This window comes from Bos grunniens, chromosome 17 (genome assembly GCF_055505025.1).
Source record: "Bos grunniens cultivar Pamir isolate PY7600 chromosome 17, Bosgru_T2T1.0, whole genome shotgun sequence".
Lineage (NCBI taxonomy): Eukaryota > Metazoa > Chordata > Mammalia > Artiodactyla > Bovidae > Bos > Bos grunniens.
The window spans coordinates 28,403,744-28,475,832 of NC_141181.1; the positions used below are offsets into that span (position 1 = coordinate 28,403,744).

The window sequence follows — 72,089 nt, forward strand, 5'->3', positions numbered from 1 at the left end:
GGCTGGATGAAGCACAGGCTGAAATCAAAACTGCGGGGAGAAATATCAATGACTTCAGATATGGAGATGACACCACCCTAACGACAAAAGCAAAGAGGAACTAAAGAGCCTCTTGATGAAAAGTGAAAGAGGAGAGTGAAAAAGCTGGCTTAAAACTCAGGATTCAAAAAACTAAGATCATGACTTCCAATCTAATCACTTCATGGCAAATAGATGGGGAAATAATGGAAAGAGTTGAGAGACTTTATTTTCTTGAGCTCCAAAATCACTGCAGATGGTGAGTAAAGCCATGAAATTAAAAGATATTTGCTCCTTGGAAGAAAGCTATGACCAACCTAGACATCATATTAAAAAGCAGAGACATTACTTGGCTGACAAAAGTCTGTATAGCCAAAACTATGGTTTTCCCAGTAGTCATGCATGCGTGTGACAGTTGGACCATAAAGAAGGCTGAATGGCGAAGAATTGATGCCTTTGAGTTATGGTGTTAGAGAAGACTCTTAAGAGTCCCTTGGACTGCAACAAGATCCAACCAGTCAATCCTAAAGGAAATCAACCCTGAATATTCATTGGAAGGACTGATACTGAAGCTGAAGCTCTGATTTTTGGCCACCTGACGCGAGGAGGTGACTCATGCAAAAAGACCCTGATGGTGGGAAAGATCGAGGGCAGAAAGAGAAGGGGATGACAGAGGACCAGATGGTTTGGCAACACCGACTCAATGGACTTGAGTAAAAGCAAGCTTAGGGAGATGATGAAGGACAAGGAAGCCTAGCATGCTGTAGTCCATGGGGTTGCAAAGAGTTGGACACGACTGAGTGACTGAACAACAAAGGGAATATCAAAATCACAATGAGATATTACATCACACCTGTTATAATGCCCAGTTTTATATATATATATATATAAACAGAAAATAACAAGTGTTGGTGAAGATATGAGTAATTAAAGCCCTTTTGTTGGTTGCAATGGAATGGAAATTAGTATTGAGGTTCTACCAAAAAAATTAAAATAGCATTAGCATATGTTCCTAGCAATTCTAATTTTTGATATTTTACATATTGAAATCAGAATCTTGAAGAGATTTTTGTATTTTTACATTCATTACAGCATTATTCACTATAGACAAGAGGTAGAAACTCCTAAACATCCATTGATGGATGAACAGATAAAGAAAATGTAGCTTATGTACTATAAAATATTTGTCAGCCTTAAAAAAAAAGAAAATTCTGTTATATGTGACAACATAGATGAGCTAGGAGGACATTATGCTAAGTTTAATAAGCCAGCGACAGAAGTTAGAAATACCACATGGTTCCATTTATAGGAGGCATTGAAAATACTAGACTCTTAGAAGCAGAAAATAGAATAGCGGTCGCCAAGGTCTGAAGAGAGGGGGAAACGAGGAGTTGCTGTGCAATTGGTTTAGAGTTTCAGTCATGCAAAATGAAAATATTCTAGAGATCTACTGCATAATGTGCATATAATTTACAATATTGTGCTGTCCATTTAAAAATATAAGAAGGTAGATTTCACATTATGTGATTTTTGCCACAATAAAAAATAAACTAATAATGACTCCTAGAAATTTTTAATCACAGCTCCCTAAACACTGCATTTGGAGAAAGACTGTTTGCTTTAATTATTTATTGGGACTTAATGGTTTATTTGGAGGCAAAGGCAATTACTATATGGTATCTTAATATCATTAGTTTGTTTTGTTCCCTTGCTAATACTAAAAGGAAGTGAACTTTCTGTGAATGTTCTAAATCACCTATAATGGGTTTTTCTGTGAATCCTTTGAGATTTTTAAATGATTCATTTTGTTAAATATGTTCAACTGAGTTAAAATGTTGTAAGACAGATAACTGCTGCTGCTAAGTTGCTTCAGTCGTGTCCAACTCTGTGCGACCCCACAGACGGCAGCCCACCAGGCTCCCCCATCCCTGGGATTCTCCAGGCAAGAACACTGGAGTGGGTTGCCAAGACAGATAACTAATAAGCCCTAAAGATAAACTTCGTACTTGCACTAAAACAATTTCATACATGTAAGTACTAAGCTGATATTTATTATAATTGCATTCCTTATTCTAGAACATAACTTAATGTGATCTAAATGTGATCTAAAAAGAGTTATTTAAAATTTGAGAGGAGTAACTTTTTGAGGAATTACACAAATGAAATGGCAATTAAATTTTGTATATATAGTCTAGCCTACTTTAAAATTAAGATTACCAAATCTTTAGTCTATTCTTTACATAATTCTTAGTCCACAAATCAGCTTTTTGTTTTCTTTTAATAATTGAATTCTTAACTAATATTTAACTAGCAACTTTAGAGAAACCAAGAACAAAACGTTGACTTCTCAAGTTTAAATGGTAGAATAAGTTTGGCAGGTTCTCTTGCATTTTTAGAAATCTTCCCAAACCTGCAAGGAGAATTTAGAAATAGAAATGCATATTTAAATTTGATGAAACAAGAAGCAACTTAAACAGGAGGAAAGCCTAACAAAAGCAGTGAAGATCAAGCAGAAGAATTATGTTTTCTTCTTGTTTCAATTGCTATTTCCTTAATTACTTCATAAATAATGTTTAATATACTGCACTTCATCGTTACCCCTGTATATATTGTTGTGCACATGCTAAGTCTCTTTAGTCATGTCTGACTCTTGCAACTCCATGGACTGTAGCCCACCAGGCTCCTCTGTCCAAGGGTTTCTACTGGAAAGAATACTAGAGTGGGTTGCCATTTCCTTCTCCAGGGGATCTTCATGACCCAGGGATGGAACTGCATCTCTTTATACTCTTGCATTGGCAGGTGTGTTCTTTACCACTAGTACCACCTGGGATGTCCTGTATATATTGTTATATTTTTCCATAATTTTCTATTGAGTTATTCATAATTTCTTTATTAAACCTTACTTATTTTTCTGCATGAATGTTTTTATGTACTAGAAAATAGCCCCAATACTATTTATAGACTGGTAAGTGTTTCTTCATTCATTGGAAATGTCATCTTCATTATGTATTCAATCCCCACTATATTTGCTGGGTTATTTCTCATATCATATTTGTGCATTACTGCACCAAAAACAATATAATTAAATTGTTTTATATAATATTTTATAAAACAGAGGACTGGGAATGGTCAGTTGTCCTTTCAATCTCAAAGAAAGGCAATACCAAAGAATGTTCAAACTACTGCACAACACTGATTTCATATGCTAACAAGGCAATGCTCAAAATCCTTCAAGATAGGCTTCAACAGTATTTGAACCAAGAGCTTCCAAATGTACAAGCTGGATGTAGAAAAGGCAGAGGAACCAGATATCAAATTTCCAACATCCACTGGATCATAGAAAAAGCAAGGGAACTCCAGAAAAACATCAATTTCTGCTTCACTGACTACGCGAAAGCCTTTCACTGTGTGGATCACAACAAACTGGACAATTCTTAAAGAGATGAGAATACCAGAAAACCCTACCTGCTCCTGTGAAACCTGTATGCAGGTCAAGAAGCACGAGTTAAAACCAGACAAGGAACAATGGACTCGTTCAAAATTTAGAAAGTTGTACATCAAGGCTGTATATCATCACCCTGCTCATTTAACTTATACACAGAATACACCATACAGAATGCCAAGCTGGATGAAACTCAAGCTGGAATCAATATTGCCAAGAGAAATATCAATAACCTCAAATACGCAGATGATACCACTCTAATGGCAGAAAGTGAGAGGAACTAAAGAGCCTCTTGATAAAGGTAAAAGTGAAAGAGAGTGAAAAATCTGGCTTAAAACTCAACATTCAAAAAAAGATCATGGCATCACTTCATGGCTAATAGATGTACAAAATTGAAAACAGTGAGAGACTTTATTTTGGGGGCTCCAAAATCACTGCAGACAGTGACTGCAGCCAGGAAATTAAAAGATGCTTGCTCCTTGGAAGAAATACTATAACAAACCTAGACAGCGTATTAAAAAGCAGAGATACCACTTTGTTGACAAAGGTCCATCTAGTCAAAGATATGGTTTTTCCAGTAGTCATGTACAAATGTGAGCGTTGGACCATAATGAAGCCTGAGTACCAAAGAATTGATGCTTTCAAACGGTAGTGCTGGAGAAGGCTCTTGAGAGTCCCTTGGACAGCAAGATCAAACCAGTCAATCCTAAAGGAAATCATCCCTGAATACTCATTGGAAGGACTAATGCTGAAGCTGAAGCTCCAATCCTTTGGCCACCTGATGTGAAGAGTCAACTCACTGGAAAAGGCCCTGATCCTGGGAAAGATTGAGGACAAAAGGAGAAGGGGACGACGGAGGATGAGAACATTGCATGGCATTACTGACTCAATTAAACAAGCTCCGGGAGATAGGGAAGGACAGGGAAGCCAGGTGTGTGGCCATTCATGGGTTTGCCAAGAGTCAGATATGACAGAGCTTGATTCAACAATAAAATATTTGGATTTTAGTAGTGCATGCTTATCAATATATATTATGCATGTGCTTTTAGAATGTTTCAAGTCCTGTGAGGAATACTTTTATGACTTTCTTGGAGTTGAATTCACCTACATATTAATATAAAGAGTCTTTAAAATAGGGAAACATTTTATTTGTAATAATAGAATACTCCTCCACTCATTTAGGACTGTAATATCCATCAGCAAAAGTTTTCAGATTTTTTCCATAAAATTCTTGTACATTTCTTGTTACTCAATTATTTTGTAGTATTTGTTGTTATTGAGAATGCCACAGTTTCCCATTATGTTTAATAATTAATTTGTTACTATATAAGAAAAATTTTGTGTATGTGTGTTGGTTTCATATATTTCCATCTTGTCAAACTCTCTCCTATACATGTGGATTAATGTTTTCTTTTTCCTACCTAATAGTAATAACATATGCAAATAATGATCTGTATCTGATCTATCCTTATATTTATATCCCTTGTGTTCCCTGTTATTTCATTGGTCAGAATCTCTTATAATATTTCATAATGGCAACTTTATTAAAGATCCTCATTTTGTTTCCCATTTTAATTGAAATTCATTCAATAACTATTTATGACATGCTTTTCATGTGATAGATTACATTTTGGGGATAAAAGTCCTAGTGATAAAGTAGTGGAAAATATTGATGAAGTTCTTGCTTTTATGGCATTATCTGTAGCAGAGAAGTTGTGATAAACAAGTAAATAAATAAATGAATTCAAAAATTAACATACCTGTAGATATTGTCAAAGGTTGTGAAGAAAATAAGACAACTCAATGAAGAGAGAACTGACAACAGGGATAGTATATAATTATAAAATATAGCAGATGACGTTTCTTTATTTAATGATATTTGACCTTAGACTCGAATTGTGGGGCTGACTCTGCCATGTTAATTAAGTTCATGTGAAAGATATTTCCACATAGTAAAAGTATCAGGACACAAAGAGGTTGATACATTTGTAAAGGGAAGGGGTTGTTAGTGATGAGAGACATTTAATGACCATGTTTGTTTCTTCCATAATTATTAATCCATTTAGGTTTTCAGATTTTTGTTAATTTTTACCGTATTACAAATTTTCCCATTTTCCTAGGTTTGCAAATGTATCAGTATAAGTTGATATAGTATATTCAAATATTTAATCTCTTCTGAGTCTATATTCATTTTCCTTTTTGTGTTCTAATATTATATTTTTCCCTCTTCTTGTATATTTAGTCATACTTGGCAAATTGCTGATTTTATTTTATTGAGCTTTGCACTACCTTCTCATAGCTTCAGTAATTTAGGATATCTTACAATTTTTTTCCAGAATCATTATTTTTGATGGAAGAGTTGGTCCAAATTACCCATTTCACTACTATTGAAAGCCAAAGTCCAAAATCATTTTTCAATGGCTGAGGTCCTCTAAAATCCTTCAGTTATTTCTGACACAATGTGAGGATTGTGAGCATACAATAATAATATGTAGTAAGTCAAATATTTACTAATAAATAGATAAGACCAAAATGGAGATTTTGTTTTAGGATTAGATTTATTCAATAAATATTTATTCATGAAAACTCTGACTGCCATCTTTCAGGAATTACACTTTTGGGAATATTCAAAGATAAATAGTTTACCTCTCCCCAAGTTATTCAGAAATAAGAAACATAAAATTAACTCTCTAATGTGGTGTAAATTGTGTACAGTCCTAGGATTTAAAGAAAATTGCAGGAAACTTGGAAGGAAAACAACTTGCATCTAACTTCTATCAAAAAGGACTTAGCTTTCTTTTTTAGATCATTTCCTTTTTTGATATTTCTTTAAAATATCTCTACTGTAGGCTTCATTTTAATCTTCTGTAAGGTTTGGTCCTCTATGATGTAAAACCAGAGACAACTTCCACAGAATTACATATGCAAAACACGTATTTCAATGTCTTCACATAATCATATTTTGGTATGCATGAAAATCAGGGGAAATGGCATGAAAGATGATGAGACCTAGGGCTATACAAACAGTACACCTAAGTCTCCTGAGAAATAATTGATTCAGTTACAATGAGAAGGAAGTGTGAAACTGGGAGAAGAATGGAGTCTGTATTGTAACATTGGGACAAATAAGTGTTTTGTGAAATCAACTTCAAATGAGACTTAGAGCATGGTGCTATATAATCACAAGACTTAGGGGACATCATGAGGTCTATAAAATTCTTGTTTTTACTTGTATTTTATCTAAGATTCAAGAAGTCAGAAGATGCTCACTTCTGGGTTACCTAATACATATAAACTAATAATCACAATATAATATGAATACTTTAAAATCTATGTATTTTCCAAGAACCATATGAGAGAGAGAAGAAAGGTCTTTTTGGTACAATCAGAAGACAATTTGAAAGAAGAAATCACATTTCAGTTGGTTCTTGCAAATCTGAAGCAGAAACTAGAAGAGCATATTCGTTAGAAAAATAAGAATAAAAGCATGGATGTTTAATTGACCCTGTTGAGTTGGATGAATTGAATGTTGAGATATGGGACTAATAGGTAAATTAAATTCCTATCATTAACTTTTCTGAATGTCATGTTATAAAGGTTAAACCTTTTACTCAACAAAAGGGATCAGAGTTCCCTTTCCCCAACACCCCCTAGGAAGACATTCTGTGAATCAATTATAATAAATAATGAAATACTGAAGGCAGGACATTGGATTTCTTAGAAGATTGTTGGAATTATTTAGGAAATATCAGTAGAGACAGAGAAGAGGAAAAGGATTATTAATATGAACAAGTTAGAATTGATGATATCTCTTTAAACACAGAAGTTATTATTTGCTTATAGCTTTAGGTGCCTAAACTAACCTGGCTGATTTTCAAAGCACTTCAGAAACAAGAGATAAATTCTATCAAGCATGAAAAGTTTATCACTAAATATATAAAAACTAAAACTATAAATATTAATATCAGCCTTTGAAGTTACCCAGTAAGACAATGTAGTCTATTAAAATACAGTCCATACATGATCAGACTGAAAGTAAAATCTTAGGTATGTAAATTTCAATGAGCCTTTTTTAAAAAAAATAAGGCTAGTATGTAAAGTACCTGTAGAACTGATTCACCAATGAGGATTCAGGACTGCTTTCAACTGGCTATATGAGTTTTCCCTGGAGAATATTTTAGAATAAATTCTGGAGGTCCATACCCTGATATGCACCCATCAGGAAAACTGTACAGTTATTCGGTACTGTAATATGTTTGTCTGATTTTCAGCTATGAAGGGTAAATACCAAATCTGTTTCTTACAAATAAAATTCTGAAATCCAACCTATAGCTGCCACTCCACTAATCTAGGCACACATGAATATGAATCTGTATCTTTGTCAACCACTTTTAAAGTGTCATCAACCTGAGTTGCAAAATTATTGAAGCAAAGCATGGAAATAAAATCTAATAAATCATTTATCTTGAGAATCACCTCTATTTCTCCCAAATGAGTATCCCATTTTAAAGATTTTTTTTTCTGGAAAGAAAGCTAAATTACAGCATAAATTATAACTTTTTTCAGTATCTAACGAACTGCAAGAGGAGATACCATTTCAAGATATTTAGGTTGACTAAGAACTTAAAAGGGGCTTCCCAGGTGGCTCAGTGGTAAAGAATCTCCTGCCAAGAAGGAGATGCAGGTTTGATCCTTGGGTCGTGAAGATCCCCTGGAGAAGGAAATGGCAACCCACTCCAGTATTCTTGCCTGGGAAACCCCAAGGACAGAGAAACCTGGCAGGCTACAGTCCATGAGGTCACAAAAGAGTCAGACACAACTTAGTGACTAAGTGACAGCTACAACAACAAGGACATAAAAACAGGGTAGCTATTTGGTATGTAGTGGGTACTTAACCTCTTGGGCTTCCCATGTGGCACCAGGCGTAAAGAATCCTTTAGCCAACGTAGGTGACATAAGAGACGCAGTTTCGGTCCCTGGGTTGGGAAGATCCCCTGGAGAAGGGCATGACAACCCACTCCAGTATTCTTGCCTGGGAAATCCCATGGACAAAGGAGCCTGAAGGACTATAGTCTATGGGGTCACAAAGGGTCAGACGCGACTGAAGCAACTTAGTACGCACACAGGGAACCAAAGATGGTGTGTCATCATCATGGAGATCTCAGTATCAGATTTCTAAAAAGTTCAGAGATTTTCATAAGCCTTCTGTCGTCCCTATGTTTTATGTCCTTGTTATAGAGAGTAAAAGGCCATGTAATTTCTCTTTATTTTCTTTATTAGTCTCTGATTCTATACCACAGTATTTTATTTTGCTTGTCCATCTTAAAACAAATGCTCAATTTATATTAACTGATGATGCTTTGGCTTATGAACAATTCTGGACTATTTTTCAGAATTAATAAACATTTTTAGCTGGAAAAAATGTTTATGTATGTGCACATGTGTACTAAATTACTTTAATCATGTCCAACTCTTTTCAGCCCTATGGACTGTAGCCCGCCAGACTCTTCTGTCCATGGGATTCTCCAGGCAAGAATTCTGGAGTGGGTTGACAAGTCCTCCTCCGGGTGACTTTCCTGACCCAGGAATTGAACCCGTGTCTCTTACATCTCCTGCTTTGGCAGCTGGGCTCTTCGCCACTATTGCCACCTGGGAAGCCCCCTGTATATGTGTATATGTGTATAAATGTGCATATATATACATATATATATATATATGTTGTTTAGTATTGTTTAGCTGCTCAGCCACGTCTGTCTCTTTGTGGCCCGATAAACAGCCACCAGGCTTCTCTGTCCATGATAGCACACTATTGTTTATAAAGTCTATGTACTTATTTTTTAAATTACATGTATTTTAAAGTGTTTTTAGCTTCCCTAGAAATACTCTTTTTAAAGAAATATTCCTTTGAAATGACTGTTTGTTAAGCAGCATGTTGTGGTCAGCAGTTAGGAGCTCAAAAGAGCAATTGAAAAAGAGTCAGAGTTACCTCAATCATGAGCTTTATTCTTTCAAAGAATTTTCCATTATATTATAAATCCTTCAAGAGAAAAACAAAAAAACAAAACCTGAACCCTTTCTTATTTTTCATGCTTGATATCTGAAATCTAGTTGAAATTTAAAAACATAAACCTTTCTACTAGTGTCAGATAAGAGAGATTCAGTTCAGTTCAGTTGCTTAGTCGTGTCCGACTCTTTGCAACTCCAGATCGATAATATTAAAACTTTAAAATTTTCAGTTTTGGGTTTAGGGAGATCACCAATATATTTCTTATTAGAATTAGCATTTACTATTATTAGTTATTTCTATTTTTTTTAATTTTATGCTTAAATGTCCTCTCAGAACCACTCATGTATATTTTTTTTTCTGAGACCCAGAATTACAACTCTCATCTTTTACAAGTTTCTCTGCATATATCATAAGTCTTTAAGTATAATAATGTAAAACTATGATAATGATAGTATTGAAACAAAAATGGGTATGATGAGGAATATGAGTGCAATCAGAATACCAATTATGGCATACTCTCATATACACTTAATTAGGTAGGGAAAAGGATATTTTTAGACATTTTTCACCAAGAAGATATGACATCTAGGCAGAAGGAAAAGGACAACTTCATTTTAAGTAAGCATTTAAATTTCATAATGACTATAAGAAGGGAATAGAAGTTACATTGCTAGAGTTTCTTGTTCTTATACCAATTCAGTATGGCTTTCTAAAAAGATAAATTCATATAATTCTACAGTCAATGATGATTTATTTAATAAATGTTTTCATTTTAGCGGATATAAAAGAAACATGTGAATTCTATTTAGTAAGATAACCTATCATCCCGTTCACATAAGTATATTTAAACAATATTATTTTAGTGCTAAAAGTAGTGCTCAACCCTCAAACCTTAATCACAGGACAGGATTTATTTTTTTTTTTTTTTTTTTTTTATCCTTCCAGACAGTAGTTTATTTTTATTTATTTATTTATTTATTTTTTATTTTTTATTTTTTTTTTCTAATTTTATTTTTAGATTAGTTTAGAAAAATAACTGCAATATTTTGGTAGTACTAACAAGCATGATGAAAACAATTTGTAGCACATCATTAACATTTGTCACAAAACTTCCTAATAATATGCTGACTTCTGGTCTTAGCATTGATTGATTTTCATTAAGATTTTCCCATTCACTTCAATGTTCATTAAGATTGCAAATTCAAAAATCGTTCTTTGCTTTCATTTAATACTAATACTTGGGTGATATGAACAGTTGGCCCAATATATAAACCAAATCAATTCTTGAACCCATTTTTTCTCAGAACTGAAAAGTACAAATAAATACTACAAACTTTTCAATAGATTTTTAAAAAGAACAGATTTCTTTGTTACTGTTGGTGGGACTACTCCTGTGGTCTCTGATTTGTTAGAAAACATCGAAAGCTAAACACAAGAGATGCCAAGTATCTCCATTCTAAATTATCAGAATTCACAACAGTAGGATTTAACTGACATTTCCTATCCCTTATATCCATATTATCCAATAGAAATATAGCATGGGTGACAAATATAACTTAAAATTTTCTGTCATGTTAATAAAATTATAAAAAGAAAAAAATAAAATTCTTAATTTAAAAACACGGCTTAGGACAAAAATTTACTTTTCTCATAAAACTAATAAAATTTAAAAAGAAATAGGTTAAATTAATTTAATAACATAGTATCTAAATGATATAATCAAAATATTTTCAACATTTGATATTTTGAAATAGAAAATATATATTGTTTTTTATCCCGTCTTTGAAATCTGATGCATGGTTTATACTTTTAGTATATATATATATATATATATATATATATACATATACTGATTTAGAGTACTCAGATTTCAAGTTCTCAATACCCACATATAGCTAGTAGCAAGCACAATAGACAGTATGGTGGTGGTTTAGCCGCTAAGTCAAGTCTAACACTTGAAACCCCATGGACTGTAGCCTGCCAGGCTCCTCTGTCCATGGGATTCTCCAGGCAAGAATACTGGAGTGGGTTGCCAATACCTGCTTCAAAAAAAATTCTACACCGTCTATTATAGGATTCTAATAGTGTTCTATAGAACACCATTCTTCTTTTAGAAGAACAGTGGTCACTAAAAGAGTCTATCAAAGAGCTAGAGAAAGGAACTCTAACTTATAAACATTGGGGATGTCAGTGTCCTTGCAATCTTACCCTGGTCACATAAGAAATGGACACACGCTATTCTTTCTGAGGAATAACTAGGGCTACCTGCCATTCTCACTCTACCACCAAACAGGGAAAAATAAATGAAAAGAGGTGGTACAAGGGAAGACTGTCAAGAAACGAATGGGTGAAGCCCACTCTCCCATGAAAGCCTTGTTCCCACAGATGCAGATGCCCACAAACCTAAGAATTGACCCTGGAGGACATGCAAGGTCACTAGAGAGCACTAGAGTTGTAAAAGACAGGCTCATGTATCAGAAGAAGGTGTAATGATGATACTAACAGCTGGAGGTCAACCAGAAAAATTGGCCAAACTTTCCAAGGAACTGCAGAGGCACAAAGAGCTTTTCTGAGACCCTCATTGATGGGCAGGCTGAAGCCACTACCTGATACAACATCCAAAGGACAAATAGCCAAATAAGGCAGAGCCAAGACCTTCTCCTAAGCAAACAAGAGAACTACATTTTCCCTCTTGTTCTTCTACCCCATATTAGAGCAGTCAGTGTAAGGAAGATACAGAGAACGTGAGGGGTATGAAAAGCAATCCACAAGCCAATCCTCACCTACCCCAGCAAATCACTAGAGCCAAGGCTCTAAATTACTGGAAGAATAAAAGGCCTTTGAATCACGTTTGAGTCTTGAGATAAGACTGTTTGAAAACTGAAATTACACCATTTCAGAAGTTGGCCAATGTCATTTTAAAAAAGGTGATGCCCCTGGAGCAAAGACTGTTTGGCAGAGAAAAATTGAGATCTTGACTGGGATAAAAAGGGCAAAGCTATAAAGCTATTTCATGTATAATGAGTAATGACTTCTTAATAAATCAGCTAAATACATGCTATCCTAAACAAAATACTGTTGATGAAATGTTTAAAACGCAACAGGGTGTTAAAAAATGGAGATGAGACATGGAGATTGAAGAAAGGTATTGGGACTACACCACCACCACCATTGGGAAGATAAGCATGGCTATAAAGACAAATAGTGCAGGGCCTCAAATACCAGGAAGAAATAACATGTACTTTTTCTTTAAAACAAGATATGGCCAAAGTTTTTGATCTGAAAAGGGACATCATTGAGTCCTTTAAAATGAGCAAAATTTTAGGGATATTGTAGAGGTTAAATTAGAGTAGGAGTAATACAGAAAGCAGAAAGATAATTATCCAGCAGGTAAGACGAGCAGGAAGCAATGAGTAATTGCACAAATGAACGAAAAAGAAAAGGCAGATTTGAGAGACATATTTCTGACAAACATGATGACTGACTGGTTGTTGGTAGTATAGTATTAAGAAGAGAGAGAAGATTAAAAGAGCTTTCTCGCCTCCAGGTTAAATGTTGAGGAAGCAGAATAATGAACGCCTGAAGCAAAAATGAAGAGCAGTGAAATGTCAATTTAGGAATGATGACAGCAGGTCAAGTTTGAGATGCTTGAGGAACATTCAAGAGACCATGTCCATCAACTAAGCACTGGAACTAAAGATCTAAAATTAAAAAGACGTCAGCAACAGAGATAAAAATTCTGGAGTCAACAGCATATAGTGGAAATTGTAACTGTGGCACTGGGTAAGATTTCCCTGGAGGAGACTGAAAAAGAGCAGTCTTAGCAGAGAAAATCTTGTCACAGAGGCCACAGAAGGAAGGGATAGAAAGAAGTTGTCAATAGCCTCACAGTGCAAAGACATGAAAATTCTTAAGAGGATAAGAATTATTAAGAAGCCATTAGTTTTGGCAAATAGGTTATTTGTGGACTTAGTGAAAGAGATTCAGTGATATTACAACCATCGGAAGATACTGGACCAGATTAGGAAGTAACTGGACCAGAAGTGAAAGCAGTGGTAGTAGAATAACCCAGAACTGAAACAGTTCAGAGCTAGATTAAAGGGAGAGCTTCTGAAATTCTTAGGAAACTGATCAGAGCACTAAGAGAGGCTATGAATTCTATAAAAAAGACTGTCTGCAATCCAAGCTTCTATATATAATTTTGTCTAGAAACTGGACTGCACAAAGAAATCGAGGTTCTAAAGGAGCAGTAATTGCATCACATAGCTGGATTTATTACCACAAACATGCTACTATAAAAAGGAAAAAAAAAGAATGTCAAATTGTATTGTAACCTGTACCTATCAAAAATCCTAAGAACAATTTGAATATATTCTAGAATAACTAAATAGATGAAAAATACAGTTACTTTAAATTAAGTATATTTCAATTAATTAGCTACCCTTTTTTCTCCCAAGAAAATAAAATCATTACTTACATGTCAGTCTCTATAACCAAAGTACAAAAATATAGTGCTAAAATTTAGAAAAAAATCATATTTTGCTTTGTGTTAGAAGAACTGGAAAAAGTGAACCATGAATTACTTAACATTTTATATTTTACTTCATTTAAAAATACACCTATGTTCATATTCACATCAAAGGATCACAAATTTTAACTTGTATTTCCAAAGATAATATTTTGACCAATATCTAAATTTTAAAATTTTAGAGATGTATATATTCTTTATAACTTATATATATGACAGCATACTTTTCAAAAGAGTAACACAAATACAAGTAAAATCCTGTTACATTTTTAATGGTTTTTACTTCCAAAAAGCTAAAAGAATAACATGGAGGGCTTTTTCTAGTTAGTGTATACCTATGTTGACAATATCTATGACCATCTTTCTAAAATATTCACAAGGCAGAAGAGAAATGAAAACAACATATTCAAAGGGAGACAGCAAAAGAGACACAGATGTTATAGAACAGTCTTTTGGACTCTGTGGGGGGGTGGCGGCGATGATTTGGGAGAATGGCATTGAAACATGTAGAATATCATATAAGAAATGAATCGCCAGTCCAGTTCGATGCAGAATACAGGAAGCTTGGGGCTGGTGAACTGGGGTGACCCAGAGGGATGGTACGGGGAGCGAGGTGGGAGGGCGGGTTCAGGATGGGGAACAAGTGTACACCCGTGGTGGATTCATGTTGATGTATGGCAAAACCAATACAATATTGTAAAGTAATTAGTCTCTAATTGAAATAAATTAATTTAGTTTTTTTAAAAAGGGGGGAAAAAAAGAAAGCAACTCAGTCACAGATCTGAACCCATTTTTAGAAATCTCTTCCTTCTTAAACTATTTAAAATCATGACTTCCTAGGCACCCATCTTAACAATTCTTTGTAAAGAGATATTATAACATAGGACTGCTCAAAATGAAAAGAAGAAAAAATTAGAACAAAGTCCAGCTCACCAGTAAATGTGATACTTAAAGCTAAAAGATAAGAGTGCACAAAAATGGGTGACTGCCATCTGTCTCCTAAAAAACACAGAAGCCTACGCAATGCCAACCAATATGTTCTGTCAAAGAAGTGACTTAAAATATGTTCTGCTAACACTAAAATGGCAATAAGCAATTTGAAGGGAAACGTATACTTGACCAAATTGTCCCCCACAGCTCATAAACACCTCTGTTTGTGCCCTTGGAGTTTATCAGGGCTGTGGGAGACATTTATTGACTTTTACTTGATCTCCTATTGCCAAAACACACCGAGGTTAACACAGTTACTCAACACCTTTGATGCAGCCAGGAAAATCTTTGACTGAAAAATGTGTGCAATTTAACAGAGCAAGCAGTAACTGCCTGCAGGAAGCTCTACAACCACAATCATTTCAAAATGTCACAGTTAACCCAGTGCCGTGACAGCTCCACTCTGCGAGCACCCCTCAAGACGGCCTGTTCAGAAGAGACAGGTCAGCTTTTAAACACAGGTTTATTTTCACTTCTGAGGCATCCCTAAAATGTGGATCAAATACTGTGTTTAGAAAGTCTTGGAATAAAACAAATTACTTTGTATCAGATATCTAAATAATTTGAAATGCTTTCTAATGCTCTAAAATAATTCATATAATGTTCTCTGTTTGATCTAAAAGCAATATACATGAACCTGACTCAAAACATGAATCAAAATATACACTAGAATTCCTGGTAATGTGGAACATTTTCTTACAATATTTGGTCTCTGCCAATCCTAGCCAACCACTCAGTAATAATAACATAAATACACCACCAGTGCTAATTAACAAATCACAAAAATCTATGGTATATTAGTAACTTAAAAGAGAGCACAGTTCAGAAAGTAGAAGCAACAGAACTCAGAGACTAAGAATTTGAAACTTTCGTTACCACTGATTTAATAAATGATCCTGGGTAAATCAACCTAAACTGAACTTCCAGGCAATATCCATGACTGAAGATGATGTTTCCCTATAGTATTTTAACAACATTGTTAAGTGTGCTATTTTTGTTGCTACAGGCAAACCATTAATGAACAAATCCGCTTGCCAGTAATTAAAGTTGATTTAAATACTAAACGACCCCATACCAGCCATCAAGAAGAGGTGATTTTCTTCTATTCATGCTTATTTGCTTCCATTCCACATTATAAGCAAGATAACTTGCTACTCAGATCACTTTCATTTGGTTTGATTGCTTGTGTTTTGCTGAATAAATTTCCATCTTTTTGTTTAAGGTATAAATTTAGGGGGATAATACAAGAAAACTAGCAAAATTGATACACAATATAGTCATTTACCTTCCTCCTTTACTCCCTATTAAAGCTAGGCTTTGCACAGAAGACCGATTTCTAAAATAAATATTATCATTGTATAATACATAACCTAATCTACTACACACTAATTTCAGCAAATATTTCTATAGATCCCTTTATCATTTTTAGATGAAAGATGCTTCTTCTAAGCCATTCTCTATTTACTGATGTACTAAATATAAAAAATATTCAAGTTCATTCTTAATGGAGTATTTGAAAACACTTGGGTCATATACTAGCATACCTCCTTAATAAATTAGGTCAGATTTAAATCAAGCAAAAATAAGACACTACAATATAAAAAGATAACTTGCATAAGGAGGTATCAATTAGTGGACTCATGTATATAAAGTGGCATTAGAAAATTTAATTATTTATTTTTATGTCTAGTGTAATATACTGGTGAGACATATTAATGAAATACCTTATTTTATTGACTTTTAGCAGACATCCTATTATTCAGTATATAAATATATAGTATGAAGTCAAAAACACCAAAACCATGGGTTTATGTCATTATTTAATCTTTTACATTTTCATATACAGTACTAAAAGGAGGATTATTTCAAGTTGAACTAAAATACTACTTGAGATATATAATATACTAGGAACATATTTTTAGAAAAAAAGTTTTTCTCAGCTAGTTTCTTTTTTATTTTTAACAGGCAATGTACTTCCTATATAAAAATACATTTTGAACTTATATCTATTAATTGTTTAAAACTTCCACTTGGCATTTCTACATGACACATAAATGAATTCCAGCTTAGGACTGTAAAATAAACTAGGACCATGAGGTCCTTGTCTCCGTTGCCTAGTAAGATGAATATATATTAAGTAAACAAGTGAATAAACAATTTCATAATTAAAAGAAGAAACCAAAACCAAACATCCAGATGTGTCTAAAAGTAAATAAAATGACATGGCTATTTAACTCTCTTTCCCTAGTGCTATTGACAAGGAAAGAACATATGTCTCAATAAAGCTTTAAGAATTTATATCGCTCTATCAATTTGAGGGCAAATAGATTAAGGCAGTGATTAAATGGCCCAGGGAAATATCAGAGAAAACTCTAAAATGCTAAAATATCAAGGCAAGACCACCTCAAGGACATAGCCACCAAGGGAAAACAGCCACCAAGGTCTAACATCTTTCATGCCATTTTACTAAAATGGAAAAGATGTTGAAGCCCTAACAGTGAGATGTCTCCATGATACAGGACATTTAATGGGATCTCAGAAGAGAGAAGAACACAAGTCCCTTACCTAGGTCTGTCTCAGTCTCAGCTATGCGATCCCTTTCCCACCTTTATAGTCTGAGGCCTTAGAAAAGTACTTTGAAAACAGTCCATTTGAATGGAATAGACCAACTATTTCCAAATAAAATGAAAAGAGGTATTACTCAATTTCTGTCATAATAGTGCTGAAAAACAAACATCCCCATGAACTGAGGGACAAAAAAAAAAAAAAAAAGACATTTATTTTTCTCACTCATGGGTCTGTGAGGTGGCTGTGATAAATCTAGGCTTAACTGAGAGAGTCTTGGATTGGTTCAAGGATGGAGCTGGTTTAATTTTGCCCCACACATAACTATATTCTGGAACTAGCAGCTATCTAGAGCAGCTTTCCCTCATAGCAGAAGGTAGAAGTCCAGAAGGACAAGTCATCGTACAAGCACATTCAAAGCCTGTTCACAACATCTTTGCTCACATCCCATTAACCATAAAATATAAAGTCCAAAATCAATGTCAATGGTGAAGTCCAAAACCAATATGGCAAGAAATTATTCTCCTCTCATGGTGCCAGGGAGAGGGTAAACATTAGCTGAAAGATAAATGCATTTATGTCAGAAGGATGTTAAGTCTCAGAAAGAATTCTGTTGCACAAACAAAAGGATCTGGATGGAGCTACTTAAATTCATCATAAGCAATGATGATGAGTATCTAAAAATAAAAAGAAATGGTATAAAAGCCATACAAATATACTATAGAAAAAATAATACTGTAGCACACATAATACAGGAAACATGGTTGATTTCCTACCAGTGTTTTGCTCTATAAAAGACTTTAGTAAAGAAATTTAAAGTTTTTAAAGTAAGGAGAAATATGATAGCTCAAAGGTGAGATGTTATAACAACAAAATATAAAGCAAGAGAGAATGGCAAAGCTAAGAAAATAAAGAACTAAAACACACAACTTTTGACACAATAAGAAAACTCTCAAATAACAGAAATCAGGACAGACCTGGCTACAATCAAATAAAATTAATGTTGTATAAAAGGCTTAAGGTAATCAAACGAACACAGAGACAGAGGCAAAAAGATTTAAATAACTAGAGCAGTGATGATGGATAAGAAGGATGAGTAAGGAAGAAACAGCATAGAAGTAACTTGTGTTTCTTAAGTAGAGACATCTAACACACACACGCAAAATCTAAATCATTCATAGGTGTAATACAGGAAAAATGCACTAAAGTTTAGGAAGACTTAAATAACCAAATTAAAGAAATAAGTTTTATTTGGAAAATTTAATTTAGAGTTACTGAGATAGAAATAAATCAGAGCTAAGTTATAGAAATTCAGGAATTAAGAAATAATTCTTTATCCATTAAATTAGAAAAAGTCATCTATGAGGGGGTGTGGGAAATGAAGTAGTCTCTGATGTCTTCAGTGCCAGGAAAAATGAGGTGCTTATGCTTGTGTGCTCACTAGTATCAGACTCTCTGTGACCCTACGGACTGTAGCCCACCAGGCTCCTCTGTCCATGGAATTCTCCAGGCAAGCATACTGGAGTGGGTTGCCATTTCCTTCTCTAGGGGACACTCCTGATCCAGGGATCAAATCCATGTCTCCTGTCTCTCCTGCATTGTAGACGGATTCTTTACCCGCTGAACCATCAGGGAAGTATTTATGAAATTCCAAGGGAAAGGAAGTGTTATCAAAGAAAAGTGTGTCTAGTTAAGGTGTTATTTAATTATGAAAATGAGGAACACGTATCCTCTACAAGGGTGGACAGATAATATAATACTCATGAACCACTTGATAAAGCGAGTTCTCAAAAAGGACATTCAGCTGACCACAAGACGACTCAAATAAAAGAAGTCAGGGATGAAGAAGCTAAGGGAAAGGGGATATTGGTAAGCAGTAAATCTGTTCACATGTAAAACTAAGATCAAAAGACAAAAAAAGGGAATTTTGATGCATAAAAGAACATAAGTATGATGACCCTTTTCGAGCTCAAAAATAGGAGGAGAAAGAAAGTGAACAATGTTAATTGTCTCCTCCTTCATAGTATTACTCGCTAAAACTGAGGCATTTATTAGAAGAAAACAGATTGATCTTAAACTCTAAACTATTTTCATAAATTGTGTTACTTTAATGGTAATTTTTAAACAACCAATAATCCTCGTGGTAAAAATTTTCCATGAATTTAACTTCCCTTCAAGTTCTTCAATTTATCTTTTCTTCAGTGACAAAGTGATTGAAACTACTGTCTGTCTTCTGAAGTCTTCAAAAAGGAGAGTGGATAGAATGGGTGCAAAAAAATCTCAAATTATTATGGGATTCATAACTCTAGTTTTAAAGAGAATGCAAAGGTAAAGTAAAACTTGAACAATTAACTAAATAAAAAGGTATTGTATATACCTTAAGCATTACACTGATCTTTTCTTCAGATAAATTAAAATAAAACATAAGATATAATACATGCCAACTTTACTTTAATACCATGAATATAATGATGCCATGTTACAAAATCATTTGCCTGCACACACAACATCCTTATTCTGCAATACTCTCAGCTCTACTCTTATGTCAGCTTTGTCCTCAGAGTGGTTTCACTCCAGGGTCACAAGATTGTCACCAGTGGCAACCAGGGCTTCATTTGTGATTGTGCTCATTGAACACTGCATAACTCCAGGGCAGTCTGTTCTCAATGCTGCCTTTTTATGCAGGTTGCATGATGGTGGTGGTCCTAGAATGGGGAAATACATTTGCTTCCCATACCTAAGAAACACAAGTGCTAATGTCCATGCTTATTTGGGCCATCTTTGAGTGAAGCCCTCTAGCCAGGAAACCATCTTGCAGTCTTTGGCTATGAACAGGGTCACACACCTATCACTAAACTAATCACTGTGTCAAGAGACAGAGATTAACAATCAGGGTTGAGTTTCTTTCTCCCAAATCACACAACTGCTACACACTGGGGCTACAGAGTGGCCTTCACATTGGAAAAAGAATAAAATATATGTTTGCAAGACAATCACATTGTCCACTACAGAGGAGTTTCTAGGCAGGTTTAATATCAAGTAACTGAGAGGTATGTAGAAAATGAATTATTCTATCGATTGCCTCTTTTCTAAATTGAAGTTATACTTTGTGACCCAAACATCTGCAAATCAAATGTACTAGCTTTCCAATAGAGTGTATTTTCTGAGATTTATAGGTGCCTATTAGAAACAAATAAATGTTCACAAACAATCTCAGAATCAGCTAACACAATAATTTATCGCTAAAGGCAACTTGAACACGGAAGCTCTGGAAGTATTGATTCATTGTAAGTAATTCCCCAAGAGGGCTGTTTTTAAAGCTGAGTTTTAAAGCATAGTTCACAGGTGTAGTCTTACCTACAGTGCAAGTATTTTTATGCATGGGAGATTTTTCTAGCATTCATACAAATATAGGAATGGGAAACCCCATGAATAAAGTCTGGCTGGAAAACTATAGCCATCTATTTGCTGGTAGGCTGTGAAACAAATGGAAACAACCACACTCTAGATCTAAAAATAAGAGTAATCAGCATGACACTTTTCAAGAAATAGCACATGCACACCCTCAGCAGGATGGAAGGCAAGGCTTCTAAACGACAGTGATAAATGTTCGAAATGTGGCAGAGCAAATGGCAAGTGCAACCTCCCCTTCAGGAAGATGAAGTTTTTGAGGTTGGAAAAAGACCTATCAGATCACTCTATCATTTTCCACTAGACACAAAGTGACTGAAGCTACTGCCTCCCTCTACAGTCTATGAAAAGGGGAATGGATAAACGGGTGCAAAAGATATAGGATTCATAACTTCAGTTTTAAATAGAATGATAAGGGTAAATAAAGCATTGAAAATTCAAAGAACTAAGTAAAAGGCATTTATGTCCTATGTTTAAAATCACATTTAAAATTTTCTGACAAAAGCTATCCTAAGATTTGATTAATGACTCATCTTACAGGAACAGAAATTCTTTACCTAGCTAAACTTGAAAATGGATACAGCCACAAAATTAAGGAGCCTGGAAAGAAGATTTTGTGGTATGAGTGATATGGTGAACATATTTCAGGACAGATGGTCAGCATTTCTGGGAACTGAGGATCTTCTCCTGGCGTAATAATGAATGACATCATCATTCATAGCAGACTTAACATTACCTACTGAGGCCTAACAACTCCCAAAAGGACAAGTCAATAAGCATCCTTTCCCACTGTACTTTTTGCTTCAATCCCAGACAGGTGTCTTTCAAATGTAATTATTTCTTTCTGACTTAAAATTTATGGTAATGGTTAAACCTTGTTTGGTATAAGTTCAGCTCAGTTGCTCAGTCGTGTCCTACTCTTTGCAACCTCATGGACCGCAGCACGCCAGGCCTCCCTGTACATCACCAACTCCCAGAGTTTATGTTTGGCATAATGTTCTAAATTTAATTAATTTCTAAGTCTCAATTTGTTTTTCCTTATCATTTGTGGGGAAAGAGAAATGCCAAAAATGATTTAAAGCAAGGGTTTAAATTACCTTTTTTTAATGTTCTGATTGTTAACCTAGATTTATAAGTCTTCAGAGCATCTTCTAAATGTTAAAAGGGGTCATATAGAAAGAGTTTTCAATTTAAACAGACTGAAAACCAGGCATCCTCCTAAAGTTCGTTAATACTTATAATGCATTTTTCCATAAAAACGGTATAATAAGAATGTTCTGTTGTGTATTAAAAGGCAAAGGCTAGAAACTCTTGGAGAAGGAAATGGCAACCCACTCCAGTAGTCTTGCCTGGAGAATCCTGTGGACAGAGGAGCCTGGTGGGCTGCCGTCTATGGCGTCACACAGAGTCAGACATGATTGAAACAACTTAGCAGCAGCAGCAGCAGCAACTCTTTAAAAAGACTTGTTTTTCATTGAAGTTTTTAATTTTTTTGCTAAAAAAAAAAATACTTTGGTTTCAGTCCACTGTAAATTTTTGCTTTCTGAAATCCCTGTCCCTAAAATAGTGCCTTGCACATAATAAATGTTCAACAGACACTTTCTGAATAAGTGTATACCACCAAAAAGAAGAACAAAGCAGTTATATTGAACCAGAGCCTCAATTACTTTATATAAGACTGCTTTCTAATCAAATTGTTAAATAGTTAATTGAACATATATAAAATGCAAGGTGACAAGATAAAAATACCTGAAAATCTCATTATGATTTAATGAGAGAAGCATGCAGAAAAATATGTGGCCTAGTCAGTAAAGAATCTTCCTGCAACACAAGAGATCTGGGTTTGATCCCTGGGTCAAGAAGATTCCCTGGAGAAGGGAATGATAACCCATTCCAGTATTCTTGCCTGGAAAATGCCATGGACAGAGAAGCCTGGCAGGCACAGCCCATGCGGTCACAAAGAGTCAGGCACATATGAGCAACTAACACACACAAACACAACACTTAGTAGGAAAGAAATGAAAAGAAAGAAAATGTAATGCTGAATAGATTAAGCATGAACTTAAAAGAGTTTTCTAAGTTGACAATTGTTAATTCTGATTTCATAAGTGTAGGTATTTATATTTAATTTTATCAGTATGGATATCAATCCTAAAATACCATTGTTTTTAACCACGGATTAAGAAACATGAAGTGTCTTTAGTATTTTCCACCTGTGATTCAGTTCAGTTCAGTTCAGTCGCTCAGTCGTGTCAACTCTTTGCAACCCGTTGGACTGCAGCAGGCCAGGTTTCCCTGTACATCACCAACTCCCGGAGCTCACTCAAACTCATGTGCATCAAGTTGGTGATGCCATCCAACCATCTCATCCTCTGTCATTCCCTTCTCCTCCCACCTTAAATCTTACCCAGCATCAGGGTCTCTTCCAATGAGTCAGTTCTTCTCATGAGGTGGCCAGTGAACATCCAGGACTGATTTCCTTTAGGACTGACTAGTCAGATCTCCTTGCAATACAAAAGACTCTCACGAGTCTTTTCCAACACCATAGTTCAAAATTATCAATTCTTCAGTGCTCAGCTCTCTTTATAATCCAACTCTCACATCCATACATGACTACTGGAAAAAGCAGAGCTTTGACCAGATGGACCTTTGTTGGCAAAGTAATTTCTCTGCTTTTTAATTTGCTGTCTGGTTTGGTCATAGTCTGTCTTCCAAGGAACAAGTGTCTTTTAATTTTATGGCTGCAATCACCATCTGCAGTGATTTTGGAGCCCAAGAAAATAAAGCCTGTCATTGTTTCCATTGTTTAAGCATCTATTTACCATGAAGAGATGGGACCGGATGCCATGATCTTAGTTTTCTGAATGTTGAGTTTCAAGCCAACTCTTTTACTCTCTTCTTTCACTTTCATCAAGAGGCTCTTTAGTTCTTCTTTGCTTTCTGCCATAAGGCTGGTGTCATCTGCATATCTGAGGTTATTGATATTTCTTCCAGCAATCTTGATTCCAGCTTGTGCTTCATCCAGCCTGACAATTTGCATGATGTACTCTGCATATAAGTTAAATATGCAGGGTGACTATGTACAGCCTGTGATTAGAGAATATACCAACTATGATTAGAGAAGAATCAAGAACCATTATGTTTCTTACTTTTTGAATATGGTTTACCTTAATAGAAAACAGATTTTTAAAATCAAGTCAAAGGATGAGCGTTCATACTACTTTAAGTGCTGTAACTAAAAAGTTATTAGGCTTGAGTCTTACCAACCGCAATAGCCAGACTTGCATCAGAGTGCTAGCAGAACACGTACCCAAAACAGTGGCTTGGAGAAACTTTAAGACCAAATCCATAACGAAGACATGGGCAACATTAAGGAAAATTCAGAGATATAGTAAAAAATCCTGTATAAGCAATAGCTACTTTTGCTAGGCTTGAAGGGATAAAGGAATGTTGCAGTTGCCAGAAGCTGACAATAGGAGAGAGCCATTTTGAAAGGAGTTTTGGCTTTGTGGGAAGAAACCAGCAGTAGAATAAATACAATGAAATTTGTTCCCACCAGCATTCTGATCATCCCACTGGTGATATGGTCAACAAAGGTCAACCTCTCAGGACATAGAAAAAGATAGAGCTGTATGAAAGTGAACACTGAAGGACAAATGAAGAAAAACCTAGACTTCACTGGTGGAGAAAAGGGTGGCACCTGAGGCTAGACAGAAGCACACAGAAAGAAATTACCTAGGCTTTGGGGTTGGCAGTCAACATAATGCCCAGGCAATGAGTGTGATGTACCTTGTCTGAAATATTCCAACATCCCTAAGATTCCTTTGGCTCAGAAGTTAAATCAAATGAGTGTAGAGAAGCAGAGAGACCTGAATTGGTATTTAACTCAATCACAGTGATAAATAAAGCAAAGCTGGGAAAAAAGAACTTCTCAGCCATGCCCCAATCCTAAACCAGAGATGATGTTCTAGAGCACATGCTTTGGGGCAAGGGTCCAGGCTGATACAGAATTGAAGTGCTAAAGAGAGAAGCTACCAAAGTAAAAGGTGCTGGAAAATTATGTGAAAACGAGTACCAGAAAGCTGAAATTTAACAAGCACAACGACCTTCAGGGCACATGTGCTACAAGTGGGTATTCGATGTGCTACATATAGGGAAACAGAAACTGTTGAGTCACAACCTGCCTTGATCAAAATAGCTCCAGATGCTATCAGAATGCACCTTGCAGGTATCAGTGCCTTAGCATATAGAGGTTGGAAGAATGAGAGGCTGAAACCGAAGTAATCCTGACAATAATGATTTTATCCTGTCAGATATAATTTCTTTAACTTACTAAGGTACAATAATAAACAAATATAGAACTATGCAGAGTAAGAGTGAAAGACATCACAATTCTACATATATATGTATATACATATGTATATATGACTATATAGCCACTTTGTAGTTTAGTATATTTTATATAGAAAATGCATCATTTTTACAAAGTCAACATTATGCTATTTTGACAAATTGGTTGTTTCTCTTAACAAATGACATATTGAAGAATTTTCAACAGCAACAAAAAAATCATTTGAAATATATAGTAAATGGTAATTCTTTCAGAAACATTTTTATATTTTGACATTATTTAGAGAAAATTAAAACTTTTGTGAAGGCAGATATTTCAGTTTTTTTCCTTGATAATTGAATTACAAAGTTCTTCTCCACAAGTTTGTAAAAGCATATTATCTTATATATTTACTTTAAAAATGTTTACACATAACTGTCTAATCAGCATAAATTTTTTTATGGATGGAATGAAGGAGAGGATAAAACTTTCATCAAATACAACTGGCAAGACTGCTCTTTCTCATTAAAATTGCCACATTTATTAATCACTAAATTTCCATATATACATGGATATGCTTCTCAGATCATTTCTGCTTTATTAATCAAAATGCCTCTTCTTGAGTGAGAACTAGTATCATTTAATTACTGTCTTTATAGGGTTTTTTTCCTGCACTACATCTAGTATCAGAGTTTTCAACTCTTATGAATAAGTTGAGAAAATTGCCATACGTCTCAGTGTCTTGGAGCAGTTTCCCAAACATAGAAATTATCCACCCTTGAATATAATGTGTACAAAAATACTGGTAGAATATTTGGATATGAGCAGTATTTAGTATTCTTTTCAAAATTTCTTTAGCTAAAGTTTTTCTTCCAAATGAATTTTAAAATCAAGTTACAGAAAAGATTCCATTGAGATTTTCAACAGAATATTTACTTAATAAATAATTTAATTTTTGGAAATTGACTTTTAAAAAAATATTTGGTCTTCCCATCCAGTAACTTAGTAATCTCTCCAAAAAAACAGACCTCCATCCCGTCCAATAACATGGAATATTTTTCCATTAATTCAGTTCCTTCTTATGTCCCTCAATGAGCTTGCAAACTTCTTATGTTTATTTCCAGAGTCTTTATAGTTTTTGTTGCTTTTCTAGATGTAGTGTTGTTTTTTTTTTCTATTTGATCATTTCCTGACTGGTTATTTCTGCTAAACAGAAAGCTATGAATTTTTGTAAGTTTATCTATACTCTGACCACTTTTGTTTTATTGGGCCTAATAGATTTTAATTAATTGTGTTGCATATTATTTTTCCTTAGGCAATCATATCAGTTGCGAGTAAGATAGCTTATGTTGTATTATCATCACTTTTAAATCTTATTAAAGTTTATTTTCTTAATATTGGATTGGATCTATAGAACGACATTGAGGAGAAGCTGGAGTTTATAGTGCTATTGTCTGCTCCAGTGAGTATATTTCTAGTATTTTATGATTAGGCAAGGTACTTGTTATGAAAAATTGCATGGACATTTGATCACCCAGTTAAGAAGTTTATTTTTATCCTCAGCTTAATTACCAAGAAGATGGTTTGTTTTGATGTTTTGCTTATTTATTTTAATAAGAACTTAGTATCAGAAATATACAAAATTATGTATAGTTTGCAAAGGTACCAGAATCCTTCCCTTTTAATTTTTTAATATAGTGAATTACATTAATAGTTTTTTAAATCTTTAATCTTACTTCCAACCCTGGGTTATGTACTACTGGACATTTGATTTTTTAATTAAAAATAATAGAGGAATCCAACATTTAACTTAATCAGTTTACACCAATGGTAATATTTTCAAATCTATAGGATAATATCAAAACCAGTACACTGATATTGATACAAGCTACCGATTGATTTTATTCAGATTTCCCATTTTGCCTATACTCATTTGTGTGTGTGTATTTAGTCTTATACAATATTACCATGTAGGCTTGTGTATCTATAACCATAGTCAAGATGCTGAACAGTTCTATTATCACAAGAATTCAACCTATTGACCTTTTATTACCATACTTGCTTCCTTCTCCTCACCCCACCCTACCCCTGGTATGTAACCAAGGCAACTACTAATCTCTCTCATTTAAAAATTTTGCTATTTCAAAATGTAAAATAAATTGAATCATGTAGCATGTAACCTTTTAGGATTGACACTTCTTTTTTTGCTGAATATGGTAGGTATATTCAGCAAAAATAGAGCCTCTTGATGATGATGAAAGAGGAGTGTGAAAAAAATTGGCTTAAAACTCAGCATTCAGAAAATTAAGATCATGGCATCTGGTCCCATCATTTCATTGCAAATATGTGGGGAAAAAAGGAAACAGTGGCAGATTTTATTTTCTTGGGCCCAAAATCACTGTGGACATTGACTGTAGGCATGAAATTAAAATTTGCCTGTTCCCTGAAAGAAAAACTATGGCAAACCTGAATAATAAGCAGAGACATCATTTTCCTGACAAAGGTCTATATGCTATGGTTTTTCCAGTAGTCATGTATGGAAATGAGAGTTAGACCATAAAGAAGACTAAGGGCCAAAGAATTGATGCTTTCAAACTGCAGTGCTGGAGAAGACTCTTAAGAATCCCTTGCTTGGAAAGCAAGGAGATCAAAGTGGTCAATCCTAAAGGAAATCAACCCTGACTATTCATTGGAAGGACTGATGCTGAAGTTGAAGCTCCACTACTTGACCACCGATGCAAAGAGCCAACTCATTGGAAAAGACCCTGATCCTGGGGAAAACTGAGGGCAAGAGGAGAAGGGAGCAGCAGAGGATGAGATATTTTGATGGCATCATAGACTCAATGAACATGAGTTTGAACTAACTCCAGGTGATAGTAAAGGTCAGAGGATAGCAAGTCCATGGAGTCTCACAGAGACAGACACGATTTAATGACTGAACAACAACAAATACTCTATGCATACATACATCTGATAATAACAAACTGAATTATGGGAAAGACATGCGCAATAGAGCCTGTTGTTGTTAAAACTCTCAGCCCACGCCCACCTAGATGAATATGTAAAATTCCTATTTTACATGTGCCCAGATATGCTCTCTTCCCTGGTTGGCTTTGAGCATATGCCTATTTGCATTCCCTTTCCTGATTGGTGATGGGTATAAGCCCTATTTTGCACAGGGCAAAACCAAGAGGAGGCGATGGGAAGTATAAAAAGGTAAGCCGAGAGGGATCATCGCCTCCCCTTTAGGGTTGGCTTGCCCCTACATCTTTGAAGTGTACTATCCACTGTCTGTTTAATAAAAGTTCTGTCTGCTTGAGCTGTAACTAGTCTGATATTTCAAATCCTTGTAACAGTGAGACAAGAGCCAAGAAATATTGCCTGCTTGAGCTGTAATTAGTTCATTGTTCCAGATCTTTGCTACAGTGAGTCAAGAACCAAGGGAAAGAAATAAACTGACCTGACAATTTCCAATTGCCAGTCAATAACTCTCAGGCTGTCATTATATTTTTCTACAGTGTCAGTATTGTTAGCAATTGACATTTAATCTCATTTCTCTTTTGGATATAATTGTTCTCAAACCTTTCAAATGCTTAAGACACTGCAACAGTGAATGCTTTCTCTTTCCTACGTATATGTGGTCAAATCCATCACCTTTGGAATTTTAGCAGTTAAACCACCACTTGTACCATTGGTGCCCTACTTAACCACCAATGATAAGAACGTCATTTCCAACTGGGTGGTGAGTAATACAGCCTCTAAATCCTATATTATTGCTTATTTTTCCAGACCACTTCTGACATGATTTGTTGCAATTTTGGTTCTTCAGAAAGCAAACTCTGAGCAAAGTTTATCATTCAGTTTGTTTATGCTGAAGTCTTCTCAGGATCAACACCCATGGAAGAAAGAAGAAGTAGGATTGAGAAGTGGGAGAAGTTGAGCTATTAAGAGAGTCATCCAAACTCACAGATCTAGCTGAAATGGCCCATCAAACTGTTACCCATTCTGGCAAAATGTCTGGGGCCTTTCACTTACACCTCAGCCAGTCTTTGGATATGAGTCACCCCTGGAAGTGCATGAACTTGGGTAAGAAGCCTCCTTAGAGCCAAAGAAATCCCCTCATGGGCTGTCAGCTGAAGTTCCTCAGTTGCTAGCATTCCCACTATCTGAGGCAAGCCAGAGTCCTTATTTGAATGGAGTTCAGAGTGGCACATCTTCATATCCTATATAAATGGTCAAACCCAATGTCTCAATGTAGGAGAGGATGCTCTACCCACCATGACTCCTGCGCTAAGATGGAATTGTATAATACCACTATAGGGACATGAATAATAGATACAATTAGATCTAAAATCCTTGCATTGGTAATAACAAGGTCTGGATTATTTTTGCCTTGAATAAAGAGAAACATCATTTTCAGTGTCAATGAAAAAGTACTGCAGAAAAAAAAAAGAAAGAAAGAAAAGGCCATCTAAATGACTATATGAAAGAATATGGCAGAAAATTATAAACTGGGATATCTAAAAACAATTCCCTTAGGAAATTCAGAGAATAAATTTCTAGATTTCAATGTCCATAAGTCCTCTTTTCTGCACATCTGTAGTCAAAGAATTATGCTGTTAGATTTCCCTGCATAGTAGAATAGAACTGGTTCATACTGTATCCTAAGAATCAAAGATCAAATTTTCAGAAATTTTGCAATTCAGTTAAACTCAGCTATTACCAAAAATTAATATAAACTTACAATCAAATTATATTAAAAACCAAAGATAACAAATACTCAGAACTCACCATATTCCTTTAATTTTACTCTTTTTTCTACTATTATTTATCTTTTTGAGATTATTTATATCTACTGTATCTGTTTGTTAGAAATATTATGGAATAGTGCTCCATATCTTTTTCAAATTCCACATGTAGTGGTATGTAGCTTAAAAATCACTAAAAAAGTCAACAAACACTGCAAAGGAGAGCTTGATTTATTGTTTGCTGATTAGCTATGCCTAAGAAAGGGAGAGGAAGCTCCCTGGTATCCCAGTGGTTAGGATAGCACTTTCACTTCCATGGGAAGTCCAGGTTCAATCCCCGGCCAGGGAACTAAGATCCCACAAGCTGCATGGCGCAGTTCACCCACTCATCCCCCACCCAGAAAGAAAAAGAGACATAATAAAGTGAAGGAAAAAATGTTAATAATTCAGATAAAATTTAAAAGTGTACATTACACTGCACATAGCATACAAAATTTGAGGAAATACTCCTCCAAGATTTCAAACTATAATCTGATTCAGCAAAGACATCAGGCATATCATTGACAAACAAGTCAAGTTCCAACGTGTCTTTGTTGTTTCACTTCCATCTTTCCTGTTATTGTAGTCAAAGTATCAATCAACATTCATGACAGAACCACACACAGACATCAGTTGTAGTCCATGGTTGGTTATAAATACAACAGTTTAGCAACAATCAACAAAAACATTCTATGAGAATCAATTCCCTATACAGAATTTACAATGAAGACTATTGTTATCTGCAAAATGTATGCTACACATGCTTTAGATCAGTAAAATTTATAACTTATGTATGTATATACCCATGTGCCTTTCTTTGGAGTCAGTTGTTAAACATATACTAGTTGTCCACTGCTATGCCTCCATCCTCAATGGCTTTTCCTTCACTTTTACATACATCACGTGAGGTTTTGCTCTTGAGTGTAAGTCCTTTGAAATACCAAACATAGGAAATTGAAATACTACTGTTAACCCTTAAGCTCTTTTAACTAAGACACTATAAACCTCAGAACAGCTCTTTGTCTTTCCTTGTTATCAACAGAGTGAGGTGTTAGGGCGTTCTGAATTCAGCTATATGAAAGAGTAGTAATGATAATAAAACATTTTCATCTAATGACTTCATTTCTCCGTCCCCTACCCTGGTGGTTCAGATGGTAAAGAATCTGCCTGCAATGCAGGAGACCCAGGTTTGATCAGGAAGATCCCCTGGAAAAGGGAATGGCTACCCACTCCAATATTCTTGCCTGGAGAATTTCACGGAAAGAGGAGCCTAGCGGGCTGCTCCATAGGGTTGCAAAGAGTCGGACACACTAAACAACTTTCCCTTCACTTTGACATTTCCTCTTATTATCATCAAAAACAATAATATTGAGTTCTATGCTAGCAGAGATATTATTATCAAAAAGAAACATTAAAATGTCATGTTTTATTTCCTTTAGAAGGCAAACTCATGTAAAGCATCCATTTTTAACCCTCTTTGAATTCAAAAGTGAGACACTGTCATAGTAAACTGTATTAACTATTTTTAGAACTGAAAAATAAAGCTAAATTTTTTCTGACAGGCGGCAAGTCTGATTTGGCTGATTAAGTTAACAATGAGATATGGCTTTGTCAACTAGGTTTCATGATAGACATTTTCCAAATAGTTTGAATAAACTAAATCTGATGTTCCAAGGTTTCCATGAGAGTATGTTCAATGAGTGTGGTAATATAATAATATTTTATTAAAAATGTTGTATAGGCAAAGGTATAATTAAATTAATGATATTTCTGTTCTCTGATTATATCAGGTCTAAAAGTTGCCTCTAAGTAAAAAAGTGTTTGGTATAATTAAATTGTTTAAGGATTTCAAACTATCTCCTGTATTGCAGGTGGTTTCTTTACCACTGATCCACCAGGGAAGCCCTATTATATGCCCTAGGTCCATCCACGCTTTTATAAATGGAAAGATTCCTTTCTTTTATATGGCTGGCTGATATTCCATTGTAATGTCACATCTTTTTTATCCATTCATCTATCCATGGACATTTTGCTTTCTTCCAGATCTTGACTATTATAAATAATGGTGTAGTGAACATAGGGATGAACATATTTTCTCATCCCAAGTAGGATGAGGTGAGAGCTGTTTTGGAGCACCAGCCAGAGAGACTGGATGGTGGGACTGGTCTTTGGAAAAACCTGGGAAGGGCTCAAGGCGTTAACTAGGAGAGTGACTTACATGGTACCTGGGGCAGCTAGATGGAAGAAGACTAAAAGCATAAAATAGAAAAGATCATGCCTGCTAGTGCTTCCATCCTCAGAAAAAGTTCCACCAGATCTCTAGCTGAAATTAGTCAATGAGTCTCCCTCTCATATGACCGAAGCACGTTTCAAGCTGCTGCCTCTACACTCGGCGCTGAGCAGGTGGGTTTGAGCATGAGCCCTTCAAGAGTAGAGTCTTGGTTTTCCACATCCCTTCCACTCTCTGAGACATTAGCCTCACTGGTTTTCAAAGTCAGATGCCAAGGGAATTTGTCTTCCCAATATAGGTCCCCAGGTTGGGGAATCTGACCCCTTGCTCCTAGGGAAAGCTCCATAGTTGTGATATCCCTGCTCACAAGCTGTCACATCAGGGGTGTGGGTTCTGATTAGACTGCCTCTCTGCCCCTCCTATCCATCTCAGTGTGGCCTTTTCTTTTTCCCTTAGTTGTAGGAAATTTGTTCTGCAGGAGAAAAAAGAATGATGTAAACGTTTCATTATATAAAAAAATCTTGTTCATGTACTTTTAATAAGATTATATAGCATTAAATATCTATGATTGTTTAGATTCCATCGGAGATATTTAAAAGAATGGTTTAACTATTTTGTTAAAAAATGTAAGGCTGTAAATTTTGCCAAAACTGTATATTTTTAAGTTATTTAAATATATAATAAAAGATATAGTGAACATTAAAAGTATGACAAATATGATATTTCTCTTAATTCTTTTCAGCAATATATGAGCAATATATAGTTGAAAACCAGTAAATTAAAATATTTAAAGAGAGTCAAGAGATTACAATTTAATAACTAATGAAATAAACGTGTTTTTTTTTAAGATAATATTTGGGCAGCTGGAAGTTCTTTGATAAATTAATAGTGCAATTATGAGGAACTAGATGACAGAAAAACCTGTTGGCTCATTTACTATCCAGGAAGTTTACTAAAAAGGTGTCCAAAGAAATCTTAATATTACTGATATGTTGAAATTTTAGAGAAAAGTAACTTCCTGATAGAACTAGGCTGTTTTAATTAAATCATTGAAAATTGTGAGAGGTTTGAAATTGCTTCAAAATGCATTGAGGATTGGACACCATGATAGCAGTTGAAATGGCAGTTGAAAAAATGTAAGGTAGTTGCCCATTGTCAGAAAATGTCTGATTCTGACTGGAAATAGAGTCCCTTGGAAAATATGCACTAACCCATGCCCTGATTTAAGTGGTTTTTTTGAAAATGTTAGCATTCTTAGTAAAGAGTATCTTTTTTTCTAGCTCTGATGAGGGTTTAGCACAGTCAAGTATACTACATGTAACTCTACTGTTTATATTTTTTTCTCCATTCCTTGTTTTTCTCTCTCCTTTTAGTACTCATTTTGGTATGTTAAAAACTAGGTTGACACTAAATGCATTTTCATGTCCTGAGGAAGCTTATACTCAGAAAGGACTGCTAGAATGTGTTGTTAAAAAAAAAAAAAAAAAAAACCTAGAGGAAAACAGAAGAATTATTGCATTATTAGAACACATGCTTGAACGACAGTGGGACAGGCATAACTCTTTTTAAAACTTTTATTGTACATTCCTCAGCATCATCAGTCACCATTTGCTGATCCCTTTGGGATCAGAAACTATACCAATCATTTTGAATGTTATTCAGAGGTACCAAAAATAAAACAGCAGCTTAATGAAAGCTTTTGATAATTATCATTATTAAATAACTCAAAACCACTCCATTTTCATCAAACCTAGATATACTAGGACCTGATTTTGTTTTATGTTTTAGTTTGAATCTTATAGAAAATTATTTGTCATTAAGTCAGAAGTTTTCATTTTTCCACATGTTCATTCATTCATGCAACAATATTTACTGAATTTATTGAACTCTAGGAACTAAAAAGCCTCTTGATGAAGGTGAAAGAGGAGAGTGAAAAAATTGGCTTAAAACTCAACATTCAGAAAACGAAGATCATGGCATCTGGTCCCATCACTTCATGGCAAATAGATGGGGAAACAGTGGAAACAGTGTCAGACTTTATTTTTCTGGGCTCCAAAATCACTGCAGATGGTGACTGCAGCCATGAAATTAAAAGACGCTTACTCCTTGGAAGAAAAGTTATGACCAACCTAGATAGCATATTCAAAAGCAGAGACATTACTTTGCCAACAAAGGTCCGTCTAGTCAAAGCTATGGTTTTTCCAGTGGTCATGTATGGATGTGAGAGTTGGACTGTGAAGAAAGCTGAGCGCCGAAGAATTGATGCTTTTGAACTGTGGTGTTGGAGAAGACTCTTGAGAGTCCCTTGGACTGCAAGGAGATCCAACCAGTCCATTCTAAAGGAGATTAGCCCTGGGATTTCTTTGGAAGGAATGATGCTAAAGCTGAAATTCCAGTACTTTGGCCACCTCATGCGAAGAGTTGACTCATTGGAAAAGACTCTGATGCTGGGAGGGATTGGAGGCAGGAGGAGAAGGGGATGACAGAGGATGAGATGGCTGGATGGCATCACTGACTCAATGGATGTGAGTCTGAATGAACTCTGGGAGTTGGTGATGGATAGGGAGGACTGGTGTGCTGCAATTCAAGGGGTCGCAAAGAGTCGGACACGACTGAGAGACTGAACTGAACTGAACTGATTGAACTCTATCTGCCAACTCATATGCAGACAGATGATTATTCAAAATAAAAATAAACGGGTTCTGCCCTCAAATATGAACATATAATTGCAAGTTGTGGTAAGTAAAAGCAAATTGTAGCTGTGAAGCAAACACACAGTAAGAGGACCTATTGAGCTATGGGAAGAAATTTAAGAGTGCCATGTAAGCCCAGACCTGATTGACCAGAAGCAGCCAGAAAGTGACTGAATGATTAAAGAGCAGTATGGCCAGAACTTGATCATTACAGGGAAAGCGTGAAGGTGGAATTTGGAGAAGAAGGTATAGAACAGCTTCTGCATGGCCCATTAAAGAAGTATGGGTTTTATGTAAAGAGTATTGAAGTATCTTTTTAGGATTTATAAAAAGAGCAAAATATTCAGAATTACATTTTGAAAATATGTCCTAGCTGAAACTTTCAGAATACAGAGGAGGGGCTCTTGCTTGGGGTAGCAGAGTTCATAAAATACCAGATATACTCAAGTAGTAGGAAATATGGGTAAAGCATATTTTAATGCATTCTGAGCTCATAGAAAAGTAGTATAAATCTTAAGGATTAAAAAAAATGAAAAGAAAAAGAGTAGAAACTGGAAAATGAAATAGAAAACCAATGTCACAGGGAGATAGAAGCTGAATAAGCCAGGAGTGCCTTCAAAAATGGGAGGATTTCACATATCAAAGTGCTTATCCCAAATGGAGGTTAAGATGATTAGAGCAATTCTGGGTTGGTAACATAGCCTTGTTGCTGTTGTTCAGTCACTCAGTTGTGTCTAACTCTTTGTGACCCCATGGAATACAGCACACCAGGCCTCCCTGTCCTTCACTATCTCCCAGAATATGCTCAAACTCATGTCCATTGAATCAGTGACACCATCCAACTATATCATCCTCTGTCGTCCCCTTCTCCTCCTGCCCTCAATCTTTCCCAGCACTGGGGTCTCTTCCAGTGAGTCAGCTCTTTATATTAGGGGGCCAAAGTATCAGAGCTTCAGCTTCAGCATCAGTCTCCTTCCAAAGAGTATTCAGGGTCGATCTCCTTTAGGATTGACTGGTTTGCCCTCCTTGCTGTCCAAGGTATTCTCAAGAGTCTTTTTCAGCACCCAAGTTTGAAAGCATCAATTCTTTGACATTCAGTCTTATTTATGGTCCAACTTTCACATCTGTACATGACTACTGGAAAAACCGTAGCTTTGACTATATGGACCTTTGTCAGAAAAGTGATGTCTTTGCTTTTTAATAATCTATCTAGGCTTGTCATAGCTTTTCTTCCAAGGAGTAAGGTAACACAGCCTACCACCCAGCAAAGAAAAGGAAACAAAATCATCTCTGGAGTAAACATTTCAAATCAAATTCTCTTGTCTTTGAGTCTAAAGTTTAAAAAATATAAATTACAACATTCATACTTCCCAATTTTTAATTTTGCTCATTCTCTGACAGAGAGGTCTTGATGCCTACATGGAGCCGAGCTTCCATGAGAATGGAGGAAGACCTCAGAAGTCAAATTAGTTCAGAGCCAAGACTCCCTTGAGACTAATATTTGAAGAAGCTGAGAACTAATGGAATACCAAAGCCACCAAAGAGGGCAAGCAAGCCATTATGCAAGTCCCTGGAGAGCTATTCCTGATGATACGACATTCCTGATCCCAGTGCTTAGTACTGTCAAGAGAAAGGGGGTGGGGGAGAAGAGAGACAATGAGAAAAAGAGAGAGAGAATAACCAGAAGTCTAAATTTATCCATATTCATTTTAATATACCAAAATTTTATTTCCAGTTTATTTCTTAAGATTTCTAGCTCCATGTTCTAGAGTAGTAGTCAGCAAACATCTCTTTTTCTGTCAAGGATGAGATTGTAAATATTTTAGGTTTTGCAAGTCACATATACTCTTTATTGCATATTCATCTGTTTTTGTACCATCTTTAATAAACTAAACCAAGTTATGGCCAAACTTAAGCCTGGGTCATTTTTCCAACCCTTATTCTAGATGTTGAGGCCTTTCAGGTCACAGCCACAAATCTAAAGCCTTTCAAAACTCCTAAAGGATCAATTTGTGATCCATAACAGGAGGAAAAACACTTGTAAAATTAAAGGGAAGGAAGTGATCTATTGAGAGAATATTTTTTAGATAGATGGTGTTTCAAGAGGGAAGAAGGAGATGAAACAGTAAAACGATTGTGGGTTGTCCCCATGGGGGCAGGACCTGGGTTCTAAAAACTTATGGCATTAGTACTTGCTTGGCAGAGTCAAGGACACTTCTGAAAGGGAGAACAAACGTATGGAGGTTCACTGTGCATGATGCTCTGACAATCACTTCTGACAGGAGTGAGAGAAGGTAGAAAGACAGTAGGAATTGCATAACAGAAAAAATTTAGGAGTGAAGAAGCCTTCCCATTTTAAAATAATACTCAGTAGAAGTTAGCTACTGACTGAATTCCTTCATTGTTCCTTCACAGAAATTATGAATTTCAACTATTTTATTTTCCTGTGTTTCATTTGTCTGTCTCCCCTTTAGAAAATGAGTTTTTAAGGGAGAGGATGATGTCCAACTTACTCATTATTATTTTCCAAGACTTTGAGATTTTTTGCACTATAACAAGCACACTGTAAAGCTGCAAGATAGGGAAAAGTGGGGGGATAGAACAGGTGTTAGGGTGGTGGTATGGGGGAGACCTCAAGAATTTAGTTTTCGATATATTTTATTTTAAATACCTGGAATACACCCGCATGTGATGACATCAAGTAGATAAACAGACACAGTTTGGGAATCAAAAGGAAGATTTCGGTTAAACTCATAAATGCAAGAGTCATCAACATAAAGATGAGTTTACTGGCAAAATACGCACAGACCTGGTACTGCCTAGATGAACTGTACAATGGTTAAGTATCTGATGAGAGAAGGAGATTGGGGATAAATAGCCAGAAAGGTGGTAGGAAAATCAGGGCAATCTGATGTAGAGGAAACCAAGAGAGGGAGGGAAGTATTCCAAATGGGATGTGTTCCAAATTGTGCTGAATCTGCGGAGAGGTCAGATAGGACGAGAACATAATACAAATCATTTGATTTAGCAACACACAGGTCATTGGCAGGGCATTCTGCTGGAAAAGGGGAGGGAGCTTATATGTGAATGTAGTTTGATGACTTGGAAATATGGAGCTCTTTAGTAGATCAGATTTTGTGAGTATAAAATAAACAGGCAAGAGAGAAGATGGAGAAATTAATCTGTTTATTAACTTAGCAAAATCATATTTACCTTGCATTAAGTTTCAGCAGGGGGCACTTCCCTGGTGGCTCAGTGCAAAGAATTCACCTGCAATGCAAGAGACTTGGGTTTGATCCCTGGGTCAGGAAGATCCCCTAGAAAAGAGAATGGTTACCTACTCCGGTATTCTTGCCTGGGAAATCCCATGGACAGGATTCTAGTGAGCTACAGTCAAAGGGGTGGCAAGAGTTCATATGACTTAGCAACTAAACCACCACCACCACCACCAAGTTTCAGGAACTTTTTGAAATTTCACTGAGAATTTATCAGTGATTTTTCCTTTTTTATAGTTCTGTGCTCAATTTTTAAGGAAGCAGCAGTAGCTAAGTGTCACATCTCAGTTCATAAAATCTTGAAGTATGCAATGTCATCTTGCAAAGGACAAAGACTGTCAATGAAATTTGCTGTAACTAGAGGGTAAGTCCAATTCTAGAACTGCATGTTTACAAAGGCCTGGTTGATTTTGTGAGCACTGACAACTGTATTAGGAATGGAAACTCAGATAATAAGAGCAATCAAATATCATGCTTCAGGGTATAAACTGATTGCCTGCAGGGCTCAGGAAGAAATTTTCTCTCTGTCCCTTACCCTATGTATAGCACTATATATAATACTTGGGTAGACATATCAGAAGGGCTGGGTGAAGAAGCAAAAAGATTCACAGTCTCTGAAATGTGAGGCTTGGTCATTACAGAAGTCAAGATGCTGAACAATCTGTTTTTTATAAAAGAGTTGTGATTTCTAATATGTGAACTCATCTGCTGAAATATGCAGCACTAAATCTCCAAAGAAAGCAAACATATAACACTGAACAATCATTTTAGAAATTTCCAGACTAATAAATAAAAATTTAAAAGCAACATGAATTCTGAAAATCAATAATCCCTTCCACTATGGTTGATTTTTAGCTACAAATATTTCAGTGAGGCTACAGTTTCTTAGTTTTAAGTAAACACTGAGCCTGTATGTCAACCAACAGTCAACTAGTTAAATCAAGTTAATAGGAATGAAAACAAAAGTTGAATTTGGCATATGTTCACACAGGCACTTGAAATGGATATAGATTCTTTTCCCCTAAAATTCTTATTTCTTCTCTGAGTAATTACATTAATGATAATGGATTATGGAAGCATTAATCACTGCCCTAAATCCTATTAATATGGCTACTATTTGAAGATTATATGAAATATTTTCTGGTAACTTTTTATTAGACTGTCAATATTCAATACCCGTAACTACTGCATCGCTTTAACCTATCTATTTTCCCAGTATGAAAAACATATTTGCCTGTGTGTACATATCCCTGACCTTTAGTTGAATGAAACAAGATTGACCAAATACTTGAGGTATTGGAACTGCCGTTCAACCAATTAAGCTGTGCTTTCCATTTGTAAGGTCAGAAATGAAATCTTATTGACACTGTGTGGGTAGAAAAACAGATTACAGTAGTTAGATGCTTATAAATATGCCATGCACTAAGACACACAAAAAAGAAATATGAATAATAATCTTTAATTAACTGACAAATAACCATCATAGTAATCTGAAAAAATAATAATATAAAATATATAATAACATATTTCCTTATGTATTCCTCCTTCCTGATCAGCACTTTCCTTAATAAATGACCATCATTTGAAGCCAAATGAATCCAGGGGTTTGTGAGAGAGATGATAATTAAGTAAATGAAATTTAAGACTATTTCTAATACTATTTTCCATTAATAGTGCAGGTGCAGGTTTTTATCTCAAAATTTTCTTCCACTAAAATTATAATGTGTGTATGAGAAAGAATGAGAGATTTTATGATTTTTTGACAAGACAAAGTCCCCAAATAAAGTTAAGAACCAAATACTTTCTAACTCAAATGCACTGAATGCTGAGATGTCAGATGGTTTCAAATGAATAACAAGGGAAACATATTACAAATTATGTGAATCCATCAATAATAATTAATTATAAAACAGTCATATATCAACCATTATATTCACTGGAAATAATGAAAAGTAAAAAATTTTAAGAATGATAAACGCGTAATGAAACCAGGGTTTATATGTGTTTGTGTATGTGTGTGAGAGAGAATATTACTCTAATGTAATCAAACAAAATAGCAAGTTTACGGTTGGGTGTGATGAAAATATTGGTAGCATGGAATTAGGCAAGTAGAATTCAAACCATATCTACAGAACAGACGTCTAAGAACTGTGCCATCTTGGAAAAATATTTAAACTTCCTCAACTATATATAAAGGCTAAACAAAACCAACATTACAGGGTTGCTATGAGCATCCAAAGATACGTGTGAGACATCACTTAGCACAATTTCTGCCACATAGGAGGTGACAGATATGTCACTCAAGTTTCTCTTACCAGGAAGTTTCCTCTTTTCCATCCCTTCACTTCTTACTACTTTTAGTTGCTCCTCTATAGTCCTCGGATGCCCAAGGTGAGACTAGCTCAACAGTCTATCCCTCTCTTGACGGGAAATATATTACCGTAAAAGGAAATAATCCAGAACCAGGTCCTTCTTGATATTAATGGTTTATATTTGTGGTGCAGAGTTCCTGCCTGCATTTTTAATATGTTCCTCTCCATTTCCTAGTACCCCTCGGTGGTGACTGTCTCACTGGATCCCCATATGCTGTTGCTCTAGATCACCAATTGCTAATGGCAGCTGTATAAATTGCTTGTGAAAAGCCTTCCTGAAAGGAAGTTCTTTTTTTATAGCATGTTTTAATCAGGTTTCTTATTTGCAAAGAATAAAAAGTAGCTCTGATTGATTTAGCAGAAGAATAATTTGCCAAAAGTATATTAAGTATTTTCCTTTACCCCTTTCCTTCCTTTCCCCTTCTTTTTCTTCCTAGACAATTCAGATCAAAAGCCATTTTTAATGCTGAGCAAGGGGCCTGGTATAGGGCATTAAAATAGGGTTAGGTGGAAATTTGTCCAGTAGAGAAGTAACCTGAACAAGAGTGAGGATACTGTCAGTGTGGAGGAGGAGTGGGGTTGTAGCATGAGCAGCGTAAGGAGGGGGGAATGTACCAAATTGTGAGTGACAAGAGAAGAGAATCCATGAAGAAGTGGTTGATGGCATGAGAATCAACCCAATGTAGGGTTTAGAACTTAAGTAAAGAGAAGAGGGAGTCCATGTCTGGGCAGGTGTCCCAGTCCATGGTTTGGAGACTTGAGTATAGAGGGCATACAAGAAGACAGCTCAGGGTCAGTTGTTGGAATCCAAACACAGTAAAGAGGTATAGATTTCACACTCTGGCTAGGAACTGAGATGTGGTACCAGTGACAGGAGGCTGGTAAAAATATATGGAGACTGATTTCAAAAATTGATATATGGAGAATAATGGGAGCCAGATTTCTCACTACCTGTTAGCAGCAAAATGGCAACAGCAATGAACACATCGAGTTCCCAATTATTGGTGTCTAAACATCACGGTCACTAAAGGGAATGAGAACTCGTTGGAGAAAGGGATAATTCCAAGGTTGGATCAGGGAAAGTACCTGATGAGCCTGAAATACTTTCTTATGCCAGGAAGGAAAGAAAGCTTAAATAATAAGGGAATCATATGCCATCATTATTAAAAGGCTCCCACTGGTCAAATCAGAGACAACTTAAGTGTCAAAGTGAACAATACTAAAGACTTAAAACTCATCAAATAAAGTTAAAATCTACATATCCACATTAAATTTAATAAATAAGTAAATTAATTAAAAAGTCTGAAGGGATATACAAAGTCTCAAGATACTATGGCACGAGCACTTATTTTTCAAAATGTAAAACAGTAAGTTCATAATGCCGGGCAGACATCACCCTACTCAAGTGAACAAAGTTCACCTCAACAGTGACAGAACATGTTGAAATTGTACACCAGCAACTAGGAAACAATAGGAAAGCACTGCTCTGTAATTTCCTGAGAAATAGACACAACCTGAATCTAATAATGAGGAAATAATAAGGGAATGACAGACAAATCAAATTCAGAAGCATTTCTACAAAATAACTAGTTGATTGAAAAGCGTGGAAGTCACAAAATTCAAGAAAAGGCTGAGGAACTGTTCCAGACTGAAGGCAAGATTCTCTTTAAGCAGGCTATTCACTTATAAGATCCTACAGCATGCAATTTTTCTGAATTAAGAAAAAGAGAACATAAAAAAGGCCTCAAAATTGATTAGGTTGCTATTATGAAAAATGCACTGGCACAACATCCTTGGAGAGTAATGGTTTGGAGTTCATGTCATAATGGGATATAACATTGAAATGTTGGCTGTTACAGTAAAATGGTCAAAGCTTTTCACTGAAAGTTTTCCTATTTATTTTCACCTCTCTATCATTTATCTTGTCAAAGTTTATTTCTTATGGAAATAAACCAATGAATTCATCATTGTTGCTTCTTTGCATTTCAAAGTTCAAATTCCATGAGGCTAAGTAATTGATGATGTGAGATTCTAATACCTCCAGGAAATTTTTTTCTGCAATGCTTTTACCCAAGCTTAATCTTCTTCTGAGAAATTTTATTTATTATCAATAGTCATTTTGTTATTTATCAACCATCTTTTTTTTTGATACCCATTCCCTACCTCTGATTAAAACAATTCTTTCTAGACTGTAAACATCTCAACTTTAATTAGTCTAAAAATCACCTAGGAAATTTATAAAAATTCAGACTTTAATTTAGGAGGTTGTGTAAGGGGCCTGAGATTCTGCGTTTCTAACAAATTCATGGATGTTGCTGATCCATGGAATATACTTTGAATGTCAAGGTTATGGCTGTAAGTAGGGAAAGATGAGAGTTGTATTTGTTATATTTTCAGAGTAACAAATTACCCCCAAATTTAACAGCTTAAAGCAATAAACATTTATAACCCCACAGTTTTTTTGGCTCAGAAATCCAGGAATGGTTTAGCTAGGTACCGAAAAGTCTGAGAGTCTCTTCATTGCTGCAATTAAAGTTTGGATGGAGCTCCAGTTATCTCATGACTCAACTGGAAGAAGATCTCACTTCCAAACTAACTTAAGAGACCAGAGGGCACCCAAAGCCAGTGCTCTGGGACAACCCAGAGGAATGGGGTGGGAAGGGAGGAGAAAGGGGGGTTGAGGATGTGGAGAAACATGTGTACCCATGGCTGATTCATGTCAGTGAATGGCAAAAACCATCACAATATTGTAAAGTAATTATCCTCCAATTAAAATAAATTAATTAATTTTTAAAAAAGAGACCAACATTAGCTGTTGGCTGGAGCCATCAGTTCCTTGCCAAGGGCTCTCCCTAAGGCTTGCCACAACATGCAGATTATTCCCTCTTAAATGAGGAATCTTGTGAGGGAGAAAGAGTGCCCAAGATGCTACTGATTTTTTATGACCTGATTCAGTTCAGTTCAGTCGCTCAGTCATGAACGACTCTTTGCAACCCCATGAACTGCAGCATGCCAGGCCTCCCTGTCCATCACCAACTCCCAGAGTCCACCCAAACCCATGTCCATCGAGTTAGTGATGCCATCCAACCATCTCATCCTTTGTTGTCCCCCTCTCTTCCTGCCCTCAATCTTTCCCAGCATCCGGATCTTTTCAAATGAGTCAGCTCTTCACATCAGGTGGCCAAAGTATTGGAGTTCCAGCTTCAACATCAGTCCTTCCAATGAACACCCAGAACTGATCTCCTTTAGGATGGACTGGTTGGATCTCCTTTCAGTGCAAGGGACTCTCAAGAGTCTTCTCCAACATCACAGTTCAAAAGCATCAATTCTTCGGTGCTCAGCTTTCTTCACAGTCCAACTCTCACATCCATCCATGACTACTGGAAAAACCATAGCCTTGACTAGATGGACCTTTGTTGGCACAGTAATGTCTCTGCTTTTGAATATGCTATCTAGGTTGGTCATAACTTTCCTTCCAAGGAATAAGGGTCTTTTAGTTTCATGGCTGCAATCACCATCTGCAGTGATTTTGGAGCCCAAGAAAATAAAGTCAGCCACTGCTTCCACTGTTTCCCCATCTATTTGCCATGAAGTGATGGGACTGGATGCCATTATCTTAGTTTTCTGAATGTTGAGCTTAAAGCCAACTTTTTCACTCTCCACTTGCACTTCCATCAAGAGGCTCTTTAGTTCTTCTTCACTTTCTGCCATAAGGGTGATGTCATCTGCCTATCTGAGGTTATTGATATTTCTCCCGGCAATCTTGATTCCAGCTTGTGCTTCCTCCAGCCCAGCGTTTCTCATGATGTACTCTGCATAGAAGTTAAATAAGCAGGGTGACAATATACAGCCTTGATGTACTCCTTTTCCTATTTGGAACCAGTCTGTTGTTCCATGTTCAGTTTTAACTGTTGCTTCCTGATATATCAATAATTACTTTAAATGTAAATGGATTAAGTGTTCCAACCAAAAGACACAGACTAGCTGAATGGGTACAAAAACAAGACCCATATATATACTGTCTACAAGAAACCCACTTCAGACTTCCAGACACATATAGACTGAAAGTGAGATGATGGAAACAGTAAAGCATCTGCCTACAATGCAGGAGAGCTGGGTTCAATCCCTGTGTCCAGAAGATCCCCTGGAGAAGGAAATGACAACCCATTCCAGTACTCTTGCTTGGAAAGTCCCATTACAGAGGAGCCTGGTAGGCTACAGTCCACAGGGTCACAACGAGTCAGACATGACTGAGTGACTTCATTTCACTTCACTTCATGAAAATGGGAAGCAAAAGAAAGCTGGAGTAGCAATCCTCATATCAGATAAAATATAACTTGAAATAAAGAAGATTACAAGAGATAAGGAAAGACACTACATAATGATCAAGGTATTAGTCTAAGAGGAAGACATAACAAAATTGTAAATATCTATGTATACAACATAGGAGAACCTCAACACATAAGACAAACACCAACAGACATAAAGGGAGAAATTGACAGTATACAACAATAGTAGGAGATACCCCACTCACACCAATAGACAGATCATTAAAACAAAAAATTAATAAGGAAACACAAGTCTTGAATAATACATTATATGAGATGGATCTCATTGATATCTTCAGGACATTCCACCCAAATGCAGAAGAATACATTTTCTTTTCAAGTGCACATGGGACATTCTCCAGGATAGACCACATCTTGGCTCACAAATCAAATCTCAGTAAATTTAAGAAAATTGAAATCATATCAAGCATCTTCTCAGTCCACAACACTGAGTCTAGATATCAAATACAAGAAAACAACTGTAAGAAACACAAACACATTGAGATTAAATAATACATTTCTAAATAACCAACAGGTTACTGAAGAAATCAAAAGGGAAATCAAGAAATTTCTAGAAACAAATGACAATGAAAACACGACCACTGAAAACCTATGGGATCTAGCAAAAGCAGTTCTAAGAGGGAAGTTTAAAGCATACAATCCTACCTCAAGAAACAAAACAAAACAAAAATTGAATAGACAACCTAACTTTACACCTAAAACAAGTAGAAAAAGAAGAACAGAAAGAAAATAAAATTAGTTGAAGGAAAGAAATCATAAAAGATCTGGGCAGAAATAAATGAAAAAGAAATGAAAGAAACAATAGTAAAGATTAATAAAACTAAAAGCTGGTTCTTTGAGAAGATATACCAAATTGCCAAACCTTCAGCTAGACTTATCAAGAAAAAAAGAGAGAAGAATCAAATCAACAAAATTAGAAATGAAAAAAGGAGAGGTTACAACAGTGCAGAAATACAAAGGATTATGAGACTATTATGAACAACTATACGGCAATAAAATGGATAACCTGGAAAAAATGGGCAGATTCTTGGAAAAATTCAATCTTCCAAGACCAAACCAAGAAGATATAGAAATTATGAATAACCCAATTACAAACACTGAAATTGAAGCTGTGGTCAAAAATCTCCCAAAAAACAAAAGCCAAGGACCAGACAGCTTCACAGGAGAAATGTATCAAACATTTAGAGAAGTGCTAATGCTTATCCTTCTAAAATTCTTTCAAAAAGTTGCAGAGGAAGGAACACTTCCAAATTCATTATACAGGGTCACCATCACCCTGATACCAAAACCAGACAAAGACAACACACAAAAAAGAAAACTACAGGCCAATATCACTGATGAACATAGGTGCAAAATTCCTCAACAGACTTTTAGCAAACAGAATTCAGTAACACATCAAAAAGCTCATACACCATGATCAAGTTGGGTTTATTCCAGGGATGGAAGGATTCTTCAATATACACAAATCAATCAATGTGATACACCATAATAACAAAATAAAAGATAAAAACCATATGATCATCTCAATAAATGAAGATAAAGCTTTTGACAAAATTCAGCACACATTTATGATTAAAACTCTTTAAAAAGTGGGCATAGAAAGAACCTACCTCAACATAGTAAAGGCCATATACGATAAGCTTACAGCAAACATTATTATCAATGGTGAAAAACTGAAAGCATTCCCCCTAAGATCAGGAAAAGACTAGGGTGTCCACTTTCACCACTGTTATTCAACATAGTTCTGGAAGTCCTAGTCCAGAGCAATTAGAGAAGAAAAATAAATAAAAGGAATCCAGATTGGAAAAGAAGTAAAGCTCTCACTGTTTGCAGAGGACATGATACTGTGCATAGAAAACCCTAAAGATAGTATGAGAAAATTACTAGAGCTGATCAGTGAATTTAGCAAAGTTTCAGGATACAAAACCAATACACAGAAATCACTTGGATTTCTATATACTAACAATGAAAAATCAGAAAGAGAAATTAAGGAATCAATCCCATTCACCACTGCAAAAAAAGGAATTAAATATCTGGAATAAACTTACTTAAGGAGACAAAGAACTGTACACAGAAAAATTTAAGACACTAATGAAAGAAATGAAAGATTACATAAACAGATTGAGAAATATTCCTTGTTCCTGGGTAGGAAGAATCAATATTGTGAAAATTACTATACTACCAAACACCATCTACAGAGTCAATGTGATCCCTATCAAATTACCAATAGCATTTTTCACAGAACTAGAACAAAAAGTTTCACAATTCATATGGAAACACAAAGACCCCAGATAGCCAAAGCAGTCTTGAGAAAGAAGAATGCAGCTGTAAGAATCAACCTTCCTGACTTCAGATTATACTACAAAGCTACAGTCATCAAGACAGTATGGTACTGGCACAAATACAGAAATACAGACCAATGAAAGAAGATACAAAGTCCAGAAATAAACCCATGCACCTACGGGTACCTTATTTTTGAAAAAGGAGGCAAGAATATACAGTGGGGCAAAGACAGCCTCTTCAATAAATGGTGCTGGGAAAACTGGACAGCTACATCTAAAAGAATGAAATTAGAATGCTTCCTAACACCATACACAAAGATAAACTCAACATGTATTAAAGACCTAAATTTAAGACCAGAAGCTATAAAACTCTTAGAGGAAAACATAGGCAGAACACTTGATGACATAAATCAAAAGCAAGATCCTCTATGACCCGCCTCCTAGAATAATGGAAATAAAAACAAAAGTAAAAATGTGGGACCTGGTTAAACTTAAAAGCTTTTGAACAGCAAAGGAAACTATAAGCAAGGTGAAAAGACAATCCTCAGAATGGTAGAGAATAATAGCAAATGAAACAACTGACAAAAGATTAATTTCCAAAATGTACAAGCAGTTCATACAACTCAATACCAGAAAAACAAACTATACAATCCAAAAGTGGGGAAAAGACTTAAACAGACATTTCACCAAAGAAGACATACAGATGGCTAACAAACACATGAAAAGATGCTCAACATCCTCATTATTAGAGAAAAGCAAATCAAAACTACAATGAGCTATCACCTCACACCAGTCAGAATGGCCATCATCAAAAGGTCTACAAACAGTAAATGCTGGAGAGGGTGTAGAGAAAAGGGAATGTTCTTGCACTGTTGGTGGGAATATAAATTGATACATCCACTATAGAAGATGGTATGGAGATTTCTTAAAAACCTAGGAATAAAACCACCATATGACCCAGCAATCCTACTCCTAGGCATATACCCTGAGGAGACCAAAATTGAAAAAGACATATGTATCCCATCGTTCATTGTAGCACTATTTATAATAGCTAGAACATGGAAGCAACCTAGATGTCCATCAACATCTAGATGAATGGGTAAAGAAGCTGTGGTACATACACACAATGAGATATTACTCAGCCATCAAAAGTAATGCATTTGAGTCAGTTCTAATGAAGTGGGTGAACCTAGAACCTATTATACAGAGTGTAAGCAAGTCAGAAAGAGAAAGATAAATAACATATTCTACTGCATATATATGGAATCTAGAAAAATGGTACTGAAGAATATATTTACAGGGCAGCAATGGAGAAACAGACATAGAGAATAGACTTATGACATGGGGAGATGGAAGGAGAGGATGAAATGTATGGAAAGGTTAATATTGAAACTTACATTACCATATGTAAAATAGATAATCAATGGGAATTTGTTGTATGGCTCAAGAAACTCAAACAGGGGCTCTGTATCAACCTAGAGAGGTGGGATGGGGCAAGAGATGGGAGGGAGGTTCAAAAGGGAGGGGATATACGTATACCTATGGCTGATTCATGTTGAGGTTTGACAGAAAACAACAAAATTCTGTAAAGTAATTATCCTTCAATAAAAAAATTAATTAATTGTAAAAAAGACCTATCTCATCTTTCTCACCCCGCCCCCACCACTCCAAGCTCTTCATTAACAAAGCAAGAGGAACTACAAACTATAAACTATTTTCTGCTTAATACTTATACTGCTTACTTAAATTTGTAGCTAAGCTGGTTATTACTTCAATCTTGTTTTCCATATCATATTGGACTCCTCAGTTACCACTGCCTATGCAGTTGTGATTCTAGTGCAACTTAAATGAAAGCAAGGATCAATCTGGATGGTAATAACCTTGGAGATTTTATTGTCCTCTCCAGCCTATCAGCCATCTGCAAAACAGACAATGCTACACCTCAGTCTATCTCAAAATTCAACATTTTTTATGAAGATATATGTGTTCCAAGAAACCCTTTTCTCCTCAACAGCCTTTCAGAGTATTATCCAATTTCAGCCCTTTCCCAAAACAACACATTAATCTGTATGATAGGCCAGGAAGGTGAAGGAAATGTTACCAGGAGAGGAAGCATTTATCTTCTTGTTTGCTCTTGGCATCCAATGGCATCATTTTAACCATTAATAAATGGCCTTAACTGGACATTTAGAAAAGTAAAAGCCTCTCCCACATCCAAATAAATTTTAATTGCAATTCAAGCAATTACTACAAGTTGATAAAGCAGAGCCTTATAGATAGGTATTATCCCAAGTGTGCCCCAAAACCAAAACAGTAAAAAGGCATTTGAGCCAGTCATCAAGAGAAAGTTCACAACTGCAGACAGTCCAAGGTTATAGAACTTAATAATAACAGGTTATATAATAGCCCCATCAAAACCAATAGCAGTGGATAAAGTGGCATTCAAAAGGCAGCAGGGACCTACCAAAAATCAACTCCATTTCTTCTGAATTTAGCTTCAGGACATTTTAGAAACCCAGGCCTAAGTGTCAGTTAGGCACCTCATCAAGCCAAAAATTGCTTCTCTTCCCTCTCTCCTCCAGGTCCCTTAAGATGAAAAGGTAAACCTGCATGTCATCAAGCCAACAATGTTAGTCGAAATTATGGCTCAGCGTGATTGTCTCTAATGGAGGCACAAGCACACGGGACAGCATGGGTTGGATTTTTACCCTGTGTGACTCCAAAGAGTAGTTCAACCACTCTAGAGAACACTCCACCTATAAAATAAAGTTGGGTATGTGAAGCATGAAATAAAATTGACACTATTTTAACAGTGCATTGGCGTGAAATGCATCCAGTGAGGTCTTATTAGAACAGATGAATGCAGAAGAAAAGTCAGATATTTTCCTAAAATGTAATCTTTCTACCATTATATTCAGTCTGAGGAAAACTTGGGATACAGTTGAAAAATTTTCAAAGAGTTTTTATTTTGGGATTAAGACCCTGGTAATTCTAACATTAGGGTATAAAATGAGGTCTTTATGCAGGTATTTGGAGTTGAGAAAGAGTCATGATGACATCATTAAAGACAAGAATTTCTTCACCTTTGAGAAAGCAGGACTTGCACAGCTAATCCACCACTGAATAAATTCCAAACTCAATATGTTTGAAAAGAACAATGAATGCATACATTCACTTAAGGAAAATGGAAAAATTACACTTTGTGAATAGGCATAACTGCATAAGCTCTGTGTGTGTGTGTATGTGTGTGCATATGATAATAAATGAAATAGAAGCTTTAGTGGTATTAAGACAATTTCTCAGCAATCCCAATTGCACATGTACCTTTCTTTTTTCTTTCTTGTATTCTTTCCAATAGACATTGCTTGTTTACCCATTTTCCATTTTTCCTTCTCAAGAGAAATCTTTCCTGCATTTGACCATGTTTTTCATGGAAGAAAAGTACCAGCCCCAGCCTGGAATGAATTGTGGTTGATGTAATACAACTATGGTTGTCCCATCTACCTTCCTTGGAATTGATTAAACTTTAATCTCATCACAGTGAAGCAAAGGTTTGAGGTCATTTTAAATACAGTTTTAATGAATTTTAGGGTTTTACCTTAGATTTTACACACCCTAACATGAATGCCCAGTGTTCTACAGATTCTAGTTTGTCTTTGATTTCAAAAAGTCAAGATCAGTTTTATTTTATCTGAATGATCATTTAAATGTACTCACTAAGCCCTGAAAATTTTCCCAAAAAATAAATATAAAGGGATTTTTTGAAGCTTCACAAATCTGCAGTCATTAAAACATACTTTTGCTTTTAACTTTTAAAATACAACATATTATTCACAAAATTACTTCATCATATTTTTTACTCTAAAGTTACTGATTTTGCACACACACAAAAATGTCTGCACTTGAGCTAATACCATCATTTAACAATATTTTTATGACTTTGTTATATAGCATACTTTCAAAATGCTTTTAAATTATAATAGTTTTGCTTTAAAAACAGCAAATAGCAAAAACAATCACAGACATCTTGACATACATAAACACAGTTTGAAAATATCTCTGCCATGTGGCAAAAGCATAAACACAGCTTATAGTTTGCTCAGAATGCCAACTTTGAAATTTTGAATTTTTAAATTTTTTCAATAAAAATTTGAAGAATTTCATTTTTTACTTAAAATCAAAATATATTCATAGTTTATATTATACTTTGCTATTTCAAATTTGCCCTATTTAATTTTTATAATTCATGACTACATCAAAACCAATAAGATGCTTTGCACTACTAAAGAATTTTTCTCGAGATTGAACATAATGAAAAGAACTATGATATTACAGAATGATTGGAAGTATGCTTCCTTGGTGGCTCCGATGGTAAAGAATCTGCCTGCAATGTGGAGACCTGGGTCAATTCCTGGGTCGGGAAGATCCCCTGCAGGAGGACATGGCAACCCACTCCAGTATTCTTACATGCAGAATTCCATGGACAGAGTCTGGCAGGCTACAGTCCATGGAGTCTCAAAGAGTTGCACAGGATTGAGTGACTAATACTTTTCATAGCATTTACAGTTGAAAGAAGATAAACTTTACACAAAGATTATTGTGGAAAAAGTATTTTTAATAATAAAAATAATTTAAAAGATTATTTTTGAAGCTGGTTAACACTTTGTTCCATTTTATTTTTTCTGAAGGTTCATAAATATATCATGATTGAGTTCATAAAACGGTTACCAGTTTCTTGGTTTCATATGTCACCAGACGCCAGAAAACATTCAACAGGGGAGCACATCTCACTGAAACCCTCTCTTATTAATTGCATCTATTCAAGTAATGAGAAGTTGCCAAATAGTTTAAAATTACAAATACTCCCTTTTATTCTGTAAAATTCTCATGGTAATTTCTTCATCATTCTCTCCCATGGACAACTCCACTATTCTTTTAGAAGTCTGGTAACAGCTTGAACCATCTAATTAATCAATAAAAAATATGTTTTTCAACTATGAGTTTTGTTTTGGGCTTTTTAAAACATAATTTACATATACATATGTATATATTTTCCACTTTCAGTAAGTTCTCATAGTACATATAACTAATCTATCATTTTAGTACTTATATTAATAAAAAACCTCTAGTTCCTGTGAGGAAAGCCATATATAAATGTAAGAAGTAGATTAAATATTTTAAAACTTAAAACGTTCAAAAAAATAAAACATTTAAGAATTTTGCAGTAGAATATGCTGCACAGAGCCTTATCAATATACTGCCAGAGAGCATTTCTCAAGAAATCATCTCATCTAAATATTTTCAAAATAATGATTTCAAAAATCAGGTCAACATTTTCAATTCAATTTTATATTCTATTATTCATTTTCCTTAGGTAATCCTCCTGTAATTTTCCATTATGGCCCTTTCTTCCTAATCTGAAGATTAGTGGTAGGTTTCTAGTCTGTATTAGAATTGAAGGCATTATTTCCATGAATTACACTGTAGCATGCAAAACTTTCTTAAGAATCTGGTTTATGTGTAATCTGCCAAAACCAGATTTGTTGTAAGAACTGATAAAACCACAGCATGTATACCTGGCTCCACCTTTCCTTATCTCTGCCTCTCTGTACCAAGTTACAAACAAAGGTATCAGACGGTGAAAATAAAATATATTCTATTTACTGTAGTACAGCTGCCTTTTTACTATCATTTTGCCATATGTTTTGTGTTAGAAAACAATTAATTGTAATGATTAAGAGAATGGGTTCTTCTGTAATTCTATTGCTTATCGGTTGTACATCATTACTAAATCTCTTCTAGCTCCAGTTTCTCATCTATAAAAAGGAGATAATATCACTACCCCATAAAGTTACTGTGAAGAATAAACAAGGCAATATTAATACAGAGCTTAGAAGAATAATGGATACATTATAAACATCCAGTAAATTATTTGGAAAAGTCACGTAAAGGTTTTGAAATGTAGCCAGTCTTTTCTTTTTTGGAAAGGTCAAGATGCTCTTCAAAAAAGCAGCGGCTTCTGAGGCTCCTCGTGTTCTTTGGAGTGCAACTAGATAGATAGAAGGAGGCCTCTCAGGGAACAATATCTATGCTTTTCACACTTTTATCATTCTTAGAATTCCTGAATTATCAAAAAATGTAAGAACAGAATAGCATGTCACAGGTTAACAAATCATCTGTAATTCTGGCATTTGGAATGATATGTACAGGAGAACTTTCTCTCATTCTTTACTATTTGATTCCACTTTAAATTTCCCTTTCTGACCAAAAATGTAGCTCTTTGAATAAAAACGCTGAACTATAGGAAATAAAAATGAAAAGATAATTTGAAAGGCAAACTGGAGCTACCAGTCAAACTTCTAAATAGGGTATTTATTTCAGGCTACTTGTTGATTACAGCAGGGGAGAAAATCTCAATTCCAGCACATTTTTTGTCTGATATGAAGAGCCTACCCTACTTTGACATCTCCTTGAAAGTTATGTGTGTGTGGTGGGGAAGCAGAGGGTGGTGGTGGTGAGGGGACAGACATGATTCCTTAATTTAAATTGCACTTTTAGTCAGTGGAAAGAAATTAGCAATATTTCCTTTCATTTTGAGTTTTGATGTCCCATTATTCCCCTGGTTTGCATTTAAAATCAGTCTTCTCATAGGCTAGAAATTGTCTTTGCTTCCCTGACAGGTTTGACAGCATTCAATTCTTAAACAAGTCTTATAGGAAAGGTGGAAAAAAATGTATTCTGAAACAAAAAGGCCCCATATTTTTCACACTGAAACCTTTACTCATTTTCCTTTTGAAACAAAAAGCTCTAACATGGATGGCATCTCCAACTTTTAAATGTAACTAAACCAGAGACCTTTCCTCATAGAAGTTCATGTAGGAACTGAGCAGCCTAGGGAACTTCAGTGCCACAGAGAATGCTTTCACAGACTGTAAGTGCCTATAGTAATTTAATAGCAACAAGTTTGGAAAAATAGAAAAGCAATAACTAGAATTCTTCCTGGGAAAGTTCAATTAATTCAATTGGGCCTTCAGTTGCAAAATTTTTATGAGAGCTAGAGTCTCTAACCTTATTTCAATGAAAATAAGTAGAATACCATTAATTCCTTTTTGGCATTACATTTGATTGTGTGAAGAGGCTTTCATGCTTCAGCTTGTAACCTATTTCCCTTGATATATGAACATTATTTTCCTCTTATTTTAATGCAGAAGCTTAAGGCTAAGGTGTCAAAATTGTCTTATATTTCCTATTTTTTTTCTTATACTTCACCAAGTGAATACCATAATCAAAACCTGGAAATAGCTATTTTTCCCCTGACAATACTTACAATTTCTATATTTAACCAGATTATCTCCTGCCCCTACTTTTTCTCATGAAACCCAAGTAAGGGTGGTCTGGGGTACTGACCATGAATGGTGCACTAAATAATATTAAGATTTTCTCAGTCATTAATTGAACTTCCTTAGGGAAAGAATTCAATAACAGAATACTCTGAGGACTTAGAAACAGGGTTGTAGAAGAAATAATAACATAAAAATATTTTTCATGTATTAAGTGGGAGGGTAGGTTACAAAACACCACCTACTCTCTAATCATGTGTGTTTTACCTTTTCATCTACATCATTCTACCATTATTTCCTTATTCCCCGTGCTTCAGAGTCCTCTGCAACCCTTAAACACTGGGGCAGCACCCAAATGGTGTAGTCAACCCATACTTCCAGCCCAACTCCCAAACATCACCCAGTTAGAAGAGGCCTGAGTTACATATGCTGCTCTAAGCCAGGAGTCACATTTCCCCCACCATCTCTCTTTCATTTTATGCCCACCCCAAACATTCCCCTTTTCTTTGACCTTTTAGAAGTCATAACTAGAGCTGTAGCAGATACTTTGCTACCATAAAGAAAAAGTCTCAAGAACAACTGTGTGTTAATAAATGTTTAACAATTTTTTTTTTTTTTTGGTATGTGCAGGAGGTGGGGACTGCGGGGAGTTCTCATACATTGTATTTGCTGATTTTCTGGGTGTAAATACCTCCACCATGTTCTATGTAAAGGCCACGGTGTGACATCACTTAACATCAACTGAAGAAAACACATGCAATAAGTGTATCATTATATAGTATTTCCACCACACAGTAACAACAGATACAAGTAACTTTTCATAAATAACAGCAAAATTAAGTAAAATCATTAGGAAGTCATGAGTTTTCAAGTATGTTTTTCAAGGCTTTTAAAAACAATGTAAGTGTTCATAAAATTTCATTTTTAATGATGCCTGTTTCATGACCACCTCACCAATTTCTGAAAATTTGACCATTGGCTCTTATAGGCTGCTCTAGCATACCACTGCTCAAGAGAACCCCAGAGATTTGGTCCTGATAGCAAGAAGCCACTAAATCCTTGCTAATATCTGTCTACTCCAATCTTTGTGTTATCTCCACAAGGAAACCTAGGTTTGACTAGGATACTTAGTCAAGTCTTCTGTCACTTGTATCTTAGGCATACCTAACACAGTAAACTCTTCTCTACCTCAATCTTTTTGCTAATTTCATACTTCTTCACTGATAGGACCCCTGGTATTCAGGGAGTTGGCATCTTCTTAAAAAGAGGGTTCTAGGCCAGTTATTCTCCTAGGTATGGCTTTCCTAATCACCGATTTATCTAGTTTCTTATCACTTTCCTTTGTTTTATTTCACCACACTTGTAACTATCTGCAACACACACACACACACATATATATATATATATATTTTTTTTTTTTTTGCTTGTTTGTTACCTGTTTCTCTCACCAGAAGGAAAATTGTTTGAAAGAAGACTATTGCTTTTTCATGGTAGACAAGGTTATAGGGAGGACACAGCCAGTGTGATAGAGAGCTAGGTTGTACTGAATAAATAAATAATATATTAATAATAAAGAGGGCGCAGTCCTAAGATGGTGGAGGAATAGGACAGAGAGACCACTTTCTCCCCCACAAATTCATCGAAAGATCATTCATACGCTGAGAAAATTTCACAATACAACTTCTGAACACTGGCGGAGAACACCAGGCACCCAGAAAGGCAGCCTATTGTCTTTGAAAGGAGGTAGGACAAAAGATAAAAGATAAAAAGAGAGACAAAAAAGTTAGGGACAGAGACCCGTTGTGGGAAGGGAGTCAACAAGGAGTTTCCAAACACCAGGAAACCCTCTCACTGGTGGGTCTATGAAGAGTTTTGGAATCTCAGAGGGCAACATAACCAGGAGGAAAAAAAACAAAAACAAAAAATCCACAGATTGCATACCTAACCACAACTCCCAGCAGAGAAGTAGCTCAGAAGCTCATGTCCACCAGCAGCAGTGGCTAAACAGGGAGGCATGGGCTGCATGCTTAGGGTTAGGACTGTGCCTGAATGCCCTGAAGACAATCTGGGGGAGCTAATGTGAGATAACAACCCAAACTGTGGGATAGCCACAGAGGAAAAGAAAAAAAAAAAAAGAGAGACAGAACTTTCCCACAAAAAGCTATAAGGCACAACCTGGCCCACTCACAGAACAAAGGATTGAGCAAACACCAGAGGAGAGCTAGCCAGCTGTGGACTGGCCCCTCCCCCTGCAGGAGGCAGAGAGGCAGATGGGAGACAGCAGAGCTGGAAAGCAAGGGGCAATCTCGGCCCCAGAGATGGCATCCTCCACCAAACTGGGAGCAGGCTCCCAGTTCCTAACCAAGTCTTCCTGGGATCCTGGATGGTTGACATCCACCAGGAGGTTCACAGTCAGAGATCAGCTCCCCAGAGGAGATACACGACACATCTGAGACAGTGCTCCCGCTGCACACCCAGGAAACCGAGGGGCTGGGACCTAGGAGGTGATGACACACTGCCCACCTGGGGAGAGTGCTCTCGCCAAGCACCTGGACGCCTGAGCTGCTCACACCTGGGAAGGGCACAAAACGCAGGCCCAACTGAGTCTGTGCCTTTGTGGAGTACCCAAGAACCTGAACATGAGTGGCTTAGACCTGGGAAATGCACAAAACCCAGGGCCCACTTTGGACAGTTCCCCTGCAGAGCAACCTGGAGCCTGAGCAATGTAGACGGAGAAAGCACACATGCCATAAGCGGGGGCAAACCCAGTGTGGCCCAGACACTGCAAACACTCCCCACACACACCAGTGATATTTGTTTGCAGTGTTCCTCCCTCCCCACAGCACAACTGAACAAGTGAGCCTAAATAAGTGATGACCTTCACCCCCTTGTGTCAGGGCAGAAATTAGACACTGAAGAGACTTGGAAACAGAGGAAGCCAAAATAAACAAAGAAGAGGGAACCACTTTGGAAGTGACAGGTGCAAAAGATTAAAACCCTGTAGTTAGCACTGACTACATTGGAAGAGGCCTATCGACCTTCAGAAGACGTATAAGCTGAAACAAAGAGCTATCTGAAACTGAACTGACCCCACACTGCCCTCAACAGCTCCAGAGAAGTTCCTAGATATATTTTACTATTATCATTTTTAATTTTTTTTTATTTTTAAGTTCTTTATTACTCCTTTAATTTTTATTTTTTAACCTACTATTACCTTGCAAAAAAAAAAAAAAGACCCTATTTTTAAAGCAAATTTAATATATTTTTAAAATAATTTTTGTGATTTTGCTTTGTTTTTTTTTAATATTGTATTTTTGAGAGTCTAACCTCTACTCTAGATTTTTAATCTTTACTTTTTGATATTTGTTTCCAGTTTTGTACTTTTAAAAATCCAATCATCAGTACCTATTTTTACTTAGGAGTGTGATTACTGGCTTAATTGCTCTCTCCACCTTTTGACTCTCCTTTTTCTCCCCCAGGTCACCTCTATCTCCTCCCTCCCTCTTCTCTACCCAACTCTGTGAATCTCTTTGGGTGTTCTGGGCTGTGGCTAACACTTAGGGAACTGATTATTGGCTAGATCTCTCTCCTTTTGACTCTGCCTCTTCTCCTCCTGGTCATCTCTATCTCATTCCTCCCTCTTCTCTTCTCTACATAACTCTGTGAACCTCTCTGAGTGTTCCAGACTGTGGAGAACACATAGATTGCTCTTTCCCCTTTTGAGTCCCCATCACCTCCTCCTGGTCACCTCTGTCTCCCTCCTCCCTCTGATCTTCTCCATGTAACTCTATGAACTTCTCTGGGTGTCCCTCACTGTGGAAAATCTTTTCACCATTAACCTAGATGTTTTATCATCAGTGTGGTATGGATGGAGAAGTCTTGAGGCTACTGTAAGAAAAAGACTTGAAAGCCAGAGGCAAGAGGCTTAAATCCAAAACTTGAAAACACCAGAAAATTTCTGACTCCAGGGAACATTAATCAACAAAAGCTCATCCAAAAGCCTACATACCTACACTGAAACTAAGCTCCACCCAAGAGCCAACAAGTTTCAGAGCAAGACATACCAAGCTAATTCTCCAACAACACAGGAACATAACCTTAAGCATTAAAATACAGGCCGCCAAAAGTCACACCAAACACAAAGACACCTCAAAACTCACTACTGGACACTTCATTGCACTCCAGAGAGAAGAGATCCAGCTCCACCCACCAGAACATTGACGCAAACTTCCCTAACCTGGAAACCTTGACAAGTCAATCGTCCAACCCCACTCACAGGGAGGAATCACAAACTTCCAGCATACAGAAAGGCCACCCCAAACACAGCAACCTAAACAGGATGAAAAGGCAGAGAAATATTGAGCAGGTAAATGAACATGATAAAAGCCCACCAAACCAAACAAAAGAGGAGGAGATAGGGAGTCTACCTGAAAAAAAATTCAGAATAATGATATAAAAATGATCCAAAATCTTGAAAGCAAAATAGAGTTACAGATAAATAGTCTGGAAACAAGGACTGAGAGAGATGCAAGAACTGTTTAACAAGGACCTAGAAGAAATAAAAAAGAGTCAGTCAATAATGAATAATGCAATAACTGAAATCAGAAACACTCTGGAGGGAACCAACAGTAGAATAACTGAGGCAGAAGATAGGATAAGTGAGGTGGAAGATAGAATGGTGGAAATAAATGAAGCAGAGAGGAAAAAAGAATTAAAAGAAATGAAGACAACCTCAGAGACCTCTGGTACAATGTCAGACACCCCAACATTTGAATAATAGGAGTCCCAGAAGAAGAAGACTAAAATAAAGGCCTTGAGAAAATACTTGAGGAGATAATAGTTGAAAAGTTCCCTAAAATGGGAAAGGAAATAGCCACCCAAGTGTAAGAAACCCATAGAGTCCCAAACAGAATAAACCCAACGTGAAACACCCCAAGACACATATTAATCAAATTAATGAAGATCAAATACAAAGAACAAATACTAAAAGCAGCAAGGGAAAAGCAACAAGTAACACAAAGGGGATTCCTGTAAGGATAACAGCTGATCTTTCAATAGAAACTCTTCAGCCCAGAAGGGAATGGCAGGACATACTTAAAGTGATGAAAGAAAATAACCTACACCAGATTACTGTACCCAGAAAGGATCTCATTCAAATATGAAAGAGAAATAAGAAGTTTTACAGACAAGCAAAAGCTGAAAGAATTCAGCACCAGCAAACCAGCCCTTCAACAAATGCTAAAGGATCTTCTTTAGACAGGAAACACAGGAAAGGTTTATAAAATCGAACCCAAAACAACAAAGTAAATGGCAATAGGATGATACTTATCAATAACTACCTTAAATGTAAACGGGTTGAATGCCCCAACCAAAAGACATGGATGGCTGAATGGATACAAAAACAAGACCCCTATATATGCTGTCTACAAGAGACCCACCTCAAAACAAAGGACACATACAGACTGAAAGTGAAGGGCTGGAAAAAGATATTTCATGCAAATGGAGACCAAAAGAAAGGAGGAGTAACAATATTCATATCAGATAAGATAGACTTTGAAATAAAGGCTGTGTAAGAGACAAAGAAGGACACTACATAACGATCAAAGGATCAATCCAAGAAAAAGATATAACAATTATAAATATATATGCACCCAACATAGGAGCACCACAATGTGTAAGGCAAATGCTAACAAGTATGAAAGGGGAAATCAACAGTAACACAATAATAGTGGGAGACTTTAATATCCCACTCACGCCTATGGATACATCAACTAAACAGAATTGGCAAAGAAACACAAACTTTAAATGACACAATGGACAAGTTAGATCTAATATCTATAGGACATTTCACCCAAAAACAATGAATTTCATCTTTTTCTCATCTGCACATGGAACCTTCTCCGGGATAGATCACATCCTGGGCCATAAATCTAGCTTTGGTAAATTCAAAAAAATTGAAATCATTCCAAGCATCTTTTCTGATCACAATGTGGTAAGATTAGATGTCAACTACAGGGAAAAAGCTAGTGGAAGTGATGGAATTCCAGTTGAGCTATTTCAAATCCTGAAAGATGATGCTGTGAAAGTGCTGCACTCAATATGCCAGCAAATATGGAAAACTCAGCAGTGGCCACAGGACTGGAAAATTTCAGTTTTCATTCCAATCCCAAAGAAAGGCAATGCCAAAGAATGCTCAAACTACCACACAACTGCACTCATCTCACACGCTAATAAAGTAATGCTCAAAATTATCCAAACCAGGCTTCAGCAATACGTCAACCATGAACTTCCAGGTGTTCAAGCTGGTTTTAGAAAAGGCAGAGGAACCAGACATCAAATTTCCAACACCTGCTGGACCATCAAAAAAGCAAGAGAGTTCCAGAAAAACATCTATTTCTGCTTTCTTGTCTATGCCAAAGCCTTTGACTGTGTGGATCACAATAAACTGTGGAAAATTCTGAAAGAGATGGGAATACCAGACCACCTGACCTACCTCTTGAGAAACCTATATGCAGGTCAGGAAGCAACAGTTAGAACTGGACATGGAACCATAGACTGGTTCCAAATAGGAAAAGGAGTACGTCAAGGCTGTATATTGTCACCCTGCTTATTTAACTTATATGCAGAGTATATCATGAGAAACGCTGGGCTGGAATAAGCACAAGCTGGAATCAAGATTGCCGGGAAAAATATCAATAACCTCAGATATGCAGATGACACCACCCTTATGGCAGAAAGTGAAGAGGAACTAAAAAGCCTCTTGATGAAAGTGAAAGTGGAGAGTGAAAAAGTTGGCTTAAAGCTCAACATTCAGAAAACTAAGATCATGGCATCTGACCCATCACTTCATGGCAAATAGATGGGGAAACAGTGTCAGACTTTATTTTCTTTTTCTCCAAAATCACTGCAGATGGCGATTGCAGCCATGAAATTAAAAGATGCTTAATCCTTGAAAGGAATGTTATGACCAATCAAGACAGCATATTAAAAAGCAGAGACATTACTGTGCCAACAAAGGTCCATCTAGTCAAGGCTATGGTTTTTCCAGTAGTCATGTATGGATGTGAGATTTGGACTGTGAAGAAAGCTGAGCGCTGAAGAATTGATGCTTTTGAACTGTGGTGTTGGAGAAGACTCTTGAGAGTCCCTTGGACTGCAAGGAGATCCAACCAGTCCATTCTAAAGAAGATGAGTCCTGGGTGTTGTTTGGAAGGAATGATGCTGAAGCTGAAACTCCAGTACTTTGGTCACCTCATGCGAAGAGTTGACTCATTGGAAAAGATTCAGATGCTGGGAGGGATTGGAGGCAGGAGGAGAAGGGGACGACAGAGAATGAAATGGCTGGATGGCATCACAGACTCGATGGACGTGAGTTTGAGTGAATTCCGGGAGTTGGTGATGGACAGGTAGGCCTGGCGAGCTGCAATTCATGGGGTTGCAAAGAGTCGGACACAACTGAGCAACTGAACTGAACAGGAAAAAAAAAAAAAAAACTATTAAAAATACAAACATATGGAGGCTAAACAACACACTTCTGAATAATCAACAAATCACAGAAAAAATCAAAATATGCATAGAAACAAACGAAAATGAAAACACAACAACCCAAAACCTATGGGATTCATTAAATCAGTGCTAATGGGAAGGTTTAGAGCAATACAAGCTTACATAAGGAAACAGGAGAAAAATCAAATAAATAACCTAACTCTACACCTAAAGCAACTAGAAAAAGAAGAAATGAAGAACCCCAGGGTTAGTAGAAGGAAAGAAATCATAAAAATTAGGGCAGAAATAAATGAAAAAGAAACAAAAGAGACCATAACAAAAATCAACACAGCTAAAAGCTGGTTCTTTGAGAATATAAATAAAATTGACAAACCATTAGCCAGACTCATCAATAAAAAAAAGGGAGAAGAATCAAACCAACAAAATTAGAAATGAAAATGGAGAAATCACAACAGACAACACAGAAATACAAAGGATCATAAGAGACTACTATCAGCAATTATATGACAATAAAACGGACAACTTGGAAGAAATGGACAAATTCTTAAAAAGTATAATGTTCCAAAATGGAACCAGGAAGAAATAGAAAATCTTAACAGACCCATCACAAGCACAGAAATAGAAAATGTAATCAGATCATCCAACAAACAAAATCCCAGGACCAGACGGCTTCACAGATGAACTCTACCAAAAACTTTAGAGAAGAGCTAACACATATCCTACTCACACTCTTCCAGAAAATTGCAGAGGAAGGTAAACTTCAAAACTCATTCCATGAGGCCACCATCACCCTAATACCAAAGCAGACAAAGATGCCACAAAAAAAAACAAAACTATAGGCCAACATCACTGATGAACATAGATGCAAAAATCCTTAACAAAATTCCAGCAAACAGAATCCAACTACATATTGAAAAGATCATACATCATGACCAAGTGGGCTTTACCTAACCCAGGGATACAAGGATTCTTCAGTATTTGCAAATCAATCAATGTGATACATCACATTATCAAATTGAAAGTTAAAAACTGTATGATTATCTCAATAGATAAAGAGAAAGCCCTTGACAAAATTCAACATCCATTTATGATAAAAAACTCTCCAGAAAGGAGGCATAAAAGGAACATACCTCAACAAAATAAAAGCCATATATGATAAACCCACAGCAAACATTATCCTCAATGGTGAAAAATTGAAAGCATTTCCCCTAAAGTCAGGAATGAGACAAGGGTGCCCACTCTCACCATTATTTAACATAGTTTTTGGAAGTTTTAGCCACAGCAATCAGAGAAGAAAAGAAATTAAGGAATCCAGATTGGAAAAGAAGAAGTAAAACTCTGTTTGCAGATGACATGATCTTCTATATAGAAAACCCTGAAGACTCCACCAGGAAATTACTAGAGCTAATCGATGAATATAGTACAGATGCAGGATATAAAATTAACATACAGAAATCCCTACCTTTCCTATTCACTAACAATGAGAAAACAAAAAGAGAAACTAAGGAAACAATTCCATTCACCATTGCAATGAAAAAAATAAAATACTTAGGAATAAATCTACTTAAACAAAAGACGTATATATAGAAAACTATAAAACACTGATGAAAGAAATCAAAGATGACAGAAATAGACAGAGAAATATACCATGTTCATGGGTCGGAAGAATCAATATAGTGAAAATGAGTATAATACCCAAAGCAATCTATAGATTCAATGCAATCCCTATCAAGCTACTAACAGTATTTTTCAAGAACCAGAACAAATAATTTCACAATTTGTATGGAAATACAAAAAACCTCGAATAGCCAAAGCAATCTTAAGAAAGAATGGAACTGGAGGAATCAATCTGCCTGACTTCAGACTATACTAAATCTATAGTCATCAAGACAGTATGATAATGGCACAAAGAAAGAAATATAGATCAATGGAACAAAATATAAAGCCCAGAGATAAATCCATGCACCTACGAACACCTTATCTTTGACTAAGGAGGCAAGAATATACAATGGAGAAAAGACAATCTCTTTAACAAATGGGGCTGGGAAAACTGGTCAACCACTTGTAAAAGAATGAAACTATAACACTTTCTAACACCATACACAAAAATAAACTCAAAATGGATTAAAGATCCAAATGAAAGACCAGAAATGATTGAACTCCTAGAGGAAAACATAGGCAAAACACTCTCTGACATAAATCACGGCAGCATCCTCTATGATCCACCTCCCAGAGTAATGGAAATAAAATCAAAAATAAGCAAATGGGACCTAATTAAACTTAAAAGCTTTTGCAAAATGAAGGAAACTATAAGCGAGGTAAAAAGACAGCCTTCAGAATGGGAGAAAATAATAGCAAATGAAGTAACTGACAAAGAATTAATCTCAAAAATATACAACAAGCTCCTGCAGCTCAATTCAAGAAAAATAAATGGCCCAATCAAAAAATGGGCCAAGGAACTAAACAGACATTTCTCCAAAGAAGATGTTAGCCATCCAACACAGATGGCTAACAAACACATGAAAAAATGCTCAACATCACTCATTATCAGAGAAATGCAAATCAAAACCACAATGAGGTACCATCTCACACCGGTCAGAATGGCTGCTATCAAAAAGTCTACAAACAATAAATGCTGGAGATAGTGTGGAGAAAAGGGAACCCTCTTACACTATTGATGGGAATCCAAACTAGTACAGCCACTGTGGAGAGTCCTTAAAAAACTGGAAATAGAACTGCCATACAACCCAGCAATCCCACTGCTGGGTATACACACCGAGGAAACCAAAATTGTAAGAGACACGTGCACCCCAGTGTTCATTGCAGCACTGTTTACAATAGCCAGGACATGGAAGTAACCTAGATATCCATCAGCAGACGAATGGATAAGAAAGCTGTGGTATATATACATGATGGAATATTACTCAGCTATTAAAAAGAATGCATTTGAATCAGTTCTAATGAGGTGGATGAAACTGGAGCCAATTATGCAGAGTGAAATAAGCCAGAAAGAAAAACACCAATATTGTATATTAACGCATATATATAGAATTTAGAAAGCTGGTAATGATGACCCTATATGCGAGACAGCAAAAGAGATACAGATGTAAAGAACAGTCTTTTGGACTCTGTGGGAGAAGGCCACGGTGGGATGATTTGAGAGAATAGCTTTGAAACATATATATTATCATATGTGAAATAGATTGCCAGTCCAGGTTCAGTGCATGAGACAGGGTGCTCAGGGCTGGTGCATTGGCATGACCCTGAGTGATGGGATGGGGAGGGAGGTGGGGAGGGGGGTTCAGGATGGGGAACACATGTACACCCATGGCTGATTCATGTCAATGTATGGCAAAAACCACTACAATACTGTAAAGTAATTAGCCTCCAATTAAAATTAATTAATTAATTAAAAAATAAAAGAATAAAGGGATTCTTGGTTCTCATTAGTAGAAAAGATATTTGTAAAAATGGAAAGAGGGAAGGCTGGAAAGAGTTCTGAGGTAGTTGAAGAGAACAGTAAGTATTGTTATAAACTGATGGTTTATAATACACATATATTACAGATTGTCTTAGTCCATACTGTAACACAATGCCCCAGGTTGGGTATCTTAGAAACAACATAAATTTATTTCCCACAGTTCTGGGGGCTGAACACTTGATATTAGAGTGCTACATGGTCAAATGAGGTCTCTCTTTGGGGTTGCACACTTCTTATATCCTCACATGGTACAAGGGATAAGGGGCTCTGTGGGATCTCTTTTATGAGTCATAATCTCATTCACAAGTGCTCTACCTTCATGACCTAACCACCTTTCAAAGACCCCATTTTTTTTTTATACTATCACATTGGATATTTGGATTCCAACTTGTGAATTTGAGGAGAACCAAATGTTCAGACAATAGCATAGGTATATGCATAAATATAATGGATAGTGGTCAGATATTTACATGTATGAAAGTTATTACATATAAGTATTTCCTATGTCTGTTCACTGAGAAAGCACAGAAGTATTGATATTCCAATGTCATGGTTTTAATTTCCTCAAATCTTTGTAATGTCTTGCTTAATGCAAGAAGTTTCTCAAATGTGCTTCTGTTTTCAATCTGCTATAATGTGTTACTGTGGTTTAAGGTTGTAATGAAAATCCAACCTCACATAGATACACAGTAGATGCTTCCCTGATGGCTCAGATGGTAAAGAATTTGCCTGCAATGCAGAAGACACAGGAGACCCAGGCTTAATCCCTGAATTGGGGAAACCCCCTAGAGAAGGGAATGGCAACCCACTCCAGTATTCTTGCCTAGAGACTTCCATGGATAGAGAAGCCTGGCAGGCTACAGTCCATGGAGTCACAAAGAGTCAGACACAACTGAGCTACTAACACACACATAATATAAATGATAGGAGTAATTAACTTGTACTTTTAGATAATTACAAATATTCTTCTTTGATACTACACAAAAACTCAATAATTGTTAGTTCTTAAAGATTCGTTGCAATGTGGAATCTGAACCTCTCTCACTCAATTTTTTAATTTTGTTTCATTAAAATCCATTGATCTAATTTGCACTTTATTTTTTTTTTTTTTACTTTTATTTTTAAAAAAAAAATCACATGCTCCCCATCCTGAACCCTCCTCCCTCCCAACCTCCCCATACCATCCCCCTGGGCCTTCCCAGCGCACCAGCCCCAAGCATCCAGCATCGTGCACTGAACCTGGACTGGCATCTCGTTTCATACATGACATTTCACATGTTTCAATGACATTCTCCCAAATCTTCCCACCCTCTCCCTCTCCCACAGAGTCCATAAGACTGTTCTATACATCAGTGTCTCTTTTGCTGTCTCGTACACAGGGTTATCGTTACCATCTTTCTAAATTCCATATACATGCGTTAGTATACTGTATTTATGTTTTTCCTTCTGGCTTACTTCACTCTGTATAATAGTCTCCAGTTTCATCCACCTCATTAGAACTGATTCAAATGTATTCTTTTTAATGGCTGAGTAATACTCCATTGTGTATATGTACCACAGCTTTCTTATCCATTCATCTGCTGATGGACATCTAGGTTGCTTCCATGTCCTGGCTATTATAAACAGTGCTGCGATGAACATTGGGGTACACGTGTCTCTTTCCCTTCTGGTTTCCTCAGTGTGTATGCCCAGCAGTGGGATTGCTGGATCATAAGGCAGTTCTATTTCCAGTTTTTTAAGGAATCTCCACACTGTTCTCCATAGTGGCTGTACTAATTTGCATTCCCACCAACAGTGTAAGAGGGTTCCCTTTTCTCCACACCCTCTCCAGCATTTATTATTTGTAGACTTTTGGATCGCAGCCATTAATTTGCACTTTAAATGAGCTTTTCAATCATGTATGATTTAAATGTTGGTCATTTGAAAAACACTGTTTTACTGAGTTAAGGAGATATTTTAAGTGTTGACACATTTTTATTATACAATGTCAAAAAATACATTTGTGAATATCACTACTAATTTTGAAAAAGAAGTCAAGCTGGAAAGCTGTCACATTTATGGATGACAGATAATTAAATTTTTCAAAATTTTCTAATTTCTGATTAATGTCAAAGTTTAAATTTTATCATTAGCAAGAAATTGTTGCCATAGTTGTTTACATTCAACCAGCAAGATCACTTCATTTATCTCCAAGAAAAATCTTTGCCAAAACCTTAGTTTAAATAATCAAAGTTGTACTGTCTCTCATTCTTTCAAATAAAAATCATATTTCACCAAAAAAGTCATTAGTTCAACATGCAACTCAATTACACAAATGTGAAGATAACCATCACAATATTCAGTCAAAATGCTATATATATATATATATATATATATATATACACACACATACACACACACACATATATATATCAATTTTCCATTCTATTCACCGAGTTTTAAAAGGATATGTATTCAAGTCCACATGGAAAATATTGAAGTTGAAACTTTTTTTTTTTTTTTTTTAGGGGACAGCGCTGAACGCCGGGGAGTCCCGGACCAGAGAAAATCCTGTTTCTCAGGCCTCGGGGTCACACTCTGGCTGAGACTGCACTGGCCTAGTAGTATCGATCACAGCTGGCCACAACTCAAGCTAACGTGGATACTAAGGTAACTACCGCCAGTAAACCGCCGCTTTGGAGAAGGCCGCCGCGCTCTGAAGTTGAAACTTTATACCATATACAAAAATTTAACTCAAATGTATCAAAGGATGAAATTTAAGAGCTGAAACTATGAAACACTTGGAAGAAAATGTAAGAGAAAAGCTTCATAATATTGGATTTGACAATGATTTTAGATATGACATTGAAGGAAGAGGCAATGAAAGAAAGAAAAGGATAAATTGGACTACATCAAAATTGAAAATTTCTATAAAACAACACCATCAATAGAGCAAAAATTGTAACCCACTGAATGAGAGAAAATTCTTGCCAATCTTGTATCTGATAATTGGTTTATACTTAGTATATATAAAGAAAATAATTCTCACAACTCAGCTACCAAAAAAGAAGGAAAAAAAAAAAAAAAACCTCAGTTTAAAAACTGGGCAAAGCACTTGAAGAGATATTCCTCCAAAGAAGACATACAAATGACTAACACATGAAACACATGAAAAGATGCTTAATATCACATGATTCAGTTCATTTCAGTTCAGTTCAGTCACTCAGTCGTGTCCGACTCTTTGCAACCCCATGAATCGCAGCATGCCAGGCCTCCCTGTCCATCACCAGCTCCCCGAGTTCACCCAGACTCACATCTATCGAGTCAGTGGTGCCATCCAGCCATCTCATCCTCTGTCGTCCCCTTCTCCTCCTGCCCTCAATCCCTCCCAGCATCAGAGTCTTTTCCAATGAGTCAACTCTTCGCATGAGATGGCCAAAGTACTGGAGTTTCAGCTTTAGCATCATTCCTTCCAAAGAAATCCCAGAGCTGATCTCCTTCAGAATGGACTGGTTCTCCAACACCACAGTTCAAAAGCATCAATTCTTCGGCGTTCAGCCTTCTTCACAGTCCAACTCTCACATCCATACATGACCACTGGAAAAATCATAGCATTGACCAGACGGACCTTTGATTAGGAACACGCAAATAAAAACCATAGATACTATCTCATATCCACTAGTCTGGATACCATTGTATCCAGACTACATTAAAATTTTTTGATTAAAAAAAAGAAATTAATCTGTGTTGAGAATGTAAAGAAACCAGAACCCTTGTGCACTCTTGGTGGGAATGGATAATGTACCGCCACTATAAAAATTATATGGCAGCTTCCTCAAAAAATTGAAAATAGAATTACTATATGATCCAGAAATTCTATTTCTGGTTATATATCCAAAAGAATTTAAAGTAGAGACTCAAAGAAAATTGTATACAGCAGCAATATGCAACAGAAGAATTCACAACAGTCAAAGGCAGAAGCAACCTAAGTGGCCATCAACAGACTGTGGCAGGAGGTAAATCCCCACCCCATCCCACCCTATACTCCAGGGTAAAGCAACTGGAGATTCATTCCCTGTGGACTGAAATTCCAAAGGAGAATAACAGGACAATTAGCGGAGGAGGCTGGTCCCTACCCAGACCACAAATTTCTCCCTCTCAAAGTCAGGAGACCTCCCTAACCAGACCTGCACAGAAAGGCTCCTTGGAAGTCCGAGGGGAGTGATGTCAAGAGATCCTTTACCCTCATGCCCCTTTGGTAGGATCCATCTTGGATAAGAGATGCTTGACCAAACATGGGAGGAGATACCAAATCTGGACTCTTAATCAGTCAAATCAAAATGATTAGCTAAAAGAAACCCAGACAAATTGCCCCATATAAGTGATCTAATTTGCTGTAAGGGTACCACTCAGGAACTCTCCCTCTGAGTCACCCTATGTGTCTCTCCACAAGTACTGTACTCTTTTCCTCCTAATAAACACTTTACTTATTTCACTACTTTCCATCTTTGTAGAAATTCTTTTCCAAAAAGCTAAAAGATTGGGGCCCTTATCACTGACCACTGGTCTAGTGATTAGAGTGTTGTGCTCTCAATGACATGATCCAGTCTCAATCTCTAGCTGGGAACCCAAGCCCCACTTCAAGCCAGTGCAGGCTGAGGCCACCCGAGATCAAGATGAATTAATAATTATATATATATATATATATAATAGAATATTAATATCTCAATTCAATGTAAATGATGACTATATTTGAGATAAAATGCATTGTATTTTTATTTAGGGTTTAAAATAAATAAAATAAGGCAAATATCTTATAATTATTTGGCTGCTCAGTCTTGCTAAAGTTTTCTTCTTAGTGGGCATCCCTCAAAATGTTAATCTATACAATGTTAACTCTGAACCACTTGCTATTCAAATTAAAAAAAAAAAAGTAGCGTGGTCCTGAATAACTGCTACTACTTTTTTATTAATCTATTAAGTGACACAATTACTAGCAAGTAAGGAAATCCCTTCCTTATTTTTCCCTTGCTTTCTTCTCAACAAAACTTCAATTTTGTGGGCAATAGTGAAAAAGACATCTCTCTGAAGGGAGGTAATTTTCTCCCATACCCCAGGAATTAAATCGTTATTTATGTAAGCCTGTCATGATAGATCCTATTTTGTTCATATCCTTTCTTTTTCAGACTTATTTGCAACTAAATACAGTCATGTGGCTCTGCCCAGTCAATGGAACTGAAGTGAAAATCTTGTGTGAAATTTTGGGGGAGGCTTTTTTATCCTCATTTTATCTGAATGACAGATGTAAGAAGAAAGCTGCTGGTGTCATCTCTTTTTTTTTCCCTTAAACATAGACGTGATCCAAGAAGCTGTGTCAGCCATCTTGTGACCCAAGAGGGAAAGACATGAAAATAAAAAGCCACCACATTAAAATAGGTGAAGCAGAAAGGTAGAAAGAGCTTTTCATGATTATGTTATTGAGCCATGAGGCCAACCTTGAGACTTCCTGCTTCTGCATTTCTTACTATGTAAACAGGAAAGAGACTTGATTTAAGATATTGTTTCTTGGACTTTCTGTTTTTTGAATCTAAACACACCTTGATGGATAAAAACTCTTTCATTACCTATTTTGCAATATTAAATCAAGAATGAAGATGGATAATCAATATCCTTATACCAAATTTCCAGTAGACCATATACTGCTGCTGCTGCTGCTAAGCTGCTTCAGTCGTGTCTGACTCTGTGCAACCCCATAGATGGCAGCCCACCAGGCTCCTCTGTCCCTTGGATTCTCCAGGCAAGAATTCTGGAGTGGGTTGTCATTTCCTTCTCCAATGCAGGCATGCATGCTAAGTCACTTCAGTCATATCCAGTGCTGTGTGATGCTATGGACAGCAGCCCACCAGGCTCCTCTATCCACAGGATTCTCTAGGCAAGAATACTGGAGTGGGTTGCCATTTCCTCCTCCAGACCCTTAGGCAAGTATCCCAATTATCTTAGACTGCAAACTAAATTTCAATAGTTCAATTATATACTTAAAAGAGAAATCTAAATACATTTTTGCACTTTCTGCAGTAATAAAGCTAACCCAGATCTGAAGGAGTCTAAGCATCCTTCCACTCTTTGGCATCTATCATATATGTTTACTTTTTTTCCAAAGGTGACTCACCCTAACAGAAAGATTATTAGCACCTGCAAAGATGCACTCCAATAGCTTGTATTAAAAAAATTACTCAATATGACTACAAGATGAAACATGTACTTGTTTTATTAATAATTCATTGATAATTCAATAAAAATTTATTGAAGACAATTATATGCCAAACACTCTGCCAAGCATAATATAATGAATGAAATAAAGTTTCTGTCCTCATAATGGGGGAAACAGAAAACTAAAAATGAAGCAAATGGTAAACGCATTTTAAGTATGATGAGTTATCTGAAAGAAAAACATCTACTAAGTTCATAGATAATAACTAATGGGTAACAGGTAACCTCCCTTTG

General features: G+C 36.2%; 1 pseudogene; it reads left to right on the forward strand.

The window, feature by feature from the left end:
- The first annotated feature begins 15,352 nt into the window (after positions 1 to 15,352).
- LOC147355133 (uncharacterized) lies at positions 15,353 to 57,348 on the forward strand (annotated as a pseudogene).
- The last annotated feature ends 14,741 nt before the right edge of the window (positions 57,349 to 72,089 follow it).